This window comes from Cricetulus griseus, assembly GCF_003668045.3.
Source record: "Cricetulus griseus strain 17A/GY chromosome 1 unlocalized genomic scaffold, alternate assembly CriGri-PICRH-1.0 chr1_1, whole genome shotgun sequence".
NCBI lineage: Eukaryota > Metazoa > Chordata > Mammalia > Rodentia > Cricetidae > Cricetulus > Cricetulus griseus.
In genome coordinates, this window is record NW_023276807.1 from 270,789,086 (window position 1) to 270,848,212 (window position 59,127).

At 44.7% G+C, this 59,127-nt stretch overlaps 1 protein-coding gene across 1 annotated transcript; it reads left to right on the plus strand.

The window, feature by feature from the left end:
- Positions 1–5,012: 5,012 nt before the first annotated feature.
- Positions 5,013–35,196, plus strand: Ipo5 (importin 5). The gene is made up of 25 exons (XM_027393910.2): positions 5,013–5,165; positions 7,370–7,562; positions 9,308–9,410; positions 10,263–10,359; positions 10,777–10,881; positions 15,805–15,927; positions 16,026–16,146; positions 17,121–17,208; positions 18,518–18,624; positions 20,542–20,666; positions 20,756–20,845; positions 20,919–21,092; positions 22,481–22,699; positions 24,114–24,197; positions 26,412–26,544; positions 26,638–26,759; positions 27,111–27,207; positions 28,378–28,550; positions 29,093–29,204; positions 29,291–29,346; positions 30,225–30,347; positions 31,527–31,746; positions 32,293–32,521; positions 33,880–34,021; positions 34,523–35,196. The coding sequence occupies exons 1-25, from the start codon at positions 5,079–5,081 to the stop codon at positions 34,607–34,609; spliced, it is 3,210 nt and encodes a 1,069-aa protein (XP_027249711.1). The 5' UTR covers positions 5,013–5,078; the 3' UTR covers positions 34,610–35,196.
- Positions 35,197–59,127: the final 23,931 nt, after the last annotated feature.

Below are 59,127 nucleotides of genomic sequence, written 5' to 3' on the forward strand. Positions count from 1 at the left end.
CGGGGCCCGTCCCGCTTCCCCCACCCCTGTCGCTCCCCCGGGCCCCCGGCTGGTTCCTTCTAGAAGGAGCCTTGCGGGCCGGTGCCTTCCAGCCCGTGTGAAGTTGATCTTCTGATTTTTTTTGAGGGGTCCTGGCGGGGCCCCCTCGCTCTGCTGGCCTCGCTGCTCCCTTGAGGTTTGGCTCCATCTCTCTAGAGAGATGCGGGTTTATAAATGGGATGCACCGGCGGGGACGGGGACTGTGGGGTCCCCTCTCCCGGCCGGGAGCGTGCCTGTTTCCCGGAGCTCAAATGGTTCTCGGTCCCCGTTTGGAGAGGGCTTTCATTTCAGATGCAGCCGTGAGCCCATTTGCCAGCCGGCAGGGAGACCGTGGGCTCGGAAGGTCTAGCACGGGTTTTGTTAATGTTGAGACCCGGATTTTTTGTGAGGTGGCTTCCAGGAAAGTTGAGACGTGGAGTTGTCTGCGACCCACATGTGTCTGAAGTTTTTGGGAGACTCGCTAAAGAGTGATTGGATACCTTTTCCACAGCAAAGATGTAATTTTGCATACAGCTAGCGCAGCGGGCATGCATGCCTTTTGCATTTATCGATCTGAAGTTGAGAGCTGTCTTTTAAAAGCAGAGCTAATTCTGCCTTGAGCAGAAAGGATGTTCCGGTCACACTTAGTAGGTTAGTGAGTAAATGTGTTGGAGATTTACCTCTGTGTGAAACGGAGCTTTAGGACTTTTTTAATTAATTAATTTGGGGCGGGGAGGGAAGATGACAAAGTCTGGCTGTAGTTTACACAGGCTCTCAAACTTGTGGCAGTATCCCTGCTGCCTGGGCTTCCTGAGTGCTGGGATTTCAGACGGGAGTTCCCATGCCCGCTTTATTCATGAAATTTGCAATGCATAGGGTGGGATTAAAACAGTTTTTAACCCAGGCTCCACCGAGGCTCGTGAGTCTTCCCTTGGGAAATGTATCTTAACAAGCAACCTGTGCACAGCAGTGTTACCTCAGAGGGTCCACAGGACACGTTCTGCAGTTTGGATTTTCAGTTTGGATTTCACATTGCCACCTAGAAGAACTTACATTATATAGATAGGGCGCATCATTTGTATCAGCGTCTCCTTATGAATGGGTAACTGGTGCTTACAGTGTCTTCAAAGAGCACTGCACTCAGAAGTGCATGCATGCTTGTCTGTGCATGCTTTGCAAGGTTTATTTCTAAGATAGTGTTTGTGTTTAGAGGTAGTGTGCATGTATTACTTGCAACAGTTTGCACTTAGGATGTGATGATGCTAAACATTTTGATACTTTGTGCAAACTCGAAAATTTTTTTTTAAACCAAAGCAAGTTCTTAATCCCACCCTGTAATAGGAATTTCCATGTGTTGCAGAGTAGAACTGCATTGTAATTAGTAAGCGAGTTTAATTCTCCCCTTCCCTCCGGTTGCTTAAGTCTCTATTGTCAAGCCTGGTGGGGAATCTCTCTTCTATTGAACTAAATACCAGTGTCTGGTTCAGCTTGAATTCCAGTGTGGTGCTTGTTGTAAATCTTTTATCTCTTACATCACTTTACGGATAGTTAGTGGTAGCATTCAGCAGATTTGTCATAAAGAACAATGGGAAGTAAGTACTGTTAGAACTATCAGTTTGTCTGTATTCCTGGCGAAAACATTCAGTTAGTACATTTTTGTTTAATATATCCTGAGAACATAATTATATAGAAAGTAAGTACTTAGTTTGACAACAGAGTGAATTTAGGCGGGTGGAGGGACTACTTGATGCCCTGTAGTCTACTAAGTTGTGAATATAGCTTCCTAGAAAAGCAAATACTTGAAAATGGCTGCACCAAAGCTCTCAGCACCCTCGTTTTTTGCCTGGGGAGATAAGCCTCCTTGTAAATAACCTAAACAAAATTGAATACTAAGTCTGATAAAAATAGGGAAATGTTTTGCTGGAGCTGGAAAATTGGCAAGGGCTCTGTGAATATATTTGTAATTTACTCAGCTGAAATAAAAATACTTAGTTGACATGTATATACCAAACCCTTGACTTGGGTCACTTTTACTCATATATGAAGTCAAATACAGTGAAAGTCATATTGTGGTCTCTTGAAGGAATTGCTGAAAGACTTTAAATTTCCTAGGATAAGGCAAGTCTACAGGGACTTTCCCACTTTTCAGGAAAAGTTTCTTGTGTCTAAGGGGATGATTTTGAGCTGGGTGTGTTAGTGCAGGTCTTTAATTTCAGCACCGAGGAGGCAGAAGCAGGAGGATTTCTTGAGTTCAAAGCTAGCCTGGTATATTATGTTCCAGTCCTGCCAATCAGGGCTACATAGAGACACTATTTCAAAGCAGAAAGAAATTATTTTGAATGCTCGTGTGTCTCAGAATACAATAATTAACATGAATAAGCCAATTAAATAAATAACTGACAAGCAATTCAAAGGCACCCATGGTGTTGCTCACTGGGTGTTTTTATCTGACATAGTGTGACTAACTGTGTGTGGATTTCAGTTCTTGATACTTGTCACCGTTAGGTTTGTGTTGAAGGACGACATTGGAAAATATACTTGATAAGGAGAAGTTCCTTGTTCCCTCTTTGCATTTCTCATGCAAGGGGCTGTCATAAATATTTATGGAGTGATTGAGATGACGATGTAACATTTCTCCTTTGTGGGCAGGGAAAGGGAGCAAGAAATGTTGACGTGTTGTGACTATGTATAGTGGGATCAAATAGTGTTGGAATTTTATTCGTCCCAAGTTAGTAATCGACACTGGACATGCGAGAGTAGTGCAGTAGTGCTAGGGATAGTCTTTGCTGTAATTCAATGTCTGCCTTTGTGTGACATTTTCCAGACTAAGAAGATAGGCTGAACTCCGGTTTGTTTCTCCTGCTGAGCCCTTTGCTGCTCTGCTGAAATGAACGTAACATGTTTCCCACCGTTGGATATACAAATGGACAGACCCTCTTTTTAGGAGTTCGATGCCTTTCGTACTGAACTTACAAGAGTTTGAGGCCAGCCTGGTCTACAGAGTGAGCACCAGAGTGACAGGCTCCAAAGCCAGAGAAACACTGTGGGGGGGGGGGGACGACACACGACTGGCATAGTGACACCAATGGTCCCACCTTGGTAAAGATGGCAATTCTCAGAGATTACTTCCCCCCCCCCCCAGACAGGGTTTCTCTGTGTATCAGCTCTGGCTGTCCTGGAACTAGCTCTGTAGACCTGGATGGCCTTGAACCTCCTAGATACACCTCCCAAATGATGGGATTAAATACATGCACCACACTGAGAAAGATGGTTTTTCAAGAATGATTGCCCAGGAGAAACATTGTTTTCAATAACCAAGGATATTTACATGTTAATGGTTCTTAGGCTTTCCAGTGGGTCCAAGTTCTGGGTGCAAGGATCAAGAGATAATTTTTACATTGTTACTGTTCTGTAGGCCTTCCCTTTGTTTTGGTCTTTTTATTTGGGGTAGTTTGTCACTCATTATTTGTATTTTGTTTTTTAGATAAGTGTCTCACCATGTAACCCAGGCTGGCCTTGAACTCAGGCTGGCCTTGAACTTCAGGGGGTGTCATGCTTCATTCTCTAAAGTGCTATAATTACAGACATGAGCCACCACAACCAGCTCTGTGAGACCTTTTTTTAGATACAGATTTGCTGGGTTTTGAGTTGCTTTGGTAAAAATTAGTGAAAAATTTTCAAGATACATATCCATTTTTGTAATCAGCCTTGTGAATATCTTTTACATAAATTATCTCATTTTTGTATGCATGAATTCAGCCCAGCTTCTCAGCTGATCCTATGTCTTATTACAGTGGGAACTGTAGGTCTTAGGTCCACCTTCCCTTGTAAAGACTGATGCATCTTTCCTCAGACTGTTATTTGAGTTTAGAAGTGATGTGAGCCTGTATAAACAAGTAGGCTGGCTCCAGGAATGAAACCCAGAGAGGTTGGAAGGATGGTTGCCATGGAAGATGAAGTTTCTGTCATTGTTCTCTTTCATCTTAAGTCAATCAAGGAATAAAACTTGATTGCCCTGTCTGTCAGTATCCAAGAGGCTATGAAGCACTTAGATGGGCATAGGGAGGTTACGTGGGGCACAGGTTCTAAGTGGCCTCGATTGCCAGTGACAGCAGGCAAGTTCTTCAAACTTAAGACTGTAGAAAGAGATCATTTACTAACTGCTTTTCCAGGTAAAGAGATGTACTTTCGTGATGGAGTGTTCCAGTGAAAGGCCCATTCATGGTTAGGCTTTCAGTGTGTGAATTTTTTTCATTGTAAATTGAGGCTTGTTTGGGATCTATTCTTCTAACAATTTGCTTGTTTTTGAGACAGGGTTTCTCTGTGTAACAGCCTTGGCTTTCCTGGAACTTGCTCTGTAGACCAGGCTGGCCTCAAACTCACAGAGGTCTGCCTGCTTCTGCCACTGAGCACTGACTGGGCTTAAAGGTGTGCGTCACCCTACCTGGTTGTGATTTTTTTTTTTTTTGCCTTTTTTTGTTTTTTAATTACATAGTAAGGTATTAAAACAGTCCTTCCCTGAAAATACAGCATAAAGAATTTGGATACTTTACCTTTTTTCTGTTTTATCTAAGGTATGTATTTGATGTTGTGTGTAATTATGATTCGAACCAACTATCCATAGTCTACAAAAGTGTTTCCTGTGATATCAAAGTGAGCACTTATTTTGTGGTGTTATATTATGCTCAAGTTTTATTTGATAATTTAAAAAAAAAAATTATATGGATGCCTGGTGCCTGTGGAGACTAAAAGAGGATTAGACTGTGCCAATGCTGATAACCAAATCCAGGTCCCCTGCAAGAGCAGTCTGCTGACTACAGAGCCATCTCTCTAGATCTACATTGGACAGTTTTTTATGATTGTGGGTCATGAATTTTTGTTGATCAGGGCACGTAAGTTTTGAGAGCATACAGAAGAGGTGAGTGAGAACTTTGCTAGTCACTCTAGAACTGTCTAGAGTGACTTCATATCAGTCCTGACGGTTGCATCCCAGTCCGGTGGTGATTTCCTTTGTCAGTAATTGGCTGTTGTAACATTGTATCCCAACCTTTCACTATCTCATGCAGGAAACCTATGAGAATATCCCAGGCCAGTCCAAGATCACGTTCCTCCTACAAGCCATCAGAAATACAACAGCTGCTGAGGAGGTAATGCTCTAGCTAATATTTGAAAATAATTCTCGTGGAGTAAAATAGCGTTAGGTGATGGTCACCAAATATGAGAATTTCCTTTTCACAACATAGGTCTTTTTAAGGTAGATCAAAGTTAGTAGCTTTATGTATAATTGCTTTTTTAAAAGATTTTTGTTTATTTAGTTTTGAGATATGCAGATCGGTGTACCCCAGGCTGGCCTGGAAATTGACAATCCTGGCCTCTACCTAAGTGCTTGCCATTACACACAGAAAATAATTTCTGTAGCTTTAAAAATTGGTGTCTTTCACTGAGCTATCTCTTTCTTAAAGCTCTATTCATAAAGTATTTGGGGGAAATGTTTAGATTTATTTTGTGTACATGAGTGTTTTATATATGTGCACCACATGGGTGCCTGTGGATCGTTGTGAACCAGCATGTGGGTGCTGGGAACAGAAGCAGGTTTTTCTCAAGAACAGCAAAGAAGCGCTGAGCCATCTCCAGCCCCTCACACAGCATTTTAATGCTAACCACATATTTTGAAAATAAATCTATAAAATGTATGTATGCATATAAGCACATGTGCTGAAGAAAAGCATGGGAGCGGTTTTTAGGGTCTCTGTAGCCTGGAACTTCAGAGATCCAGTGCCACCACACCTGGCTGCTTGTGTAGAAAGTGTGTGTGTGTGTATGTGTGTGTGTGTGTGTGTAATATTAAAATATATATATGTATGTATACATATATATATTTATATTAGAAGGACTATTTTAATGTAAATTTAAATACAAAAGAGATGGGTACTCAAAAGAGGACCCCCCCAGATCCTTGTCTTTAAAATATGTATGTGTTCCTATGTCTGTACGTGTGTATTTGGAGGACAGAGGTTAGTGTCCAGTTCCTTCCACAATTGCATTCCACTTTATATTTTGAGATTGGATCTCTCACTGAAACTGGAACTTACTTACTGATTTGGCTGGACTGCTAGTCAGCAAGCCAGTTGGTTTCTCCTGGTTCTGGTTTCCCAGCGCTGGGATTTATTAAGCATATATTACATACCTGGCTTTCTACAAGCACTTTGCCAATTGAGCCGTCTCTCCAGCCCACCTTCTTTTTTAAAAAAAGGTCTCACTCGAAAGTCTTCTGTATCCACCTAGCCAGGGAGTTAGGATTGCCAGTGAATTACCTAATGTATGAGATTCGCATGCACTGGAATTTTAATGCTCTTCCCCTGTGGTAAAATGGAGTTATTTACTGGGCTCTTATAGTTTGCTACTCTTGAGTGTTTATCAGGTACCTAATTTCCATTGTTTCCTACCATAAAGTAATGATATCCTTATAGTATTGGATACCTCTTACTTCCTGGAAGTGTTGCATGCTCAGGTCTAGAAAACCCACCCTGCCCACACACCTTGCATATGTATACATATATAGGGAGGGGGGCGGCCCACAGAGGCTTCTCTGAACAGTCACACCACACCTAAATGACTGTCACACTTAGAACTAACAGTATAAAATAGCCTGCCCCTCCCCTTTGTACTGAAGAGATGACAGCCGGTGTTTCTCCACTCTGAGTCATTCAGAATGGTGTGAAGAAACTCTGGGGCAATCGTCAGTAGCAACAGCGAGCTGTGAGCTTGGTGACTGGCAAGATAGAGGGTAGCTACGAGTTAGCCCCCATCTTGATGGCGGCATTGGTCTCAGCTTTCCTTTGATATATTCAAAGAATCTCACACAGAAGCCATCTTAGTAAAATGTACTCCACAGATTTTAAGAATGTGAATCTAAGGTATATACCTTGAGATGGAACTCACGGGTACCTTGTGGGTTTGCTCACACTAGAGAATCAAAGATAAATGGAGTTCATGACATGTTACTGCAGAGACTACATGAATAAGGGCAGTTATGTGATGGGACAGTAGTCCAAACTGAGCTGAAGGTTAGGTCAGAAATGCTTCTGCCATTGAGCAAAGCCAGGGCAGGTGACTGGCAGTTTTCCAGGTGGATCAAAGCAAGGTGTTGCATTGAATTCTCAAGGGTTGGAGTTTCGTAGCTGTGCTTTCTAGATAGACTATCGTGACTATAGAAAGAGTTACCTGCTTCTAAAAAGTAAGGTGCTTTGAAATGAACCGTAAAAGCAGGGCAGTGAAACCTGTCAGTGGCAAAGGGTTGGGACTATTTTCTCTGGCAAGAATGAGGTTAATAACTGCCATCTATTTATAGGCTAGACAAATGGCCGCTGTTCTCCTAAGACGTCTTTTGTCCTCTGCATTCGATGAAGTCTATCCAGCTCTTCCATCAGATGTCCAGACTGCCATCAAGAGTGAACTGCTAATGATTATTCAGATGGAAACACAATCTAGCATGAGGAAAAAAATTTGTGATATTGCTGCAGAATTGGCCAGGAATTTAATAGGTGTGTGCCCAGTGAGGGGAAGGGTGTATTCCTTGCTTGTATTTATTGTTTTGTTTGCTTTTTGAAAACAGGTCTTGATTAATCTTATGTTGTCCTAGAACTCTGTGTAGCTCACATTGGCCTGGAACACACAATCCCCTGCCCTTTCTGTGTGTTGGGTTTCGAGGGTGCACTAATATGCCTGGCTCTTTCTCTCCTCTTTTCTTTGGCCGTTTGGGACAGGCGTTGTACAGGCCAGGCAGCCTTCAGACTCAGTCCTGCCCCACTTCCTGAGTGCTGGGTAGCAGGTGAGAGTCCCTATGCCCAGCTTTCATGTTCCTTTTTTTCTCTACCAAACTGGAATATTTTAGAATGGTTACAGATGCCAAAGAACTGTTTATTCTATCCAAAATGAGTATGATTATAGAGTATATTTAAAGCCAAAAATTACAGATGTTTATGAAATCTTATTCTAATACTTTGAACAATTGCTATTTAAAGTGCCAGTCAGTGTACACTTTTTTTGTTTCTGTGATTCAGGGCCTCATGTAGCACAGGCTTGCTTTGAACTTGCTAACCGCCTCCATATCCCAGGTGCTGGGATTGCAAGCATGTATTGCTATGCCGGTATTTTAAGGATTTTTTTTTTCTTTCCTGAGTTTGGAACACAACCTTATACATGCTAGACAAACATACACTGAGCTACAACTAAAGCCCCTGGGGGAACTTGTAGATGTATGGGGTGGGGTGTTTTGTCCTTTGTACTTGGACTAGCATGTGCAGAGCTTAGGAGTTAATGCTTGAACCACAGATGGAAGGATCAGGAGCTTGCTTGTCTTTCTTTAGTGTCCAGCTTTTTAAAAAGAAAGATAATGGAATATAAAGAAGGAATAGAAAGAAAATAGGAAAAGGAGGAGAGAAGACAAATAGGACTCAGTTGTACAGTGTGAGCAATGGGTCTCCTAAGGGGAAGGTACCTGGTGTGTTTACTCTTCACATGTCCAGGCTACCCTTTAACAGGGGTCGTCCTTTTCTTTCAGCCGCCTGAGTGCTGGGGTTACAGATGAGTCAAGTCCATTCTTTGCTAGAATCGTTCTTTTGCAGTACTGAGGTTTGTAAAGCCTCAAATGCTAGGCCAAAAAAAAAAAAAAAAAAAACTCTACCACTGTCCCTAACCTGGCCTTGAAATTGTGTTTTTTTCTGTCTTAGCCTCCTGGGTAGTTAGGACTTTAGGCCCACACCATCAGGTCTGACTTAAAATTTGCGTTTTCCAGTCCTGTTAAGTGACATTGGTGACACTGTATCGAACTTACTGCACAATGTATTCTGGCTACAGTGTATATTGGCCAGTCTGTGACTGTATACTGAGGCCTTGCCTGAAAAAAGATAACTTGTGTCAATTCCCTCCCTGGGTCCTGGGATTCCTGTTGTTTCCTCCAGTTTGAAAGTGATGACTATTTCAGTTTCAAGTTTGATTCTGCCTAACAGCTTGCGTGTGTGCATTTACGACCAAATAGAAATACTTGGGCAAATGGAAGTTCCACTGTCTCTACAGTCTGAGCATAAGCAGTGCTGCTCTCTGTCAACGTAAACCTCGCAGTGCATGGCCGTCCTCTTGAGCCTGCAGTGCAGTTGTTATGGTTACAAGACTGCTCTTGTGGATTCTTGACAAGCACAGGTGGCATTGGCACTAGTGTGTGTTTGGTGTACACCTAAGATCTTTAAGTTTGAGCTCCACATTTGATGCCTGGACTTTGCTCTTGCAGATGAGGACGGCAACAACCAGTGGCCTGAGGGTCTGAAGTTCCTCTTTGACTCAGTCAGCTCACAGAACATGGGGCTCCGGGAAGCTGCCCTCCACATATTCTGGTATATGAATCTGTTCTGATATTTTAATGTCATTAACACTCAAAACATTTTAGCTGATTATTTTAGCCCCACAGCTTTGTATTTGTTTTAGAAACAAGTTTTAAAGCAGAAATGCCTGCTCATTTCCCACTTGGCATTTTTGTGTGTTTTTCTGAATTCTGGAATTTTCCCAGTCCTTTATGTGAGCATAGGACCAACTGTAACTTTAGGAAAACCACTTTGGTGATGATATTGAAGATAAGAATACTATGGGAAATACTTTCTGGGTCTTTGGGGTCATGCTTCATAATTTAACACGGTTCTGTGTATTTAAGAGCATTGAACTTGGCATTCAGTGACCATGAACTGTTACATGGTTGTCTGCTTTGTTTCAAATACACTGTTCATAACTTTGCAAGTTGTAAGCAATATATAACAGGCTTTAGACACCACGTCACTGCTATAGTTGTCAAATTTGCATTATCCCAATTCAGTAAAAATGCTTCATTTAGTTGTTTTCCAAAGGCAGAGTAGAATAATTTGAATGCCCTGAGTCACCAAGACTAGAAGGAGATGGTCAGAGTATGAGGACTACAGGTGTAGCTTCTCTTGTCCCCTCCTCCACACTGGATCATCTTGTAGCAGAGACAGGGTGAGAAGATAAAGCAGGGGCCTGGAGAGGCTGCTGAGTGATCTCAGTGTGCAGCCTCCACTCCCATGTTGCTTTCATTCACTCAGTCCAAGGAAAGCCCACCTAAAGCATGTTGTAGGTGTCTGTGCCCTTAAGGACTGATGGATGTGGTCTACTCAGGGTTAGTTACACTTTGCAAAGGTAAGGTGTAGTTTTTAAAGACTTTTTTGAATCGTTTTTAGGAACTTTCCTGGAATTTTTGGGAACCAACAACAGCACTATCTGGATGTCATCAAACGGATGTTAGTTCAGTGTATGCAAGATCAAGAGCATCCTTCGGTAAAGAGCTTCCCTTCCTTCCAGTGACGTTACCCCTGCTTCAGGTGTAACCTGTGGGCTGAGTAATGAATAAAGAGCTTCCCTTCCAGTGACGTTACCCCTGCTTCAGGTGTAACCTGTGGGCTGAGTAATGAAGTGTAAAGGGCTAGTTTTTCTTTTTTTTTTCAGTCTTATTCCTGTGGATATGTGAGTGTTGGCATGCCCACACCTACAAGAGGGAGGCAACTTTCAGGGGGTCAGTTTTCTCTTTGCACCTTCATGTGAGGCTGGGCATCAGGTTTGTGCTGTAAGCATGGTTTCCATCTTGCCAGAAGGTGCCCCCCCCCCTTTTGACTTTTATGCCTTAAAATATACATAAATAAATGCTGGCTTCACAGAAGGTTCAGCTTGAGTCACCTTGTGCTACCTCCCTTTTAGATCCGGACACTGTCTGCCAGAGCCACAGCCGCCTTTATACTCGCCAACGAGCATAACGTTGCTCTGTTCAAGCACTTTGCAGACTTGCTACCTGGATTCTTACAGGTAAGAAAACACCTGAATAGACAGTGCTACGTCGTGTTGGTTTACAAGAGGTTAAATTTTCATCAGTTGTGTAGTTTGTTGCTTCATTTATTCAGTCAGTGTTTATTTCCTGGAAGTGCTGGCATTAGTAACAACACAGTGGTGAGCATGGAACTATGTGTGTGCCCACTGAGCCTGCATTTCCTGCCCTTGAAAGGGTTTCTGATGTGGGCATCAGAAGACAAATGGGAAAATTCATTCTGTCCTTCTACTTTGAGTCCCAGGGACTGAACTCAGATTGCCAGTCTTGGCTGCAGGCACCTTTACCCGCTGAGCCATTTCCCTGACCCCTGAAAGGCTTTTTGAGACAGAGTCTAGCTTTGCTCAAACTCAGAGTCCTTCTGAGGGCTGCTGGTGGAATATTTTTGTTGGTTGATCTTCAGGGAAGATCTCATTTACTAAGTAGTCAAAGATGACTTTGAGCTTCTGATCATCCTTCTGACTCCACCTCCCAACTCCTGGAGTTTACATCAGTTTTATGAGGTGTTGAGAATGGAATTCAGGGTGTCCTGCATACTAGTTGAGCTACATCTCCAGCACTAAAAGGCTTCCTTAGTTCTTAATAGTCAGAAAATGTAGCATTAAGCATTTCCTATTAAATTACCAAATAGCCTATGAGGTTCACATCCCCTTGTACAAGGAGAAACTAAGGCGAAAAGAACAACGAAAGTCTGTCCTAAGGAGTGAGAGAATTAACAGGACTGCAGAGTGCTTGTTGACATTTCTGATTAGTTTGCATTATTACCTCCCAATGACAACTTCATATTCTAAGGCTGCCTCCTGCCTTAGTCACAAAGATTGGTTTGGGTACTGTGATGATTCTCAGTCTTACCTAATACCAAACACCTGTATGTTGGCAAATAGGTGTTACCCTAAAATGAAATCACATGTTACACAACTCTGTTGTACATTTTTTAAGTGTGTGTGTGTGTGTGTCTGTGTCTGTGTCTGTGTCTGTGTCTGTGTCCGTCCCTGCGCCTGTGCCTGTGCCTGTAGTAAGTATGAAGAGGAAATAAAATGCAGTGCCTTTCCACAAGCAAGTGCTTAGGCACAACCACCCTAAGAAGAGTACCAGACAAAACGGCCTTGATCAGTGCACATAGCTAAGACTGGGCAGATAGAGAGTACACATACATCAAGCACTGCTTTATTTTTCCTGTTGGTAAGATTTCCTGACACGGGGCCTGGGCACACGACTCAGCCGGTGCGTGCTAGCAGTGTAAGCTTGAGGACCTGAGTGTGGATCTCCAGCGCCACGGTGGCAGAGACAAGGTGGAGCCAGGGCTCACTGGATAGCCAGTGTAACCCAGAGGCAAGCTGGGAAGTGATAGAGAAGACATTGGCCACTGGCCTCCACGGGTGTGAGAGTGCGTGCACGGCACTCCAAGCAGACACAGGAATACTGTTGAATTTGCATATGACTTGTGTATTCCGATGTACCTGATACCATGTGTGTAGCTTCTAGTGCCTAGCAGGAGGCAAATGCTGTATAAGCCGTTGGATTCTTTGGGAAATAGTGGTAAGACTGGAGGGGTGAGGTCTCTTACTTCTGCATCTCTAGCCTATGGAGGTAGAGGCGGTAGGAACTCTGAGCTCAGGCTGACCAGAGTTAAAATAGTGAGGCCTTGATTCAAAAACAGTTTGTGCATGTTGACTGCATACAGTTTTTCCCTCTATTTTTGGTCATAAATGGCTCAACCTGTGGATACAACTAAAGCTAAAAATAAGTTGCTAGATTCTAGACTCAGATCCTATGATTTCCCATTTTTGGAAGGAGTTGGTATTTGTGATCATGGGAGATCCGTGATGAGAAAATGTTGTGATTCCCTCATAAGCCTGTGGGCCCCAGAGGCAGGGTCTCTGTCCTCACCTTTGTTGACCTTAGTCACACACAGCAAGCAAAGCTATCTCCTAGGAGAAATTACATTCTATTAGAGGGCGGGCCTCTGAGTAGGATGTGGAGAGGCTGAAGTTGCAAGTTCCTGCGTGACAAACAGCTACTTAACAGGGTTAGTGGCTCCTTCCCACATTGTCACACTGAAGATACTTTAGACCAGTGGCAAAACTTTAGGTATAACATGCTATTATTTTTTGTTATCTGAAATTTTAAGTTATTTCTCAAGCCTTGGATTTAAAGTAAGTTAATATTATTCACCAGAAATTAATAGTAGGTAGAAATACACACATCTGACTAGCAAAGTGACCAAACTTAAGTCAACTACAAATCAAATGGCAGTGTTGGGTACTTTTTTTCATACATCGTATACATACACCATGCATGTGGAGGGTCAGACTGTAGTATATGAAAATTGCTTCTCTCCTTCAGCTTGTCAGACCTGGCCGCAGACATCCTTGTCCCCTGAAACATATCTCTGGCCTGGGCACTTGAACTGTATCATAGAAACTAGCTTTTATTGTGTCTATGAAAAAGAGTAAGATGTGGGGTAAGGAGAAGACAGACTGAAGGGCTCTGTCTGGTTTTAACGAAGAATCACATGGCAAGCCTCAGTTTTGTTGTGGTTTTGTATTATCACTGGTTCAGTACATGCACACACTATTAGCCTTTATATTGGAGTAAATAACAGGTGTCATTAGCTATCAACCACAGTTTCCCTGCCTGCCGTACAGCAGAACACTGGGATGTCCAGTGACACACACTCTGTCCATTAGCCCCTGTCCCTGTCCGACTCCTACGAAGCTTTCAGGCTCTGACAACCAATATTCTACACTTCGCACATGTATGTTGTCGGTTGGCTTTTATTTGCATTTTTAACTCTTTACTCTTTGGGGGCCCACCACCCGGCTCCCAAATAAATATACATGGACACTTACGATTGCCTATGAATGCCCAGCCTTAGTTAGCTGGTTCCCAGCCAGCTTTTCCTAACTTATTATCCCATCTACCCTTTGCCTCTAAGCTTTTATCTTTCTGTATACCTTTCCTTCCGTGTTACTCTGTGGCTGGCTGTGAGGCTGACCCTTTGCATCCTGGCCTCCTTTTCTCACTCCTTCCCTATAATGGTCTCCTCCTATTTAGTCTCTGTTTGCCAGCCCCAACTGTTTTTCTCTGCTGCCTGGCTCACTATTGGCCGTTCAGCTCCTCATGAGACCATCAGGTGTTTTAGACTGGCAAAGTAGCACAGCTTCACAGAGCTAAACAAATGCAACATAGAAGAAGGCAACACATCTTTGCATCATTAAACAAATGTTCCACAGCATAAAGAAATATAACACATCTCAAAATAACGTACTACGGGGCTGGAAAGATGGCTCAGAGGTCAAGAGCACCTACTGCTCCTTCCAAAGGTCCTGAGTTCAATTCCCAGCAACCACATGGTGGCTCACAACCATCGGTTATAAGATCTGGTGCCCTCTTCTTGTGTGCAGATATACATGGAAGTAGAATGCTGTATATATAATAAATAAATGAAATATTTTTAAAAAATACACTACAACACATATAAGTGAGAAGGTAGTGTTTTTATTTTGTTGATAGGTGAGTGTTCCTCTGTGTGTGTGTATGTGTGTGTGTGTGTGTGTGTAAGGCTAGCTTAAGAGAATTGCTTCCTAGCATGTGGCTTTCACTAGCTGGCCTACAAGACTCATCAGTAGTTCTCAACCTTCCTAATACAGCGACATTTTAATAAGTTCCTCATGATGTAGTGACCCCCATTATTTTCATTGCTATTTCATAACTTTTTTTTCTACTGGCACAATTGTTTTCTTCTCCTTTTCTTTTCTTTTTTTTTTTTTCTTTTTTTTTTTTTTTTTTTTTTTTTTGGATTTTCCTAGCCAGTGTTGCTCTGTGTAGCTTTGTAGACCAGGCTGGCCTCGAACTCCCAGAGATCCTTCTGCCTCTGCCTCCCAAGTGCTGGGATTAAAGGCATGCACCACCACTGCCGGGCTTTACTGGTAAGATTTACTGGTAAATATTTTGGGGATAGAAGTTTGCCGGAGGGGTCCCAACCACAGCTTGAGAAAACCACTGCCCCACACAGAGCAGGCTGACTTGTTTGGAAGTCACAGAGATCGCCCTGCTTCTGCTTCCTGACTGTTGTAGATTGGTCTCATTTTCTCTGCATGTGAGTGTGCTCACAGGAGAGAAGAGATGTCCTCGCCCTGCAAGGTGGTGTCCTGGGTGTCTGTGACTGCCAGGGAGGTGCTAGGATTCAAGCTGCAGTCCTCATGATTAGACAACTTGTGCTTTTAGGCAGTGAGCCACAGCTTCAGCCCTTGTTGTTACTTACTTACTGTTGCTGGAGTGACAGTCTCACCGTTTTGGCTCTGTGGTAACTCCACATCTTAGTTGTTGGGCAGGCTCCAGGAAATGTGCAGTGCACATGTCCGTTCCACACACTGCCTTTGTTGAGTAGGGGTGCTGGTACCTCAGAAGACACCCTAGGGTGGCATTCCTCATGCATAGTCCACCTGTAGTTTGTTGGTTTTGGAAGCTTGAACTCTTGATGCTCCTGCCTGTCTCCTGTGTGCTGGGACTATAGGCCATGCCTTGACCACATACTGAGCCTTACTTTCATTAGATGCATGTGCCCAGTGGCAGGGTGACTACATTACAGTGGTGGTGCTTGTGGTTTTGGTTTTGTGTTTTGAGAAACCTCCATACCGTTTTTTTCAGAGTGGCTGTCTAACTTACATTCTCCACAGGTCCTAACTAGTGTTTAGTTGTTAAGCCATTTTCACAGTCAAGATGCTCTTTCATTGTAGTTTTGGTTTGCTTTTCCCGTGACTCTGGATATTTGTTTGACTCCAGGTAGAAAGTTTGTCTTTGCCAATTGCATGGGTGCTTCTGAGGAATGTTAATGAGGCATCCCACCACAAGGTGGGTCCTGAACATACACCATTTGTTTTCTGCTTTATCATCTGCAGGCTGTCAACGATTCATGCTACCAGAATGACGATTCGGTCCTAAAATCTCTTGTTGAGATTGCAGATACTGTTCCAAAGTATTTGCGCCCTCACTTAGAAGCAACTCTACAGCTAAGTCTAAAGGCAAGTTAAATCCCTCAGTAAATGTTCTGTTTTGTTAAGTTCAAGTGAGTTCAAGTAATTGTCTAAACTACTGAATGTGTACAAATTTGTCTTTGTAGTTGTGTGGAGACACTACCCTCAACAATATGCAGCGTCAGCTTGCCCTCGAAGTGATTGTGACCCTGTCTGAGACTGCAGCTGCTATGCTGAGAAAGCATACCAATATTGTTGCACAGACTAGTAAGTCAAAACTCCTAATACTTTTGTAATATGGCAGAAATGTTAGTAAATTTGCTAGGGTCCGTGTGTGGTTTCTCACATATGAGTAGGTGTTGAGAATTCAGATAAATTCGGTAAATCTGAGGAGTATATCCATACAGGTTTGCATGAACCCAATATTGAGGATCTGCTTTGAGGACTTTGCAGCTCTCTGAAACCTGGAACTAGAATTAAAATGGTATCCGTAAGTCATCTCCATAGTTCATGGAGTGAGAGTCAGTGCAGAAAGGATGGTCACCTGACCGAAAGCTGGAAGGCGGAGGACCGTGGCTGTGCTTCTGTCCGGGAAGGACGGGACCACAGCACACCGATGAGGAAGGGCGGCTCTGCCTCACAGGAGAGGACTGCATGACTGTTGTGCTGTGGAGATTCTTTTGCTTTGGAACCAACCTAATAGATCTTTGAGCTAGAGTTAGAAAGTGAATGCACCCCAGACATCTGGTAGTTTCTACAGTGGGTGAGGAGTTTTCACAACTTTTGACAATTCCAGACAAAGCATGACAGTGACATACTGAGGATGTGTTAGGTGATATTAGAACAGACCTAAGGTCACTATGAGAACACGAAGAATAACGGGTTAGAAATAATATGTTAGTAGGTGGGAACCAGTCGAATAATATTCCAGGACTAACAGTTGTCAGGTCAGTGTAAACAGCTGTACTGTTTCATCAGAATTCTAGTAGCTGGTCCTGGTAGACTGGTATCTTCCCCGTGAGGGAGCACAGTCCTGAAGAATAGCCAGAGTGGTTCACATGAGCAGCATCTTAGACACGAGGAACTGGGGCCTGTGGCTGGAAATGTGCTCTCTTGAGGGGAAGGCAGTCTCACTTAAAATTCTTGTTTTGTTATTTGTTGTTGTTGTTGTTTTTTAAACGAAAAAAGAAAGCATGATGTTGATGAAATAAGTTCAGTCTTAAGTTAATTCTTGGCTTTAGTTCCTCAGATGTTGGCAATGATGGTTGATCTAGAAGAAGATGAGGACTGGGCAAATGCTGACGAGCTAGAAGATGACGACTTTGACAGGTAACCACACATCAACCAAATCCTGGGCTGGAGGAAGCCTGTTTGATAAGAGGACGTCTCTAGGCGGGATGAGACTTCCCTCACCATGATGTGTCTGTAACAAAGTTAAAAGTAGCCTTTGTGGTAGATGCATTTCTGTATCACATAGATAATTGATTTCTCATGTATACTTTTGTATTAGTAAAGGTTACAGTTTTAATGAATGTTCCTAAAACACTGTTTTACTTGGGTAATAAATAGAAGTACAAAAAACATTGTTTTTTTTGAGTCAGGGTTTCTCTATTGCTTTGAAGGTTGTTCTGGAACTCTGTAGACCAGGCTGGCCTTGAACTCACAGAGATCCACCTGCCTCTGCCTCCCAAGTGCTGGGGTTAAAGGCGTGCACCAATGCCCGGCCCCCAAAAAACATTTTTTAATCAAGAAAAATACTCAGGGCAACAGAAGTGTTTATATTAGTCTGGGATTCTCTCTCTCTCTCTCTCTCTCTCTCTCTCTCTCTCTCTGTGTGTGTGTGTGAGTATGTGTGAGAGAGTGCTGTGTATGTGTTTTGTAAAGGTGGAGCTCACTTAGAATAGTTTTAGCAAAATTCCCCAAGAATCAGCACGCTTCCCCTTATAATAATTTCCCATTTCACAGTGATGCAGGGGTGACCAGATTTGTATACCAGATGAATACAGTTACCCTGATTTATTTTGGCTTAGGGGCCACCAAGAATACACGTCCTTTGGCAATGAAAGCCATTCAGCTCTTCATTAGACCAATCAGGTGCCTTAGTCAGGCAAGGTGAAGCAAATGAAACATATCTTTACATAATTGAATACATGCAACACAAACAAATGTAAAATAATATCCCACAACGTACGTGTGTGTGTGTGTGTGTGTGTGTGTGTGTGTGCGCGCACGCATGTGCGTACAAGCTCCTAAAAAAGTGTGTTATCCCAGTCTTAGCACTTGGGAGCTTGAGGGAGGAGCATCCCTGTGGTCTTTTTTAAGTGATATGTAGCCTGGGAACATCCTGCTACCTCATCTCAAACACAGATGAGCTCACAGTGATGGGGATCCTGGTGGTTCCAAGCTCCTGTTTAGTTGTCTGCCAGTTGCCTTCCTCGGTGGCTGCTTTAATTAATTCTTGAAAAGGACAGAAGGCCCTGTAGACTGCTAGAGGAGAAGGTCCGTCTTGAGTGCTTGACATGTACACAGGGCCTCAGCACCCAGTTCTGGTCTAATCACAAGTCTAGAAATACTGATTCTGTGGGTTTTTGTTTTTTATTCCACTTGTGTTGAACACATTTTCCTGTTGTGTGTTTAGCAATGCAGTTGCTGGTGAGAGTGCGTTGGACCGTATGGCCTGTGGACTTGGTGGGAAGCTTGTTCTGCCAATGATCAAGGAACACATTATGCAAATGCTTCAAAACCGTAAGCTCCAACAAATGTTTAGACTGTTTAATCTGCTCGCTTATGGAATGCTTAACCTGATTGTGTTCTACCAGTGAACTCTGTTCAGTCTACAGCTAAAGATATCTTTTCAGGATCACACCCTCCTGTGATCCCAGCACTTGGGAGCCTATTAGAAGGGCCATAAGTTCAAAACCAAATTAAACCATGCAGCAAGACACTGTCTCAGTAAAGCTTTACTTCAATGCTGAAGATAAATGATAAATTATTTTTTTAAAAAAACAAAAACTTAAAGCTCCCTTACTCAATTCATCTGCTTAATGATGTCATCCTCTACCTCTATACTCTGAAGACACATATGTACATGTCTGCTTTTAAATACACGATAATTGCTTGCATGTAGAGGTCTGTGGACAACTTGCAGAAATTAGTTCTCTTCCCCCATGTGGGTCCTAGGTTCGTGTTGTGGTATCTTTATTTCTCTGGGGGACCCACCACCCAGCTCTCAAATAATTCACACACGGACGCTTATTCCTAGTTTTCCTGGCCTTAGTTTGGCTTGTTTCTAGCCAGCTTTTCTTAACTTAAATTAACCTGTCTAACTTTTCCCTATTTCTTCTGCATATCCTACTTTTCCTTCTTGCTTTGTGGCAGCTGGGTGTCTGGCCCCTGATGTCCTCATCTCCTTGTTTTCTTGTTGCTCTTCCTCCGTTTCTCCTACTTACTCTCTGCTTGCCAGCCCCTCCTATCCTTGCTCCTGCCTCACTATTGGCCATTTGCTCTTTATTAGGACCACCAGGTGTTTTAGACAGTAACACACCTTCACGTAGTTAAACAAATGCAGAATAAAGTAAACAAAAGTCACACCTTAAATATGTCTACCACCAGTTGGATCTCAAGTTATCAGGCCTGGCACGTTTGACCCACTCAGCCATGTTGCTGGTTCCAACCCTAGACTGTTATTTATTTTAGGTTTTTTTTTTTTTTTTTTTTTTGAGATAGGGTCTCTGCTAGTAAACAGGGTTGGCTGACCTCCTGGATGCTGAAGTAAAGAAAGGATGCACCACCAGGCCTTGCTAGAAATCCTATGACTATAATAACAAGCTGCAGGAGTGACCGCATGCATGTGGATGTTTTTAGATCCTTTAGGTGATTCTCATGCTCTGTAGCATCTCTTGTCTGGTCTTGAGGTTTCTCATTACAACTTCTGCAATGTTGTATTATGGAAATAGCTCTTACCTAGTAGAAGCCCTTTGAGAAAGGACTTTGGGGTTCTTGGGCACGAGCCATCCTTACTGTCATTAACCATAATCTTAGGCATTTATGTTGTATAAAGATTTGAAACTACATGGCCTGCGTTGTTACAGTGTAGGAAACAGAAACATTTAGTGCTTCAGGAGAAATAAAAGACCCAGAGTCTGGTACTGGGGGTCAAACTTCAAGATGAGAAAAGCAAAGCAGCTGCCACGAGTTTCTTACTCAGACTGAAAGGTGATCCTGACTCCACCAAAGCTCAGATTGCTGCCTCTCCTCTCCTCAGCATGGCTAGAGAACCCTGAGACTTTAGTGTCTTCCTCTCCTCAGCGTGGCTTGAGAATGAATGCCAGTTCTAAACATGTTCCTGTCTTAAATACGTCCCTAATGAGACTGGGCTCATTCAGGATGCCGGGGCCATATGAAAGTTTTTTTTTCTTGGTTTCTCAAGACAGGTTTTCTCTGTGTGGCCTGGCTGTCCTGGCATGCGCTCTGTGGACTAGGCTGGTCTTGAACTCACAGAGATCCTCCTGCCTTTCCTCTCAAGCGCTGGGATCAAAGGCGTGTCCCACCCCACACCTCTCCCCCACACCCCCTATCATAGGTAAAAATATTTTTTTAGACTGTCTTCTAGAATTAGTGTAAGAATGAGTATCCAGTCACTGTTGTTTAATTCTCTCACAGCTGACTGGAAATACCGGCATGCAGGATTAATGGCCTTATCTGCCATTGGTGAGGGGTGCCACCAACAGATGGAAGGAATTCTAAATGAGATTGTAAATTTTGTCTTGCTTTTCCTCCAGGATCCTGTAAGTACCAATAATAAATGTTTTATAGTCATTGTCTTAGTTTCATATGGAGTTTGATGCCCTTACTAACACAAGGGAACCTGTTCCAGCACCCAAGAGTCCGCTATGCAGCCTGCAACGCTGTGGGTCAGATGGCTACAGATTTTGCACCTGGTTTTCAAAAGAAATTTCATGAGAAGGTACGTGACCAGTCCTTAGCCGCCCCTTTAAAGGGAGCGTGCACGTCGCAAAACACTTGCTTCCCTTTTCCAGGTGATTGCAGCTTTGCTTCAAACCATGGAAGACCAAGGCAACCAGAGGGTGCAAGCCCATGCGGCAGCTGCACTCATTAACTTCACTGAAGACTGTCCCAAGTCACTGCTCATCCCCTATTTAGATAACCTGGTGAAGCACCTGCACTCCATTATGGTCCTCAAACTTCAGGAGGTAAGCCCGTCAGACCTGAGACATGGGGGGGGGGGGGCGCAGAGATGATGCTGACTAACCAGAGTTCAGATGTGGTGAATATCTGGAAAACTATGCCTCCTTTTCTTTGTTCACGATTTTGTTTTTGAGTCAGTGAATCCGTCCAGAATGGCCTCAAGTTTGCTTCTGTGGGCAAATGGTGACCTTGAGTTTCTGATCTTACTGTGCCACCCAACCCCAGTTTGTGGGGTTGTAGGAGTTTGCCCGCTGTGGCCAATTATGGAGGTGGCTAGTTTCTGCTGCAGGGTGCAGTATGCTGATGACACTGTTGGCTGTGGGGTGCGTGCAGAAAGACAGAGTGCTTCATTCACTGTTGTGAAATAGCGCCCATGCTAAAGAGCCAGTCGTGGAGGCACAGGCACGGGAGACTGGAGCAAGAAAATCACAAGTTCAAGGCCAACCTTGACCCTGTCCCAGAGAAAGAAATGAATGCTAAGCATAGAAACTAAAGGACATGAACTCATGTCACACAAGTTCCCACAGCTCAGCTCTTGTACTTCGTATGGACCACAAGTCACAGCAGTGAGCTAGCACTGGTGACAGGTCAGAGAGCAAGGATGGACAGAGAATGAAGGCCTCAGAAGCCTTAGCAAAGGGAGTTTACATCAAAGACCCAAGCACTCAGCCTCAGATTGTGGCAGACAAATGCGAAATAGAAATATTTTTATTCTCTGAAGAAAGATGAAGTCATTGAAGATGAACAGGCCGTTGCTTAAATCCATAATAAATAGATCCAACATGGCTTTGCAAGTGGGTTTCGATAGAGAAGTTGAGCCTGAAGAGAATCTATCTTGTCAGTTGGTCCCCAGAGGACCCATGTGGGGGGTTTAAGTATGAGGCTGAAGAGCTGATTATGGTGCACTGGGAAGTAATCAGGCGTTGGGGTGGCTGAGGAGGAAAGCTGTTTGCCATTGACAAGAGAAATGAAGAGGCTCTGCAGAACTGACCACTTTTCAAAAGCAGCGTATTGCCACGGGACAGAGAGAACGCCACTGTACAAGCTAAGGGCCATTGTTCTTCCAGAACGGGAAACGTGGAAGAGCAAAGTGGAGCTCGCAGGGGTTGTCCCAGGGAGCAAGAAAGGAATGGGATGGGCCTGGCAGAGTGGGAGTTGGGCCAGGAGTTTAATGCCAGCCTTGGCTACATAGTGACTGTGTATAGCCTGAGCTGCCATCTCCAAGTAGGGGTGGTGTAATGAGCCTCAAAAGGGCTTTTCCTCAGTGACACAGTAGGACAGCATAGAGTAGAATATTCATCTGAATGGGTGCTGTGTACTTGTGCCTTCTGCACGTGAGGAGGGGCTGAGAGATGGGTTGGTTACTGAAATGACTGTTCCTGTCTCCCTGCAGCTGATTCAGAAAGGCACCAAGTTAGTTTTGGAACAAGTTGTGACCTCCATCGCATCAGTTGCAGACACTGCAGAAGAGAAGTTTGTCCCCTACTATGACTTATTTATGCCGTCCCTGAAGCACATTGTTGAGAACGCAGTCCAGAAGGAGCTGCGGCTCCTGAGGGGCAAGACCATCGAGTGTATCAGCCTCATTGGCCTGGCCGTCGGCAAGGAGAAGGTCGGTGGCTTGTGCTGTCAGACGTGCTTCCTGTGGCCAGGACACAGGGGCCTCGGGTGCCGGGTTGTTTTTGTTTGTTTTTGTTTTCTTCACCTTCCCCTCACATACTCTGTTTTATATGGAAATACATAATTGCCTGTGGTTTTTATGTTACTATATTAGGAACTCTTGTTTGTTTGTTTTCTCTGTACCCATGGCTGTCCTGGATCTCTGGAGACCAGGCTGGCCTCATTTAGAGATCGCCTGCCTCTGCCTCCCAAGTGCTGGGATTAAAGGCGTGAGACTCCACTGCCCCACTCAGGGTTAAGGATTCTTGGTCCCCTTTCCCTTCCACCATGCAGCCTGTGTCAGGAGGTTTTGTGGAGTTCATACCCATATGGTTTAATCACTTAAACATGTGCTTAGACACAAGCCAGCTGTCATGAGACCGTGAGCTGTGCATGGAACCTTCCCTAAAACAGTAAGGTGTGCTCCTCAGCCAACACCCAGTGCAGGCTGACGTCAGTCAGACCTGTCATCCTTCCTCAGCTTCCTGGGTGGTGCGATTACGGGGCATGTGTCCACCACACCAGCTTCTCGTGTTCTTTCTCAGTCTGACCCTCATCACTGGGTCACACACTCCCAAGCTGTAGTATTATTACTTACTTTGTGGGTTGTTTAACTAGTCAGAAGGAAATCATACAAAATGTTTACATCCGTAAAGCAAAGTTTTGTCCCTAGATCTGAACTAAATTCTACTTCTTAAGATACTATGTGTAAACTAAATTTTAATGCCATTAGAAATGTCTTTCGGCGCACAACTTTAGTCCCAGCGCTTGGGAGGCAGAGGCAGGCAGATCTCTGTGAGTTCGAGACCAGCCTGGTCTATAAGAGCTAGTTCCAGGACAGCCTCTAAAGCCACAGAGAAACCCTGTCTCGAAAAACCAAAAACAAAGAAAAAAATGTCTTGCTTCTTTAACCTTCAATTGAAAGTATGTTTTCATAGAGCATTATTTATGCCTGTTAGACAATGCAGATAGGAATTTTTTGAATAATTTTATGTGTGACTGATCCAAAAAGAAGATACAGATTTTTTAAAAAGATTTTGTTTTTTAACCTTTATATTTATTGGGAGGGTGGGAGAGTACCACAGCATGCATAATGAAGGTGAGACACACAGCTTTTGGGAGTCAGTGCTCTCCTTCCATCACATAGACAATGAGGCTTGAACTCAGGTTTTCAAGCTTGGCTGCAAGCTCCTTTACCTATGGCCCTGGATACAGGTTTGTTTTGGTTTTAGGGGGTGAGAGGGGGGCAATGGTTATTATTTTGCTGTTTTATTTTTACAGAAGAAGTATAGTTGGGTAGCAAAAATAAGTGCCTCTCTGAGATGCACATTAACAATGCGGATGTTTTCCTTTCCCACACACTGTAGTTCATGCAGGATGCATCAGATGTGATGCAGCTATTGCTGAAGACCCAGACAGACTTCAATGATATGGAAGACGATGACCCTCAGGTGAGCAGTTTACAGAATGTGCCTTAGGCAGTGTCGCTTGCTTGCTTTGTGTATTTTGCCTGTATGTATGTGTCTGCACCTGTGTGAGCCTGTGGTGGTTGTGAGCCACCATGTGGTGCTGGGAATGAAGCCCAGGTCTTCTCCGAGAACAGCCAGTGCTCTCCACCACCAATCCCTACGTTATCCAGCCCAAGTGGTCTTCATTTTAAAACGAGCGACAGCTTCATGCACAGGCTCCTAGTTTAACCTCTGGTCCTGAAGACGTTGGCACGGGCTGTTCTTTTGGAGCCAGGCTTTTTCTGAAGGTTTGTACTTGGCGCTCGCCTTTTGCTTTGTGGAGCGTCGCCTTTAGAGTTGTGCTGTAGATTTCTCCTGCAGCGTTAGGCCTGTCTTGGGCTCACTTCTCTGTTGGGCGTCTCTTGGCCATTTGCCATTGGCTTGTTCCCCTTGCCGAAAGCGATGGGAACCCATTGGTCTCAGCCCTCAGTGCTCATGTGGCCACTCCACACCCACTTCCGAGAGCAGATGCAGCTTGTGTTAGCTTAGAAGGAACACCCTGTGTGTGCACATGCCTGGTTTAGTCCTCGTCTCCTCCTTGGGAAAGCTTTGTTGGTGTTTCTCAGTGGGTGTTCACACCACCACAGTGGCATCACCAGTGTTTATCCTAGTCATCCATGATGGTGTTGATAAAGCTAGTAGTGTCTGACAAGGCCCTGAATACCCTCACATGCTCACTGTAATCAAAAATCACTTAAATCAGAGAGCCCCGTGGCGCTCCTTTGTGAACTGAGTGGAATCATGTAAAGAAACACCAGATGAGGCCCTGTGAGGCAGGTGGGAAGGACCATGGGTATCCATTCACCTTCATGTCAGAGATACAGGTGGCATATAGAAACAGCCACAGAGCATTTGTGGGGTGGACGGGCTTTATAATTAAATACAGATTGAAACTGCTGTGATATTTCATCCTACCCTGAGGCAGAATGGCTGTTATCAAGAAAACAAATGGCAGCGTGCTAGATTATATTAACTCAGAGGAAATGGGGAATGCGGAGCCCTCCCTTATTCACTGATTATGGGAATGTTAATTGTTACAGCCACTTATGGAAAAACCCTGTCTTGGCCGGGCGTTGGTGGCGCACGCCTTTAATCCCAGCCCTCGGGAGGCAGAGGCAGGAGGATCTCTGTGAGTTTGAGGCCAGCCTGCTCTACAGAGCCAGTGCCAAGATAGACTGTAAAGCTACACAGAGAAACCCTGTCTCCAAACAAACAAACAACCCCTGTCTTGAAGCTGCTGTCCCCCCACCCCCCCAAGAACAAAAACAAAAACCCCAAAGTCTGCCTGCCATGCCCTGACAACTTTAACCCCAGCACTTGGGAGGCAGGGCAGGCTAGTCTGCATAGAGGAGGTGGGTGTGGGCCAGCACCTTTAATCCCAGCGTTTGGGAGGAAGGGCCAGACTAGTTTACATAAAGGGTTCCAGGCTAGCTGGGGCTCCACAGTGAGAAAGGAAAATAGTGCTGAGACATTGCTTTATGACCTACCTGTCCCACTCTGGAACAGACACCAAAGGACTGACTCCGTATCCTACCACACATAATCTGTACATCCATGTTTATCCAATCTCTGTCAACAGCAGCAAGGAGAGATAGAATCAGCCCAGCTGCCCATCAGCATACGAGTGGGCGATGGAAGCAGGGGGCGTGTGCAGAACCGGATTTGACTCAGTTGTGAACAAAGCAGATGTCAAGAATGGAAAGGAGGGTGCACTGGTGTTAGAGGGGCACAGGCCTCCGGGGAGGGCAGGGCCAACCAAAAGGAGGCGTGCAGATGCCGTAATGAGACCTGTTGCCTTGTCTGCTGATGCTAGCCCTGGGGTGAGGGGTGGGTTTCAGGAGTATCTGTGGATGCTGTGCCAGGCAGTGTGTGCTTTTCCACCAAGAGATCAGTGCCTAAAAGTTGGCCTCAGTTTTGAATTGAGAGACAAAGATGCAGAGGGAGCAGAAATTACAGTTGCTTCATAGGGAAAAAGGAGGAAGCCCTCGCCTGCCAGCTCTACCCGACTGTGGAGCTCACAGGTGCCCGAGTTTTTTTGGAGTGACATTGGGATATAAGTGAACATGTCCGTGAATCCGTGTTTCTTCAAGATTTTTTAAAAAAAGGCTTTATCTGTCTTACCCATTACCTTATGGCCTGTTTGAAATTTTCCCTCAGATCTCTTACATGATCTCAGCATGGGCAAGAATGTGCAAAATCCTTGGGAAAGAATTCCAGCAGTACCTTCCCGTGGTTATGGGGCCACTGATGAAGACTGCTTCAATTAAGCCTGAAGTAGCCCTTCTTGACAGTAAGTGTCTTCCCCGAGCCATGGCGAGAAGCCGCAGTGGCAGTAGCGTCTCTGCTGTTTATTCTTACACATTTGTTTCTTCCCCATTAACAGCCCAGGACATGGAGAATATGAGTGATGATGACGGTTGGGAATTTGTGAACCTTGGAGATCAGCAAAGTTTTGGTATTAAAACTGCAGGACTGGAAGAAAAGTCAACTGCTTGCCAGATGTTGGTATGACGTCGTAATTTTTACTAAGCTTTCGGATCAGGTCTCTCCTCCTACCATACACTCCAAGGTGGATCTGGGTCATTGGCCTTGCACAGAATTACTTCCACCTAGAGCTGTTAGCAGCCTGTGTTGTATGACTTTCCGGTCATTTTCAGTATAGGCTTTGGGGATGAAGGAACTTTATGGATGTTATCTACTTTGGCAAGTGTGCAGTAGGTGGCTAAAGATGTTGGAATAAATGAACAGAAATGTGCATATGGTATTAAAAGAAAAGCTAAGCCTGTCTGAATTCAGAGAAACCGGTCTTATCTTTTTGAAACCCTATAACATAGACCTTGATTTCTTTTCTTTCAGGTTTGCTATGCTAAGGAACTAAAGGAAGGTTTTGTGGAATACACTGAGCAGGTTGTCAAACTGATGGTGCCTCTGCTGAAATTTTATTTCCACGATGATATCCTTCAGGGGCTGGGTAGGAAACAGGTCTGCGTGTAGTGCTTGAGTCACCAGTGGCACAGCGCCGTGCTGTCCTTTGCTCTAACTATTCACATGTTCTTGGCTCTACCTACACCAAAAGCATGAAAGACAAAGCAGAACCATGCTGTAATGAGCTCTCTGTGACCTTGCTAAGTCAGTGCAGACTGACGCTTTATGAACAAATGTCACAGTACTTGTTGGAGGCCCACTGTCTTTCTTTCTTGGTGGTCCTCCTATAGTACTGATGTGGACAACACCTCTGAGGGACATCTTGGTAAATATGCAATTAATGTTTCCATCCTGATCCGCATAAGTAATACATGTGGGTATGTGTTTTTAATCTCCACACATATTTACATGAAGTAGGTAAAAGAAAACCAAACAAACCCTAAAGCCCTTTGTTGTTCCTCAGACAGTGTTCTGTTGGTGGTGCCCTTTACAGAAGTGAGCTCTGCCTGCGAATTCCTGGTGATTCACACCAGAGGAGGAAGTAGAATTAATTACCTTTTTACTTTAGGAGTATGGGTGCTTTGCCTATTTGTGCATTTGTGTACTACATGTGTGCATTACCCAGAGGTGGCCAGAAGGTGGCGTCAGATCCCCTGGAACTGGAGTTACAGATGGTTGTGAGCCACCATGAAGGTGCTGAGGACCAAACCTGAGTGTTCTGGAAGCCAGTACTCTTAACAGCCCCCTAGGATTTTTTCTAACAACTTTATGTGTATGAGAGTTGTGCCTGAATGAATGTGTGCGTGTATGCATGCTGGTGCCCGTGGGGTCAGAAGACATTAGATTCCTGGAGTTAGCAATCCCAGTCCTGCAAAAGCGAACAAGTACTTCTGGAATTTTAGGTCCCCAAAGCTTTTTATTTTATAAGTGATAACAGATAGGAGAAAACTACTTAGTAGTTTTCTTAGGAAAGTTATAGTTGCCATTGCATGGGACACAGAACGGAGCAGTGAGAGACCCTTCACATTGTTAGCAGACTCACTGCTGTGTTGTAGTGAGAGACCCTTCTCGCTGTTAGCGGACTCACTGCTGTGTGGTAAAGACAGGTCAGGCCCTACTCTGTAGTGACACAGGCACTCATCTGAGAGGAGCAGGGCTTTCCCGAAAGGTCCCTTGGTGACTTTCCTTAACTATAAACGGGTGCGAGTGGCAGCTGCCGAATCCATGCCTCTTCTGTTGGAGTGTGCGAGAGTCCGGGGTCCCGAGTACCTCACACAGATGTGGCACTTCATGTGTGACGCCCTCATCAAGGCTATCGGCACGGAGCCTGATTCAGATGTCCTCTCGGAAATCATGCACTCTTTTGCAAAGGTGAATTTTTCTCTATTTCCCTCCTGCTTTATAAGGTGTGTTCATCTAATTCTCTGTTGAATAAATTAGGGGAATTACATGATTTTCTCGGATAGTATAACAAATAATTTTTTTGCTGAAAAAGTTTGAAATGCTTTTGTTCTCTAATTTTGGTGGTGGTATTTTTATTGGTTGGGAAGTATGGTTTTGAGAAATAGAGATTACACTACAAGGATTGTTACAGGTGGGAGGAGAGATAGTTACAAAAGGGTCCTTAATCGATCTTGGAAAGTTGTAGCTTATTTGCATTCCCAGGGTCACAGAAGAGAATGGTCTGTTTGTAACTGCAGATGTTAACACCGTTTATGTCTGGATCTCCTGGGATCTCCCGGGAACTCCCAGGTTCCCCCTGCCCCTTTAATCTGATGGTGTCAGAAGCAGATGCTAGTGGAGGAGGTGGGAATGTCTGCTGGGCTTTGAACAAAGCCTCAGCCTGGCACCTGTGGAGCAAGAGCTTGTTGTGCGGCCTCTTCTCACACCTTGGGTGTTTTCTCCACCCGCAGTGCATAGAAGTGATGGGAGACGGGTGTCTTAGCAGCGAGCACTTTGAGGAGCTGGGAGGAATACTGAAAGCCAAGCTGGAGGAACATTTCAAAAATCAGGAATTGCGGCAAGGTAAGTTTTCAGTACTCTTCTCTTCTGAACAAAGAGCTTGGCCTTTTGATGGGATGATTAAACACGTTTATTTGGGTGTGTTTTAGTTAAAAGACAAGATGAAGACTATGATGAGCAGGTTGAGGAGTCGCTACAGGATGAGGTAAATTATTCCCTTTAAAACCTCAGTTATGTGACAGCCATTTGCACCCTCCATCTTTTGAAATGCTTCAGCTTTTAGTTCATCCTCCCTTTTCTGATAGAACCAGTTACCTTGAGCAGAAGAATGTGGCATTTAGAGAGTAAGTCCTCTTAAATGAGCTGGTCATTGGGTGTTTTTTTGTTTTTGCCAGTGTCTCACACACCAAATGCCATGTGTTACCTAATACGTGTTATTCACAACCACCATTTGTGTTTAATGGGTTTTTTCCGTATTGGGTGGTTGTCCACAGTGACGACAGTTGGGGGCAGTTGACACTACGGCTTGGTGCACTGTAGGCGAGCATTCTACCCCTGGGTCGATATCCCTGGCCCTCTGACTTGGAAAGAAGGATTTCTTATTTCAGACAGTTGTCCATACTGGACTTGCACTTGGGGTCCTCTTTAGTCTGCCAAGTGTTTGGGGTCAGCAGCTGCCTGCAGCACCATGTTTGTTAATTGTCTCGCACAGCCCCGTGTAATAAGATGGGCAGAGCCAGCCTCTGTGGTACGCTCACATCCCCGTGTAATAAGATGGGCACGTGTTAGCGCACCTCCAGTGCTCAGGTCAGGCCTGTATGCTGCTCTCCCCGTGTCCCCCACCATCCCACTCAAAATGAAGTAAGTTCCAAGGCAGCTACAGTGAGCACAGCGCTTGCCGTCTGTGCCTCCTTTTCCACGGTGGAGGCTTCTGTGTCAGACCTTAGGGTCACCTCAGCCTCGGGTTCTCAGCAGAGTCTTAGCAGGGCAATTGTTCATATCCTGGATTTTATGGGTGTTACTGCTGATTATCAAAAAGATAGTTTGTAACCCATGTGGCTGCATGTTGTGTTTCTCTTTTAGGATGATAATGATGTTTATATTCTGACTAAAGTGTCAGATATTTTACACTCAATTTTCAGTAGCTACAAAGAAAAGGTGTTGCCGTGGTTTGAGCAGCTGCTTCCATTAATTGTCAACCTGATTGTAAGTGTTCACCTAAGAACTGTTTTCGGTAGTTAACAATGGCTGTTTATGATGTCTTACACTGATTAAAAGTGGGGCATTTCCATCACAGTGTTTCCTGTGTCCTCTCAAGAAACAGAACAGTCCTATGTATAGTCTGTACTAGTGGCCTGTGGTTAATAAGCTAGCCTATCTAGTTTTTAAATGGCTTACAGACATTGCATTTTGGAGCAATTTGAGGTTAACAAAGTAAACACAAGTAGACTGGCACGCCTCTGCTCCCACACAAACACAGCTTCTTGTGCGTTATCAGCTACATCAGATAGGAAGGTGTAGAATCTGGACTGTACACATGCCTGGCCAGCACTCAGCAGGCGGGCTCTGTTGCCAGTCCCAATTCCTGTACCTTCTGCGCGCACGCACGCGCGCGCACACACACACCCCTACACACACACACCCCTACACACACACACTCACACCCCTACACATACATACATACATACACACACACACACACACACACGTACACACACACTTGCACACCACATACACCTACACATACACACATACTCACATACTCACATACATACATACATACACACATACACACACACACACATGCACACCACATACACATACACACATACTCACATACATACATACATACATACATACATACATACACACACCACACATGTACACACACCACACACCACTCTGTTACTCTGATTTGAGATACAGTCTTGCTGAGTAGCCCAGCCTGGTGTGGAACTTGAAATAGTCCTGTTTCATCTTAAGTGGCTGGGACCATGGGCCTTCGTCATGAGACCCAGTTAAGAAGGTCTTTAGCTCCTAGGCTCCTGGGTAGCAGGGATTGCAAGACAGAATTGTGTATTTGGCTGCCTCCTCTACCCCCTACCTGTTTTGTTTGTTTGTTTTTTCTTACAAAGTCAGTGTGTGAATATCTGTCCTGTCAGTTCCTCCTGCAATGTATGGTCCATATCAGAGGAGTCTGTCACTAATCACACAAGTCCTGCACTGTGAAGTTATTTAAATGGTGTTGCTATAAGAAGTGGTTATTATGTTTGCATTTCCTGTATTGGGTGCATTCTGTAAGCAAATAGTCCATAATGAATTGTTTACTTTTTTTTTTTTTTTTTGAACCAGTACTTAGTTCTTACAGCGAAATCTCTTTTATAGTGTCCACACAGACCGTGGCCAGACAGACAGTGGGGATTGTGTATCTTCGATGACATCATAGAACACTGTAGTCCATCCTCATTTAAGTATGCAGAATATTTCTTAAGGCCAATGCTCCAGTATGTGTGTGACAACAGCCCAGAAGTCAGGCAAGCCGCGGCATATGGCCTTGGTGTCATGGCACAGTATGGTGGAGATAATTACCGCCCTTTCTGTACAGGTACTTACTTCTGTTCTGCACATTTCACCCCACATGGCCTTTTAACCCAGCCTTGTTCTCACCACACCAGTAAGCATTCTGTTCCAATTTCTGCTTTATTCTCCCACCCACCCACCCACCCCGTCTTGGTTTTAATCCCTTTTTAATTTTATCCCCCCACCCCCCCACCCCCCCACACACACACACACATCTATGGTACAAACTATATCTTGCTCATTCTCAGAGGTGGGAATGAGAGCAGAGTAGGATCTAAGCATGGGCCACCCTTTCTAAAGGGACTTCTGGGGAGTAGAGTTTGGAGTGCCAAAAGCATTAGGCCCTTGGGTGTAGGCAGTGAATATGAAGGCTACAGGTATGTACAGGCTCTCAGTGCAGTTCTCATGCTTAGTTAGTGTCCCTTGCATCACATAGAGTTCTGTGACAGTGGTGCCAAGTGCATAGGCTTCCTTACACTTGAACAGTTAGTCACTGGACCAGAGATGGAAACTGTGTTCATGTGCCTCAGCATGAAGTCCCACTGACCTGCTTTTCACATGCTTGTTTTAGAAGCCCTCCCACTGCTTGTGAGAGTTATTCAGTCTGCAGACTCTAAGACCAAAGAGAATGTCAATGCTACAGAGAACTGCATCTCCGCAGTGGGGAAAATCATGAAATTCAAGCCTGACTGCGTAAACGTTGAAGAAGTCTTACCACACTGGTTGTCTTGGCTTCCACTACATGAAGATAAAGAAGAAGCTGTCCAGACCTTCAGTTATCTGTGCGACCTGATTGAAAGGTATACAAGCACCTTTGGCTTTATTTCTCTGCTTTCACAGAGAGCCATGAGGCCGAACCTCACTCATGGCAAGCACTGTGTTGTGTGTGTTTCTCTGCAATAACGCTTGCCTGTAAGGCATGCTGATCCCTGTCGCCTTTGCCCTTGTACAGAGATCTAACTTGGAGTTCTTTGTGGAATCATGTTAGCATTTATTGTTTCAAGAAAGTTACCATCAGCTGTTTGCTGCATACTGCATTTGCTGTTGATCAAGTCAGTGGTAGCCAGTTATGATCACACAGACTGTAATCTCGGCACTAGGGAAGTTGAGGGGCCAAGATGGCTGCAAGTTCTAGGCCATCCTTGCCTATATTGCAAGATCCTGTCTCAAAGAGGAAATGGAGGCTAACAGAATCTGGTCTAAGGGTACACACTAGGCAGCCATTGTGATCTGGCCCTGGGCCAGTTTTGTGCCATGGGTATTTAAGCTGCAACAACATAGCAGCTTTAGAAACGTTAGGATCAAAGCAGTTGGTGTCTGTCCTGCTCTTCAGTCTCTAACCATGACTTTGATTTTAGCTTTCACTGTTAATTACCATGTATAGTTTGTTCTTTCATAAATCCAGTAGAATTCCTGGAGTTTTAGAATATCTCTTCAAGCTTGCTTGATTCAGATTCATGAATACTGTCTACGTCCCCACCGAGGGTCTCCTGAGGAATGTGATAGCCTCCCTCAAACCACACTGACTGTCCTGTATTCTGAAGTCGCTGTCCTCAGAAGTAGTCTCCTTGGAAGTGACTGCTGATCCGTGTCTTCATTCACACCGTGAAGCCTGCCTGAAGTTTATCCCCTAGTTTACTCTTGAAATACCCAAGTAACCCTTAAAAACTGTTTGGTGCATCCAAGGTTGTTCTTGGTAATGCCATAGGGTTTGTTTTGTGGTACTGGTGAGCAGGCAGGGCAAATGGTCCTTGGTTGAACCTTCTTTTTATTCTTTGAAGCAGGGTCTCACTAAGTTGCCCAAGCTGACCTAGAATTGGCAGTCCTCTTCCTTCAGTCTCCTATTGGCTCCATTTACCCGTTTGAGTCAACAAGACTAACTGTCTTGGGACTTGTTTATTGTTTGTTTGTTTCGATTTTGGCACAGTGCAAATGGTTTCCATTCAAAACATTTAGTTCTCATGTTTGGCCCTAAAAAAGTACTCTGAAAAATGAGCCTTGTGTTTTTTCTGAGTTACATAGGACAGAACTGCAGGCCTGCTGAGGCAAGCCAGCTGGCTTTCTTCTCAGTGGACCGGAAGGACATTTGGTCTTTAATGAGTAAGTCCTCTCACATTTTATTTATAAAGGTGTTTTTTTTTTTTTTCTCTCTTGTCAGTAATAACCCAATTGTTCTTGGCCCAAACAATACCAATCTACCCAAAATATTCGGTATAATTGCGGAAGGAGAGATGCATGAGGCCATCAAACATGAAGACCCCTGTGCCAAACGCCTGGCCAATGTCGTTCGCCAAGTACAGGTTAGTTGGTTTGGTTGAACTGGAAAAGGACAGGGGACAAGTCAATCATGGTGTTGGGGTCTCTGCTGGCTTTTAATCTACATTAGGAACTAACATTTAATGAGCTACGGAGATTTTATTTTTAAATCGGGAAGTTCTGAAATGGTTTGCTGTTAATGTGATTTGCCCATTTGTTCAGAGGCAAAGCCCTCATCTTCAAATAGAGCATATTAAGTCCTAGTAGTTAGCAAATGATGGTCATTATCTTCAGAAGGAAAAAAGATGCAGTTAAATAAAAATGTAAATGACTTTGTGTAGCATAGGTTGTTTTAAGGGGCCAGCTGATGGGGTAGTTTTACTGATTCAGAAGCAAAATATTCTGTAAATAAAATGAAATTTGAAGAAATGAACAGATTTCTTGGTTTTGCAATAATCATCAAATTAAGCTACAGAGTGTGGGGTTATTGTCGTGAGTAAAGTACTTGAGGTGATCACTGTCTAACTGTGTGCGCTTTCCCCTAGACTTCTGGAGGCTTGTGGACTGAATGCATAGCACAACTCAGTCCGGAGCAGCAGGCAGCCATACAAGAGCTCCTGAACTCTGCCTGATGGACGGCCTTAATACCACCTGCCAGAAAACTAACTCCAAATAAACGTTTACCCTTTTGTTTAGGTTTCTTTGTTTTGTTTTTGAGCAAGAGAGCAGTAGTGTTGTGTGTAGGCCATTCTTCTGGAGCCGCGAGTGCACAGGAAAAGCAGCCCTGTGTGCAAAGTGGACTGTGTGGATCTCATCTGACCCACGGAGGAGGTCCTTGTAAGCCCCATGGTAGCACTGCAGAGTGTTTTCTATTGCTGTGTCCTACTGTGTGAAGGGAAGACTACAGAAACGTAAGGATCAGTTCATCCACATAGAAGCATGTTAAACAGACGGGGAGACAACCTAGTGTTCTTTCCATGAATTGGAGAGTCAGTGTATGTGGGGTAGAAAGAAGCCTTTGCCCAGCCAACCAGCCGAAAACAAGTGATGACAAACAAGCATGAGGCTGTCATTGAGTCACTGTTGGTTCTCCCCCCAGAGGCTTATGCAGTGACTCAGTGTGGAGGCTGCCCTTGAATGTGAAGTGTGTTTGGCATGTCTGCAGTAGTCTCATTCACTCCTCAATAAACAGCATTGAAATACCAAGAGGCTCGTGTAAGACTTGAGTGCCGCCTGTCTTTGGCTCCTTTCATGTTTTAATACAAGAGTGATCTGATATTTTTTTAAGGTGAATGTTTTACCTCCACATTTTCTCTCTGCAGTGCAGCCTTGAAAGTGTGTCTCGTCTTTGCTGTGTTAATTTAAGCTCAGTTATGATGCGACTATTCTGTTCACAACTGGTGTTCTTGAGGTTTGCAAATCCACCCAGCTTTTTAAAACTAGGATTGTTCTGATTAGATCAAAAAAAATTTTGGCTTATTTTTTTCATCGCAAATTGTAATTGCTTTGGAGCCACACACAGCATTTGAATTTTTTAATTTTGCAAGTATTATGGCTAAAATTATTTACTGAAAATTTCAGTAAAATGTGTGAATTTTTTTCTTTATGTATTAATCTCAGAAAAGTAACTGATTAGCTGTTGTTTCTTTAATTTTCTAAGGGATCTTCATAGATTTCTGTGGAAACCTCAGTGTTAACATTTTCATAGTTTGTACTAAATTTAACTGTGATACAAAATGAGTTTTATGCATAAATCAGAATTTAAAATTAAACATTTCTTTCTTTAAATGAATTGCATTACTTCATTAAAATAAGTTTCAAAGATGGATTCTATTTAGGTGCCTCGCTGGTTCAGCCTCTAGCCACTACATGCTTAGTCTGAATGCTCTGGCATCTGGAAGAAGTATGTCGGGGACTTCAGCAGCAGCGAGTGCTTTGAGCGGGTGCTCTGGGCCTCTGGGAGAAGGGGGTTTAGCTTAGTGCTCTATTCCCTGGGAAGACAAACAGGCACGGACTGTGCAAGCACCCCATGCCCTGGAGCAATGTGAATTTGGTTCTGTTTAAAGGGCTGCTGTGCTTGCAGCAAGGGGGCACTTGAGAAGCATGGCCCACCTGCCAGGATGAGTTGGTAGAGTGGTCAGGGGCGCTTGGGAGAGCTGGTGTGTTCACTGGGCCAAGTGTTCGGGGAACAAGTACCTCCCCACTAAACTCCGAGAAGTATGTTGGCACATATGCAGACTGGCAAGAGGAAGCCTGACACTGAATCGGGGAAGCCACTGTCTGCTGCATGTAAGCACAACCAGCTTACGATGCCCCGGGAACAGTTCTTCATGTGACCTGGACACACACTTGGAACATGAGGATTAGTGGTTCTTCCTGTCTGTAACCACTTAGTGACCTTGCATGCCAGTGAGTGGTACACTTTATGAATCCAGACTTTTGGTGGGAGCATGTGTATGGCAACTTCCTCCCACACACTTCACATAACTCAATTTTGAGTACTTTTCAATGCTGTGATTTAGAACTTGTCTCTCAGGGGTAACTGGGTATGTAACGAGAGGCACCTTTATCTCAGCTTAGCAAATGTCAACAAGCTCATCAATACCCTTGATGCAACTGGTCTCCTAGTAAATGGGGGTGTGCATTTTATGAACTAGCTATCCTGAAGTATTGTCCTTCTGCAGTTACAAGTAGGCAATTCACAAGGCTAAGTAGCCAACTAAATGTTTCCCTCACTCAGCCCCACCCCATCTGCCTAGATTATTGTTGTATCCATTTCCTCTCTGCCTTTAGGGGTTCATTGGCTTTGTTGTGTGCATGATTTAGCCTGCTGTTTGGATACCATGAGTGTGCTGTCCTTAGGAGGCCAGAAGAAGGTGTCAGATCCCCAGGAACTGGAGTTAACATTGTTGCAAAGCTGCTGGGGTGGGTGCTGGGGACTGAATTCCAGATCTCTCGAAGAGTGGTACATGTATTAAAATGCATGCTCTATGTATGGTATCGTGTGGAGTTGCTCGAGTTAGTTCTGTCCTTCCACTGTGTAAGTTCTAGAACTCAGGCTCAGGCTGTCAGACTTGGCAGCAAGCACCTTTACTCCCTGAGCCATCTTGCCAACCCCTAAAACTACAGGTAGGTTCAGGGGAAGTGGCTCAGCTGCTTCTGTCCGTGTCTGGTTGTGCATGAATCCTGTCTTCAGCCCCCAACACCATGTAAACCAGGCATGTTACCACATGCCTGCAATCAGACAAGAGGAGGAACAGAAGTTTAGGGCCATCCTTGGCTACAAAGCAAATTGGAAGCCAGCCAGAGCTGCAGGAGATCCTGTCTCAGAATTAAAATGGAGCAGTTTGAGATCCATCCTCCAAGGGTTGGAGTTGGTGTTGATTCTAAGTGTGGGGCCCTGGGTTCATTCTCCAGTAGAAGGGAGAAAGGAAACTGAGCAGGATTCCTGCTGGGTCTCTCGCTGGTAAGACGCCTGGCAGGCACGTGCAAGGCCTGTGTGTGTTTCAGAAGAAGAATAATGATTCTGTCCAGGAACTGTTTCTCACTGGGAAAGATTGCCACAATAAATAAGTATAAAAGCCAGATGCCTGCATTGCTGTAGCTGTCTAAAAAGAAAATGAAGATGAGCTACACACACACCAAAAATGAAACTACACTGAAGGGAGATGCTCTGTAAGGAGCCGTGACTGACCTGGCCACAAGAGTGACGGATCCCGGGTGTGTGTGAGAGAAGGTGTCCGGTAAGTGCCATGGCTTCCCTCTGCTTCACACTGGATACAGCCCTCAGAAGGCTGGGAAGCTGAAGTGCCCAGCTGGCTTACAGCCGTCCCAAGCTCCACTAAAGGATAAACCCCTGGAAGTCTAGCAAAGGAGTACAAAGCAAGAGGGGTGGGTGACAAGTGGGGTCCTTCCTGTCTGTCTCATCCAGCTGCAGCTAGACATTCTCCCAAAGTCCCCAAAACTGATGGCAGATGAAGTAACTCCACTAGCAGGGGCACTCTACTACCCAAACTGCCTAGGTCTGACAACACCGCACCATAACCATAATGCCTCTGTGAGGCCCAGAGCAGTGGCAAAACAGATCTCTCCTACTGGGGCCTCCAAAGGTTTTCTGATGCAGGTATGGTGATAATTGGGATGATTTAGTTCAAGTGCTGAATTGGGCATTGATTATCTTGGTGGCATTTCCAGATTCCAGCCAGCAAGGGCCTTGGCTTGTCATGTGGCCGTAGACTGCTTTCTTTGTACCACAGAGAACTTAGGGGCGGTTACTGAAAAGTTTGCCCAATTTCCTCAGATCCAGGAACGTGTAAAGGATGGAAGGGATGCTTCCTAGTCCTATATGGAAGTAGTGGGAGCTTACAGATTAGAGCGGACAGGGTTTCTTTGTGTAGCCCTGGCTGTCCTCTGCCTCTTGAGGGCTGGGATGGGTGCTTAGATAGACCCAACAGTCTCCATAGCTTAGTTCCTTACTAGTGTGGCTGGCTGCTTTGCCTAGTTCACAATTCAAGTCCAGTGAAAAACCTGTTCTCAGTGAAAAACCTTTCACTGGATCCAAACAAGCACATTTGCTTGATTTCATTCACAGCTCTCCCTGGAAGGATAATGGGACTCAGGCAGGAACCATTCTGAGCTGTGAACATCCCCTGCTTAACCCAGCCTGGTTAGCCATTGAGGCCAGCAGTAAATATCTGCCCGTTCCCCCACCCCCCACCCCGCCCCCCAAACTGTCTACTGAGTTGGCCTCTTTGATGCATCCTTACAGGAAGTTTGTAATAGCACTCCAAAATAACTGTCTGGAAACAGTTTAGGGTTAAAACCAGAGCCTTATGTATGCCAGGTGAGGGATTTCTTAAGTCCTATCCCCAGCTCATTCATTTTTTTTCTGGGTTACATTTATTGAATGCACAGATCTGTGAGCATCTATGCCATGACATGGATGCAGAGACCAGAGGACAAGTGGGAATCAACCCTTCCCCAAGCGGGACCAAGGAATCAAACCTGGGTTGTTAGGCTTGGCAGGAAACTCGCTCCCTGAGCCCCTCCCTGCCTTGAATTGTATTTCCATGGAGAAACACCATCACCAAGGTGATTGTTATGAAGGAAAGCACTACAATGGAAGTTCACTTACAGTGTCAGAGGCTTAGTGCATCGTCATTATGGCAGAGAGCCTGCAGCATGCAGGCAGACATGGTCCTGGAAGAGTATCTGAGGGCTTCACATCCTTATCCTCAGAGAGACAGACAGACAGACAGAGACAGAGTCTGGGCTGGTGTGGGCTTTTGAAATGTCAAAGCCCACCCCTAGTGACATTTCCTCCTTCCTAATCCTTCCCAAATAGTTCAACTCGCTGGTAACCAGGCATTCAAACATGAGGCTATAGGGGCCATTCTCATCCAAGCTTGCCACATCCCACTCCCTGGCCCTCACAAGCTTAAAGCCATATCACAATGCAAAACTGCATTAAGCCCAACTTCAGAAGTCCCCATAGTCTATAGCAGTCTCAACACTGTTTCAAAGTCCAACGGCAATCTCTCAACCACAATCCCCCGTAAAATCACAATCAAAAAGCAGATCACATACTTCCAACATAGACATTAGCTTTCCAGAGAGGGAGGAAAGGGAGCACATCACTGAACCAAAGCAAGACCAAAACCAGCTGGGTAAACTACAAACTCTGCATCTCCATGTCTGATGCCAAAGTGTTTTCTAACTCCTGCTGACTACAACACATCTGGTTCCCTGGTTCCCTGGTTCCACTCCCGGTAGCAGCCCCCTTGACAGGTATCCTATGACTCCGGCATCTCCAACATCTCAGGCTCTCCAATACAGTCCAGGTTTCACCTTCACAGCTTTGTACTACAATGGCCTCTCTGGGCCTTCATGCAGACGGCCCTATCAAACGCCCAGGCCTTGGTGGCTTTCATTAACAAACAACAGAGGAAGATTCCATAACCCCTTTCCTCTATCCTGACTCTTAAGGCAGAGCCATGGAACCAAAGCTGCCAAGTTCGTCTGCTTGCTGGGGGTGGGGTAGGGTGCGGGGCGCTGGAACCTGGCCTCCTGCTTGCATTACATTTCACAAGCTTATGTTCTTGTTGGTTTCCTTTGCTACTTAACCTTTCCTTTGATTCCTTTTTGCAATTTGGAAGCTGTCCCTGAGCTACCCCCCTTTTTCCATTTAGCATCAGTCTTTAAACTATCTCCATGAGTACAGGGCTCGGCACCATCACACGCCCTGCCCCTCCTCTTCTCAAACTGTACATTCTGTACCCTTGCCCCACCCATCCCTTTCAGTGATTGCCAGTAACCACGCGACACAGTCAGTGCTAGGCTGTCTTGAAACCTCTGCCAATGCCATTAAGCCAAAACCCTCCAATTTAGCCTCAGGCAGATTTTTAGGGCAATGGCAAAAAGCAGCCACATTCTTTGCCAAAATATATAGCAAGGGTGGTCTCTAAGCCAGCTGCTAATATTCTTCCCATCTTAAACTTCTGAGGGCCACAGCTCACATGGCCCTCAGCACCGCTGCCTGATTCTACTAGGATGGCCCACTAACTAAGCCACACATAACTCATTCAACTGCTTTTCGGCTCCAAAGTTCCAAAATCTTCCATATTCTTCCAACAAATAACATAGTGGGGCCTAACACAGCAATGTGCCGCTCCCCGGTGCCATGACCCAAGGCAACTCTTATAAAGGAAACTGTTTAATTGGGGACTGGCTTACAGTTTCAGAGACCCAGTCCATTATCGTGTGGTGGGAACGTCCTTCTGTGTATATGTTTCTCTTATTGGCTGATGAATAAAACACTGATTGGCCAGGAAGTATGAGACAAGAACGCTGGGTCACGAGGAGATACCATATAGCTACTGGGAAGATAGGATGCACCGGTGTTCTCCGCTAAGATAGGAAGGCCATGTAGAAATACATGAATTAATAGTTGCAGGTTAGTAATTAAGAGAGAGCTAGCCAGTAAGAAGCTTGGGCCATTGGCCAATAGTTTATAATTAATAATATAAATCTCTGTGTTTATTTGGGGCTAAACGGCTGTGAGACCTGGCTACAAAGAAACTCCGTCTACAGTCATGCCGGGGAAACTTGGAGGCCTGAAGGCAGTCATTGTGCTGGAGAAGTAGCTGTGAGTTCTACAACTTAATCCTCAGGCAGAGAGAGACTGGGCCTGGTGTGGCTTTTGAAACCTCCATAGCTACCTTTAACAGGGCTATACTTGCTCAAACAAGGCCTCACCTCCTAATCTTTTTAATCCTTCTCAACAGTTCCACTCCCTGATGACTGAGTGTTCAAATATAGGAGTCTATGGGGTCATTCTCAATCAAACCACCACAGCCCGTTTCTACAACACTAGTAAAAAGGGGTCAAGTTTCGATGAAAACGTCAGTTGCCGAGATTAGATCACAGTACAGTATGTACCTGTTCCAAAGCAGTACACTGCACCCCAGAAAGGAACACAATTATACACCAGTTTAGAGGCAAAAATAGTGAAATAAATGTCAGTGAATTGTTTTTTTATTATTATGAAAATAACTACAGTTCTGGAGGTGAAACAAAAATTGTGCAGATGGAAAGAGCTAATTTTAAATCAGGTGAGCTACTGAGGGGTAGAGGCAGGAGGATTAGAAGTCCAAGACCCACCTGGACAATTAGTGAGACCCCATGTTAGAACAGAAAGAGTGTCATTCACTTTCCTACCATGCAGAGGTCCCCCAGTGCCACAGAAATTAGGAAGCCACCTGAGCTCCCCTCCCAGGCTGCCTTTTTAGATCAGGAGTTCTTTTCTTTGTTTCGTCTTCAAACAGTCTTATGTAGCCTATGCAGGCCTCAAATTCCAGAATGACTATGCAGCTGAGGCTGGCCTTTAACTCCTGGCCCTCCTGCCTCGAAGTGCCAAGTACTGGGATGACCGCACGGCTGGCTTCCTGGACCTGCCCTCCTCACCTCAAGTGAGGTCTCACAGCAGCTTTGCAGATGAAATGCTTCCCTTTTTTTTCTAGGGAGGAAGCAGGAAGGAAGTTTTACAGTATCTTGTGAATTATATCTCAAGAAACTCAGTGGTAAGGTTGGTGGTAACATAATGGAACGTGTCATGTATATTGTGGCTACCTTTTTTCTCGATCGTGGTTATATTTTTTGTTTTTGTTTTTTAACCTGTGTATGGATGTGTGTCTATGTGGGAGAGGACACATAAATGAAGAGATTATTGGATGCAGGAGCCCACAAAGGCCAGAAGAGGGCGTCAGTCCCCTGGAGCTGGGGGCCAGTGTGGACTGCCCAGTGTGAGTGCTGGGAGTGAGCTTGGGTCCTCTGCAAAAATAGTAAATGCTCCTAATATACAATTTGATTTCTCTTTATGAGGCATTCTTGAATCACATGCAACAGAAGACATTTTACAATTCATATTCCTCTTTGTGATTCCTTAAAACTGCCAATATGTTGGGGGAGGGTGCACACCTTTAATCCCAGCACTCAGAAAGAAGAGGCAGACAGGTCTTTGTGAATTTGAGGCCAGCCTGGTCTACAGAGTTAATTCTAGGACAGCCAGGGAAATGCAAAGAGATGTCATCTTGAAAAAAAAATAGATGATAGATAGATATACTAATATTATATAGGTTTTTTCATCAATAAAATATATAACTTAGTAGATTATCTTTTCCTACAAAATTATATAGTATAAACTCACTGAATTTTCCATCTTATTTGACAAACCTTACAGGTGCACAATTTGTAAAATAAATGCCTTAAAAATGTCAAACAGGGGCATTGGTGGCGCACGACTTTAATCCTAGCACTTGGGAGGCAGAGGCAGCCGATCTCCGTGAGTTCGAGGCCAGCCTGGTCTATAGATAGAGTGCCAGGATAGGCTCCAAAGCTACACAGAGAAACCCTGTCTCAAATGGGGGCTGGAGAGATGGCTCAGAGGTTAAGAGCACTGACTGCTCTTCCAGAAGTCCTGAGTTCAATTCCCAGCAACCACATGGTGGCTCACAACCATCTGTTATGAGATCTGGAGCCCTCTTCTGGTGTGCAGATATACATGGAAGCAGAATGTTGTATACATAATAAATAAATAAATAAAATCTTTAAATAATTGTCAAACAGGAATTTGCATGTCATTCTTACACTGGGGCCATGCTGATCTCTCTTGGTTCAAATTTGTGTTTGTGTGGCTGAGATCAACAGTGCTGGGACTGAAAACCAGAGAATTATGTCTAAGGGAAAATTTTTGCTCCTTTCTATTAATATGTATGCAACGTATTATTCTTTGTGTATTTTAGGATTCAAAAGTCCTCAAATAATCTTTTCATTTATGTGTATGTGTCTGGGGGGGGGCGGTTGTGCCTGTGGGTGCAGTGCTTACAGAGGCCAGAAGGGGGCTTCAGATCCACAGCTGGAGTGACAGGCGGTTGTGAGCCACCCTATGAGGGTGTGGATGCTGGAGACTCACCTCTTTCTCTGAAAGAGGAGCAAGCACTCTTAACCACAGTGTCATCTGTCTAGCCCAACCCCCAAACTATCTTACTGGGACATAAACAGCCACTTAAACGGCAAGCATGAAGAAGGTTGTGGCAGTTTGAAAGAAATTGGCCCCCATAGGGAGTGACACTCTTAGGAGGTGAGACCTTGGGAGAAATGTGAAGGTGGGGTTTGAGGTCTCTTATATGCTCAAGCCATGCCCGGTATCTCAGCCCACTTCCTGTTGCCTGTGAGTAAGAACTCTCAGCTTCCTCCCCACACCGTGTCTGCCTGCACGCTGCCTTGCTTCCCGCTGCCTTGCTTCCCGCCACGGTGGTAATGGACTAAACCTCTGAGCCTTTATAGGAGTTGCTGTGGTCATGGTGTCTCCTCTCACAGCAATGGGAATTCTTACTAAGACAAGGTAATGTTGCTGAAGTTTAACAAAATGGCAAAGAGTCGTAATTGCTAGCATTATGTGCAGCTTATTGTAGATTTAAGATGCTATTTGGCTTTTTCTCTTGTTGTTAGTGGGGGAGAGGTTTGACACCTTTGGAGGGCAGCAGAGGAGCAGCTCTGCTTTAATAAGTTTGGGAACAATGACACTGAATTTTCCCATTTTGGAAAAAATAATCTATTACTGACTATACTGCAATACTTAAAAGCTCAGTCGTCAGGTATGCTAGGGCAAGCCCGAGTGAGGGGCTGCAGAGATGGCTCAGCAGGCAAGAGCTCATACTGCTCTTGGGGAAAGCCAGGGTTCAGTTCCCAGCACCCACGTCAGGCAGCTCACAAGTGCCCAGAACGCCAGCTCCAGGAGATTTGATGTCTTCTGGCTCCTGAGGACACTCACGTCCACATACCCACACATACACATCATTAAAATATTTTAAATATTTTAAAAAGAAATATTTTAAAAAGAAAAAAATAAAAATTAAAAAATAAAAAAGAAATATTTTTGGATTTTTCACAGTGATGTGGGAAAACGTGGGGTGTCTGCGGCTTTGCTTGCAGAGCCTAGCTTGGTGGTTAGGATTGTGGAAACTCCATAGTCATCGAAGCTGCTCTGATCCAGCCTCACACCCAAAAACTAAATCCCCAGGACCACAGGCAGTGTTAGAGAGGGAAAGGAACTAGAGGGCCCAAGGTGCCATATGGCAGGAGTGGCCCCAGGAAATGGGGCTCCACTGAACTGTTCGTCTTGGGTTCTTAAAGGGTTGTGTGTCAGAACAGTTAAGGCTTGGGAGGGATATGTTCTGGTATACCAGGACCATAATGTGTCCCCTGGCTCCTCTCAGTTTCTGTCCCATCTTCACTTAGCCCTCCAAGCAAGGGTGAGAGAACACAGAGGCAGAACTCTGTCTGGCCTCCCTGGCCTCCAGCAAGGGCGTTCTCGGAACTGCTGCTTTGGGCTTCCTGCCCTGTCTCACCAGTTTCCAGCTCCTGTTCTCAGCAAAGAGATGGAGAACCAAGAAATGCAGGTTATCCTGGGCTGTGCCTGATCCTAGCACTGGGGATGCCAAGGCAGGAGCAGTGCCATGAGTGTGAGGCTAAGCCTGGCTGCGGAGCAAGATGGGATGTGTGATCACCATGAGAAACTGGAACCCCAAGGGCAAAGAAGACAGTTAGAGACTGTCACCTGGGGCTTTTCTGGGTTACTCAGCTGTGGAGATCTGCTCAGGCCATGCCTTGCCCTGAGTGACTCTGTTTTATGAGCAGCGTGATGTGGCTGTGTTCTGATTGTAGATGCGGAGGCCAGAGGACACCAGCATCACCCATGGAGATAACTCGTGCCTCAAAGTAAAAAGGTGTTGCCTGTAAACTACTCTAGTACGCCAGGAACACGGCCTACGAAGAATGCCACACCCTCACCTGGACCCGATAAAGCAAAAGGCATCTAACACCACAACAGCAACCTGCCACCCAGCTACCTGATTTGTGTTTCAAGGGACCGACAGAGAATATCCAGTTGGCCCCAAGAGTCAGTTCACCGTGGTCCCCACTGTGTGATGTGACCCACTAACTGCCTTCCATTTGTCCACCCATGTGTGCCCCTCCCTTGAATCCCCTGCATGGCCAGCCGACCCTGCAAGTCACTCAGCTCAATGGCTTATTTCGACCCTGAGGCCCTGAGCAATTCCAGCAAACTTTCCAGCTAGGTTGTCAACACCTCGTCCCGCTGAACTGTCTCTACCTTTAGTAAGGCTTCTTTTCCCTTTTCATTCCCTGGCCCATCTCGCCTTCCGTAGCTATTCTGTAATTTACAAGTAGAAGTCTGCATTATTAAGTGAAGGGTGACATGTGATCTGAAAATTAACATTAGTAATTTAAGCTGGAGTAACACCTGGTGGGAGGGGTGCTGCGGAACAGTGTCCTCTATGAACTCATGGTAGCTGAACCTACCTGCAGACAGTCACAGTATGGGGCCTGTCTCGGTTCAAATGACAAATGCCCCTGGTATGTAGTCTTGGTCATTTGAACACTTGGTCTCAGGTTGCTGGCACTGTGTGTGAGGGCCAGGAAGTGCAGCCCTGCTGAAGGGAGCTGTCGTTTGAAGTGGGCTTTGGGACTTTAAGGACTCGTGCCCCCTTGAGCTCACTCTGCCTCATACTTGCAGTCCAGATGTGAGCGCTCAGCCTCCTGTTCCTGCGGCCATGCCTGCAACTCTCTGCCGAGAGAGACAGACTATCCCTCTGGAACCATAAATCCAAAAAAACTCTTCTATGTTTTATCATGATCCCTATGGTATATGAACATCGTCCCCAATCAGCAGGAAACAGTTTAGAAAGAACGACACCCATATTCCCAAATATTGTTTATAAATGTTTGTTTTCATTTAAGTGGGGTTGGTTATAAATGATAATGAGCATGTCAATTTTTTTTAAAGAATAAAAGGGGAATAGGATATAGGAATGAATATTTTGCATTGGCATAGATTTTCATTTATTGATACAACTTTAAGGTCAATTTTGTGATAGGTATATGTCTCCTCTTGTTTAGGTATTGTGTTTATACAGATCTTTTAAAATGATATGCATAATTAAACAAGGTTATATAATCACCTATGATAGTCAGAACTTATAATTAGACTAGTTAGGTTTTCTAGATAGACAGAGATGTATTTGAGATGGATAGGTATTCTTCAAACCTTTCAAAGATCTACAGAAATATGGCATTTAAATGGTTTAGGGTTTATCTTGGCAGTGAGACACAACTGCTCCTGGCACACCAATTATGTCAGAAAGGAGGATGGGCATCGAAGAAACTCGTTATGGAGTTTGCTTTCAACATGGCAAGATTAGCCATTTGGGCAAGAAACTGCTCTTTTCTGGACTGTTTGTTGCTGTATAAACTGGACATGCAGGACCCACAAGAAAGTGACTGCTGAACTTACAAAACAAGACAGTACTGAAGGGTTCCTGTTGAAATGGAGAAGTGTGCCAGACACACTGTGGCCTATGGGCTGAAGATGGATGCCCCAACATTACAGAGAACTTTGGGTGACTGTCCAGGTAGCAGATGTCTCTGTCAATTCTAAAGTTTATATATTTTACTTCTGTGGTCTTTGATAGAGTTGAAGACAGATAGTTATGGTTATAGTTTTCTTCAGTTATTATAAAAGATAAGTTATCCTTCTTTTATTTAGACAGAAAAGAGGAGATGATGAGGAATGTACTGTGTATGTTTATCTTATTGATTGTTAAATAAAATACTGTTTGGCCAATGAGACAGCAAGTAGACGGGACTAGGAGTCAAAGAGGATTCTGGGAAATGTGGTAGAGAAGTGGTGATCCAGGCAGGAAGTGACATAGCAAGGAGACTCATATTTAAAGAAGGAGAAACAGGAAGGGCCCCTTTTATCCCCCTCCGCTCCCGCTCCAGCGGCACAATGTGATCCACCGGCCGGAGGGACGCCAATAAGGCATCTGATAAGTCTTATAAAATATATAGATTTATGATAATTAAGACTGAGCTAATAGATGAGAATCCTAGCCATTGGCCAATCAGCTTTGAACCTAATACAAGTTTCTGTGTATTCATTGGGACCTAACTCGGGCGGGAGGCTGGCGTAAAGCCACATGTGGCGGTGGGCTCGGCGGCTTATGGCAGAAAGACTTATCGTAACAGTAGGCTGCCTTGATCATCACAGTTACAGAAAGTAACTAACATAGGGCCCAAAAACATTTGTCGTGGAATTCCTCAGGAACATTCCTCCATGAGGAGGGCTTGGGAGGCCTTGGCTTCTCTGAAGAAATACTGGCAGTTAAAGACTGCCAAGGGAGGGAAGTGCTGTAGTCACTGGTGAGTTGCAGGAGTTCCAGTAAATAACCTTGCACCCATGCTTATGCAGTTCAGTTTAGTGGATTACATAAATAAAAATAAATAAATAAATAGAAGCCAAGGAAATAAGAAGGAGACACACTGGGGTGCTGAGACGAGGGAGCCAATATAATCAAAATACACTTCATACATCTGTTAAAGTGTCTAAGAATGAAACATTCTTTAAAGATTGCAGCAAAAGAACCTGTGTGTGCCAGCCATGGGGCAAGCCTGGACTACTTACAAATGGCACCAAGGAAACTGGTGTAGCTGGTGAATTTGTTACCATTCAATATATCCTGACACTGAGAAGACACAGATGTGTCCACGTGCTCTGGCTCAGCTGCTCACAGTAGTGGCCTGTTTGTACTATATCCACTGGTCTTCCACAGCCGGCAAAAGTGGTCTAAGTGGGAAGGAAGCTAACGCTGGTGAGGCTGGGGACTGAACTATTCATATAGTCATCAGGGGAATTGTAAAAATGACCTTTCCCCCTCATTCATTGTCTGGTAAATGGCAACTAACTTGACTCTGTTTAGTTCTGTTTGATGATCTAATGTTACTTTGTTGGCGGGGTGGGGGAGGGGCGGCAGCGGGTGGTGGTGGTGGTGGTGGTGGTGGTGGTGGTGGTGGTGGTGGTGGTGTGTGTATGTGTGTGTGTCTGTGTGTGTGTTTATGAGTACCTGCATGTATATCTGCACCATGTGTGTGCCTGGTGCCCACAGCAGCCCGTAGAGGGCATCAGATCCCCTGGAACTGGAGTTGCAGGCAGCTGTGAGTCACCTCATATGGGTGCTGGGTACAAACCCAGGTCCTCTGCAAAAGCAGCAATGCTCTTAACCGCTAAGCTGCCCCCTACCCTCTACTGGAGCCTTTACAGCAATGTGCAATTCTCATCAGAGTTTGGTCTGCAGTGGTCTGGTTACGCAAAGACAGGAATGAGGAAAATCATGAGGGTTCTAGAGGCAAAACAGTAATAAAATACTAGAAAGTTCAAAGAAACCATCAAAGTGAAGTATTCAAAAATTTAATAAATGGCACCCCTCTAAAATCTAAGTTAAGCTAGCTCTATCTGTTGAACACATCTCTTACTTTGTTTTGAGACAGGGTCTCACTTTAGCCAAGGCTAGCTTCAAACGCCAGTCAGTTCCTCTTTATCATCCTCCCAAGTACAGGTGTGAGCTAACACGCTCAATTCATGAAAAGGAATTGCACCATCTGGTGAAGGGTTTCACACCGTTAGAAATCCAACATACGCCTGTTTAAAAAGTCATAGCCTTTATGATAAAAATACATGATTTTGACATAATGCTGGACTTAACTTAGAGTCTATCTTGTCATGTGTGCAATTTGAATGCATTTACTTCTCCTACACAAAGCACAGAATAAGAACAACCTACTGCTTCCTGGACAGTCAAACTGTGTGCGCGCTAAAATATATGGTGGTTTTCTCTGTGGCCCAAAGGATAATCTCACAAGTGAACATTGAAATCTCCCTACCACGGCATGGATGTTTCTGTTCCCACCATCGGGGAAAAGGTGGATCCTGGATTAGGTGTAAGAACTACTGTACCAACAGGTTTCTAACTGGAGGATATAGTCTTTGTAGTTGTACTATTTCTTGTTCCCAAACCGGTTTCTTTTCCCTCCAGGAACTGCCAAACCAATAGCAAGACCAAGTACTGACTGGACCGTTGAGGAAGCCTTTATTCTTGGTTGGGGCGCATATCCTCTGATTGTGTCCCTCATTTAAAAGAGGGCCCTGACAACTCAAAATCAGTAAGTTATGTATATTTAAATTGCCTTTTTTTTCCAGTTGTGATTGACATATATTATCCCACCAAGTCCTCCCCGGGCCTGCATCCTTACGACAATGAAGTCAAAGTGCTCTTTATAGCAATATTAGGAACCAAGGTTACTTCTGCACACGAGAGTGAGCCCAGGCCCTCAGCCTCATTACTGCAGCTCTCCAGCTGAGGAGACAACCAGGGGCTGAAAATAATTAGCTGTGCAGTCAGGCTGTCTTCTCCCACAGGCCCGGGTAACCAAGACAGTCTCTGGAAGTAAATAAAACAGATTCTTTTTCTGCATTTCAATGAAATCGGTTTCCCTCAGTTTTCCCCAAGATAAGACATTAATGGTGGAATTGCTGGGCTCACAGGGCACTCATACAATAAGGAAGCAACTGAAAAAGCCATTTTGCTTTCTTAGTCATTCAAATTACTTGCAGCTGGAGCTGCTTTCTGAGGCGCCTGCAGCCGCAGCCGTGTGCAGGCTCGTGTTCAGTTTATAGGCCAAGATGCCTCTGCCACCTTCAACATCCCAGGAAGCGCCAGCCACTGTGGCTGCTAAGAGTAAACTGGGCTTTAAACAAGGAACTCTGAGCCTTGGCCCAGTCTCTGTAACCCTGGATGGGGAGAAAATTCCTGAGACCCAGGGCCAGCGCTGAGCCCTGGGTCACAACGGCCTCAGCGGGTCCACTGGCTTCTTTGTATGCAGAAAGCTCTGTGTATCAAAGGTAGGAGATAAGCTATATTTGTTTTTAGCGCAGGAAGGTCTAAAAACCTTCCACATTGTGGAGGTTGAAATGCAAGGGGCTGTAGAAAGAAAGAAAGAAAGAAAGAAAGGAAGAAAGAAGAAAAAAAGAAAAGAAAAATATACGGAGGCAGGAGGATTGTGTAGGACAGCCTAGCTGACAGAGTAAGTTCAGGCTACATAATGGGACATGTTCGTGAGCTTGTAGTGTCCCATGTACAACCGATACATGCAAACAAGATAAATAGCTGAACATACATTAACATTTTTATTAATCTTTGAAACATTCACAATGAACTTATTTCCTGTTGGTGGTAGTTTGTTTTCATTATTATTTTTTAATTATTATTTATTTTTAAAAAGTAATTTTACTTAAATGTGTGCACATACACCCACACACGCAAGTTCATACATACGTGTGTGGGTGCCCTCCTGGAGGTGGAGTTACATGGAGTTGTGAGTTGCCTGGTGAGGGTGCTGGGCACTGACATCCGGTCTTCTATGAGAGTAGCAAGTGCGCTTAACCATTGGCTGTCTCTTCAGGAGTGTCTCACATTTTTATTTCTTCGCTATTAGTGGTGTGTTTGTGTGTACACAATGTATGAATGTGTAAATGCAGACACATAAGCCAATTTTTAAACAAGTCTGAGTTGGCTGAGCCATTTCACTGGACCTTAAATATTTAAAATTTTACTTACTTTTATATGTATGAGTGTTGCCTGCATGTATGTGTACTACACATATGCAGTGCCCACAGAGGCCAGAAGGGGGCATCAGACCTCCTGGAACAGGAGTTGTGTGAGATTGTAAAGGGCCTTATTCACACTGGGAACTGTTATGAATACCGGGAGCTAAGACCAAGATATTGCAGGGTCAAATCTATTCCTGGCCGGGCCTCTCGAGCAGGAGAATGCCAGAAAATCTTAGCTGCAGCAGAGAGGATCTTATGTAGGCCTTCCATGCCCTTTCCAAGCAAACAAAGCTTAAACAAAAGCAGAACTTTCTGCTGTTAGCATTCAGCACAAACATATTGTCAAAGTTTCTGACGTCACTGTGACTGGCCAGTTTCGGAAAAAGCCCTGTCAGTCAACTGGATCTGGCTTTTCAGAAGGTCTCTTTGGTCTGTAGGCTTGAAAAACATCTACACAATAGGAACAGGGATCTTGTTTCACATTAGAAACACAAGCACAGACCTCAAGATTCTGGAAACAGGCCTGGGGCTGAATAATAGGAGGAATGGAGGCTCTGTTATTGTTTAACAGATGAAGTAAATAATTTAACCCGTATTGAAATCAATAGTGAAGGCAGAAATGGGGGAGTCAGCCTCTAACCAGACCCAAACTCAGGAGACTTCTGCAAGAACAGCAAACACTCTTAATCGCTGAGCCATCTCTCCAGCTCCCCTTGGTTTTTTTTATTGTGAAAAATTTTAAAGACTCCAAAAGAGGGAGGCATGTCGTCTAGTCAGCCCTCATGTAACCACCACCCAGATTCAGTAGCCCTCAGCTTTCCATACGTAACTGAGGTTCCCTGAAGAATGGAAGCCAGCCCTGTCTGCCATGTGACATCTTCGGACGGTGCAGCCTTGGCTGGCCAGAGCATGGGGAGAGATAGTAGCTGCAGATCCAGAACCAAGATTATCCCAGGCACCTTCATCACCTTTGACAGCTACCCACTCTCAACTGCACAGGACCTAAGAGCTTGCTAGATAAAAACTCTATGACTTATGTGCTCAGCCTGAAGGACCTATAGCTTCTACCAACCCACATGCTAAGCATGATAAGGAAGACCTCTGAAGACTAGGAAGGGGACTCAGTGGGTAATACAAGTTTGGATCTCAGCACTCAGGAAAGCCAGGCATGGCAGGTCATGATTGTCAGCCTAACACTGAGGGATAGTGAATACTTGGGACTGGTTGTCCACTCCTGGAGTTACAGGAGAAATAACTCAGTGAATCACAGGGTTAAATAGTGATTCTTGAGAGTTGGTTTGGTTTTGGGTGTTTGGGTGTTTGGTTTTGCTCTTTGAAGATATTTATCAATAACTGGCAAAAACCTAGCAGCAACAACAACAATGGATGTAGATGAAGTCTTGCCACATACATTGTTTGACCGTATGTTAGACAATAACTGGGCAGGCAGAATAATGGTTTAATTAGCCATGGGATCCAGTTCCAGTGACCGCCTTGTGCTGCCAAGCCCTAGAGATGGAAGACAGGCAAGTGAGTGCCTCCCACATGTAGAGCAGGCAGTGTGGAGGACTTGGTTCCATGGACAGCTGAGGGCCAGGGAAGACACACACAGAACACAGAGTGAGGTCACACAGCTAGCAGGAAACTAGACAGACAAGCAAGACAGACCACCACTTCTGTGCTTAGAACCAGAGAAGGTGGGGCTCCTGAGCTAAAGGGAATGCAGGACCCTGCCTGACCAGAAGTGACACCAGACCAGAAGCTGTCAGCCTAGGAACTGAAAGGGAGCCTTTACCGAAGGTTGGGAAGGAGGACTAATAAAGATTCATGTCCTTGAAACACTGCACACAGGCTGGGCATGATGGTGTATGAGTCTCCTTCATATAGTGAGTGCAAGAGTTCAAGGCTAGCCTGGGGTATGTCACACACACACACACACACACACACACACACACACACACACACACACATACACCACACACAGATACATACATACATACATACATACACACACACATATATACACATACACACATACACCACACATACACACACATCACACACTAATGCATACACATGCACACACACACATACACACATCACACACACATCACACACACATCACACACACACACACACACACACACTTTTTAATCATTTAATGAAACAAAGCATTTTCACTTGGTTAATTTGGGTGCTTTAAAGGGGGTGTGGCCATGCAGCTGAAGCTGACCTGATATCATTCTGCCTCACCCTCCTGACCTCTGGGACTGTGGACCGCGGCCACCATGCCAGGCTTGCACCATACTGTGTGTGCACAAAAAGGTACTGTGCTGAGGTGAAAAACCTGTGGCTGATGTTTGCTTAATGATAATAATTTTCTGTGGTACTCAGAGGATTCTCTGTCTTCTCCCTGTGTCGCTCTTGGAGGTGGGGGTGGTGGGGGTGGCTTTGCTTGTCCCTTACTTTAGGGAGAACTAATGTCCAGATGTGAGAGCCTGTGTCTGCAATTCCACAACTTGAAAGGTGAGGGCAGGGGGATCAAGGTCATATTTGGCTACTGAAAGAGTTTGAGGCCAGCCAGGGATGCGTGAGACCTTGTCTAATAAGCACATAAATCAGGCTGGAGCGATGACCTAGAAGTTAAGAGCACTTATTGTGGCAGAAGACCTGGGTTCCGTTCCCAGCACCCCCATGGCTGTTACAATCCTCTAACTTCAGTTTCGGGGATCCAGCGCCTCCTTCTGACTTCTGTGGGTACTGCATGCATGCAGTGCACACTTACGGACTTGCAAGCAAAACACTTATACACATAAAATGAAAATCAACTTTTTTTTTAAACTTAAAAAACAAAATTTTAAGTTATTCAAATTATAAATTGCTTTTCTTTTTCTTCTTTTTTGCTTATTATTTTTTAGTCATGTCACCCAGTCTGTCCTAGAACTGAGCTCACAGCAATCCCTTTGCCTTAGCCTCTGCCCCAGTGCTGAGGTGGTTGCCTGTTGGGTCCTTCCCCCATAGGGGTCTGCTGACCAGCTTGTGACTAGGAGCTTACCTAGCAGGTACATCCTGCTTTCTTCCTTCCTTGAAGGCCTGAGTGCAAGTTCCTGTTATCCTGTTATTCGCCCATTCAGGATTGCCTGATGGGCCTGGGAACCTGAACTTGTAATCTGGGTAGTTTTCCACCATCCCTGCTGACTGGTATATAAGCCCCCACTCTTGATGGAACAGAGGGCATTTTCCCTGCAAGAAAGACCTGCTGTCTTGTCTTTATTTAAATCCTGAAGCCCCTCGCCCTATACTGTGGAAGTGTTGTAGTGCAGGCGCTACAGTTGCCTGTCTGAGACCTCTCCTGTCTGAGCTTTGTATCTGTTTGCCCTCCCACCTGCTGTCTGCCCTGTTCTTGTTTTGCTTTGTTTTTTGAGACAGGGTTTCTCTGTGTAGCTTTGGAGCCTATCCTGGCACTCATTCTGTAGATCAGGCTGGCCTCGAACTCACAGAGATCCGCCTGTGTCTGCCTCCCGAGTGCTGGGATTAAAGGTGTGCGCCACCACCGCCTGGCTTTTAAAATGTGTAGCCCAGGATGGGCTCGAACTCTTGATCCTCCTGCCTCTGCCTCCTTCAGCAAATCCTACCAGGATGCGCTATCCTGTTCTAAAAGACATGGTCCCACTGTAGGGAGTACACGGCAGCCAAACACCACAGCTGACAGTGGACAGCAGCAGTGAACATACATGGATTCACAGCAGGGTTGCACACGGTTAGCAGAGCGACCCTGGGGGAGTGTTGGGAGGCCGGGTAAGCTGGAAAAACACTTCCAGCTGCCCTGGCCGCTGCACCAAAGTGTGATTGCTTTGTCTGAACAAAGATGAGAGAAAAAAGGGAAATGGAAACCAATGGATAACGTCAATAAAAAGTTGGGAGGACTTTCCATGGAGCTCAGGGAGTCTGGTAGCTGAGCACAGACAGTGTGGAGCACTATGAGGTTCACAGAGATTGAAGCAGGATCTGGGGGTGTGGCTCCAGGTCTCACCCTTAGCAATGCAGAAGACTGGGTGTGTGACGCCTGCCTGCCGAGCATCCTAGCACTGAGAGGGTGAAGGCAGGAGGACCAGAAATGCAAAGCCGTCCCTGACTACGTATCGAGTTTGAGTCCAGCCTATGATCCATGAGACTGTGTCTACATGAGTAAATAAAGGTGACATACAGTATCTGAGGACTTGCAGCTGTGTCTCACTCGCTGAAGCTACTCTGCAGCGGCTCCTTTTATTTACTGCTCTTGTAAGTGGCCGTCTCTACCGCTATGTTACCATGGCTTTTAAAGGTCACTGCAGGCTTCAGAGTAAAGGGGCTGCCTGGTCAGGATGTGGAGAACAGCAACCCTCCACTCCACATCTGAACACCAGGGAAGATATTTGCAGAGTGGTTCAGGCTGTGTGTCACCAACTCAGCTCAGCCACCCTGCGAGGTCCTTTGGCTTCAGATGTTTAAAAAGCAAGAAACAACATTTAGAAATCTTTAAGAACAGAGGGTTATTAAAAGCCTTATTATTAAAAGCCGTTCCTTTCAGGAGTCATTAAAAATGGACAATTTAATTTGCATTTCAAACACAGACTCAAAGGGAAGATAATTTGTCAGGATAACTAATGGGGAAAGTTTGATAGTATAAATCATTATCTTTTGTCTTAATGGAAAATAGGATACATAATGAAATCCAAAATGAAAAAGATTGAAAAGGAATTCTATGAAAGATTTAACAAAACATGTTGGAACACTTGGAGCCAAATACTTGTTTCTTTTTTGGCAGCACTGAGGAAAGACCAGGGCCTCATAGATGCTAGGCAAGGACTCTACCCATGAGCCACAGCCTCCCCTCCCCTCCAAACAATGCCATTGGAAAAATGCCTTTTTACAATAGAATGAAGTGCTGGAGCAAGGGCTTAGGCTAAGTGTATATTGCAGAGGACCCCAGTTTGGTTCCCAGCACTATAGTGGGAAATTACCAATACAGAGCCAGGTAGAAATATAAGGAAATAGGGAAAAGCCTTACTTACAGAGAGACCTAGCCAGCCGGCGTGGCAGCAGTCTGCACAGCAAGCCAAAAAGTGAAACCGAAACTGAAAACCCAGCCACCTGAACCTCTCACTCTACATCACCCTGACCACGCCCTCGCAGGCATGGTCAGACACACCTGTAGCCAGCCCCTAAGTAGGCGTGGCTACAGCTTCCCCTATAATTCCCCTTTTAGTCTAAAAGAGGATTAAGACTTAACAGTGTAAAGTATCCAAAATTAACAATCATAAAGGTGAAATACAACAAGATACAACAATCTGCTTATGTCTCATCCTAACTATCTATTTTAACTAAACCCTAAAGTCATCTGAGAGAGGTATCCAAGCCTGAACTCCTCCTTCCAATCCCAACCATAAACAATAGGAAGCTATCCCTAACTAGGTATATACACTATCCTAAGTGACAACAATGGGGAAAGGGGGCGTAGCATCCTCCAAGTTACTTCCTGCTGAAATGGGACAACGATAGCCTTGTGGGGTCCTGTAGGAAGAAAATGTTATTGTATCCAGTCCATGTTAGATGGGATTTGCTTGATTGAAGACCTCGCTTGAAATCCTCAACTTGATTGAAGTCAGTACCCGAAGCTCTGGCCGGAATGTCAGTTGAAATGGAGAAAGTTGGATCAAGTGCAGTCGAGGAGGTGTGGTCCATTTTCTTTCCGGGGTGTCGATGGATTACTGTCAGGCAGGTCTTCATTGGCTGTGTGGGACTCAAACATAAACAGTTAGCAGAGAAATGTTTGCTTGTGTATAATGGAAAAGGCAACCATGAGAGCATAACAATTATGAGAGGGTGTACACCTTGAAAGAAAGATCCAAGAAAAGACAAAGACAGTCCCCAAATCCTTCTTTTATTCTGTATTACATCAATTGGCTTCTTGATACAACACAGAAACTCTAAAGTTTAGTTAAATAATGTGCTTGGATTTTAGAGGAGGAAAGCCAAATCCACCTCTAAATCCAGCATTGATTTAATTGCATAGGGACTAGAAAAAGAAATAGAGTTCTCTGAGAGACAGCTGTAAAGGTTACCGTATAGCATGTTCATTTTGTTTGATGGTTATAACTACCTTCTCTTCTTAAGCATCTACCCAAGCAGTGTCCTTTGCCTTCTGGAGATGAGTTTTCCTGTGAAGATAAGAGCAAAACACTTCCCTTTCCTTTGGGAGGTTTCTATTTAGTTTATGAGATATACCTTAGTAGAATACCTGTCATTTCTCCTCATCGAGAGGTTTTTCCTTTTCAACTCGAATCTTGATCAACTTTGATGGTATCCAAAGATTTTCTTCTCCTGTGGAAACCAATACAAAACCCCTACCCCAACGTAACACATGTCCTGGTTTCCATACAGAGGTTAGTACATCTTTGAAGTATACCGGCTGATTCAGTTCAGCAGTTTTCTCCGTAGTCCAGTGTCTTTCTGCAGCTGTTTGTCCTTTCTCATTGGCATTAAGAAAGTTTAGTGTTAATAAAGCATTATGCAACCTATGTTTGGGGGGTTTAGTCTTCCAAGCTTGTTTGTTGAGCATCTCCTTAAGTCTTTTATTAGATCTCTCAACCACTGCTTGTCCTGTAGGATTGTGTGGTATACCTGTGACATGCTTTATGTTATAATATTTGAAAAACTGTTCCAATTTTGTGGAGACATATGGCTACAGCTTCCCCTACACAGCACCCTACGTGGCTCACAATTGCCTGTAACTCCAGCTCCAGGGGATCCAACACCCTTTTCCAGCCTCTAAGGGCACCTACACTACCTACACTCACAAATATTCACATACACGGACGGACACACACACACACACACACACACACACACACACACACACACACACGCTTTAAAGTAAAATTAAAAACCTGAAGGTAGAATTGACAAAGAGCTCTATAGCTGGGTGTGGTCTGATAGACCTGTAGTCCCAGCACTTGGGATGTAGTAGCAGGGGGTTCGGGAGTTCCCAGTCATCCTCAGCTGCATATGAGCAGGAGGCTTCTGAAGAAAACTCCAGTTCGTACTGAGGCTGATTTACTAATCAGGGCTTCAGAAGTTGTGGACAGTTTGAAGTGTTACAGTCCAGAGCTCTCTGAGGCCATTTATGTGAGGGACCATCTTTGAGACCCTAGGAATATGCAGACAGCTAGTGGGACCCACCAAAAGGCTGGAAGAGCAACGTGGGATCAGGCTAGGAATTGTGTCTCTTCCTCGGCAGCTTCTAGGTATCAGTCAGACTTCGCTACATGGTTGCAAGTTTTTCTCTGGAAGGCCACAGAGATGCTGCCAGGCAGTAGACAGGCAGTAGCCAGGACTAGCCAATTCTGTCCATGCAATACAGAGCCAAGATTCTATTTGTAGCCAAGCAAGCAGGGTGTCTCTTACCTACAATCCCATCGAGTGGAAGTCTGAGGCAGGAGGATTGCTGAGAGTCTGAGGCTAGTTTGGACTACGTAGTGAGCTACAGGCTAGCTTGGGCTACATAGTGAGACTCAATTTCAAAAACTAAGTTTTTAAAAACCCTACATTTATCCAGCCAGGCATGGTGGCACACACATTTGACCCAGCACTCAGGAGGCAGAGACAGGCAGATCTCTGAGCTGGAGGCCAGCCTGATCTACAGAGCCAGTGCCTATCTACAGGACAGCCAGGGCTACACAGAGAACTCTGTCTCAATTAATTAATTAATTGATTAATTTACAAATTCTATTTGTATCCTGAAGAATGGTATTTGTAAGAAAAATTCCCTCTAATTTGAAAATTTGCGTTGATTGCAAAGCCTTCAGAATGTCTGTTTCCCAGGAGAGATGGCCTTTAAGGATATAGCAAGAATAGTGTCGAGATTTGGATTTTTATTTGGTTATGTGTGTGTGTATGTGTGATGTGTATGTATGGTATGTGTGTGGTATATATGTGTGGTATGTGGTGTGTGTGTGTGGTGTGTATGTGTGGTATGTGGTGTGTGTGTGTGTGTGTATGTATGTGTGATATGTGTGTGTGTGTGGTATGTGGTATGTGCGTATGTGTGTGTATGTATGTGGTGTGTGTGTGTGTGTGTGTGTGTGT

Excerpts from the sequence above, each read along its gene's own strand:
- Ipo5 (XM_027393910.2), top strand. The coding sequence starts at position 5,079 with ATGCAGGAAACCTATGAGAATATCCCAGGCCAGTCCAAGATCACGTTC. Across the intron at positions 26,545-26,637 it reads TGAAGTAGCCCTTCTTGACA|CCCAGGACATGGAGAATATG; the intron begins GTAAGTGTCTTC and ends CCCCATTAACAG. Across the intron at positions 30,348-31,526 it reads CATTAATTGTCAACCTGATT|TGTCCACACAGACCGTGGCC; the intron begins GTAAGTGTTCAC and ends TCTCTTTTATAG.